Below are 72,089 nucleotides of genomic sequence, written 5' to 3'. Positions count from 1 at the left end.
TGAATCCGATACTCCTGAATGCTTCAGTTGCCAACTTGTTCTTCCCGACATATCTGACGTCAGTATGTTTATGAATCGTCCTAATATCATTGATTTACTTGGGAGCTCTGATTCAGAAGGAGGTTCTGACACACCTATAGATATTTCGGATTTTCCCTATCCTCCTTCTCCTCCTTCTTTTCGTCCTTCTCGTCCCTTACCTCGTCAGCCAGTTATTCTTCCTTTTTCTAGCGTGTCTGCTCCTCCGCCTCCAACTACTTCTTCTCATCATGGACACTCTGTATTTCAGCCTCCTTATTTTGTCCATGAACCCCCAGTTAACCTTCCTCGTACTCTTCCTCCTCCCTTAACTCAGACTCCTGTCCATACCTTAGCGGTTCCCTCTGCATCTGCATCTACTTCTTGTACAGCTCAATTCTAGACTCTCCAGGATAACATTACTCTCCTCAAAACCCATACAGCAACTATCCTGGCTGAGTGTACACAATTAACCTCCACCCTAAACTCCTTAGACAATAAAGTCAGCACTCATCTCCAGAACTGCTCTGTACAGCTCTCTCCTGCTGCTTTCTCTTGCCATGATTTCTTTACCACTCCGGCTCCCCCTGTACATAACCCTATGAAGACTTGGCTTATCTCTGTCCTCCTAAGACCTCCTGGTGTTCCTCCTTATTCCCTGATTGCACTTGTTGATACGGGTTCCGGTTTCAATATTTGCAAATACAATGCTCTGCCAGATTATTGTTGGGAACCTTTAGCGGATGCCAATCAGATGCATGGTTCCACCATTGGGGGTGGAGTTATAGCTTGCAAGAGATTCGCCTCTAACATTTCCATTTCCCTGAATAACCATCCAACTGAAATTAGCTTCTATCAGTTGGAATCACAGGGCATTGACTTAGTCATAGGCAATGACTTTCTAAACCGCCATCTTCCCTTCGGGTTTTCCATTGACAAGATGGCTATCACTATTAATAATGTACTTGTACAGATTCCTGCACGGGAGAAAGTTTCCAAAGTCTTAAAGCCTTATGAAGAAGATCTTGAGATTGTTAATCAAGCATCTCCTTCCTCTCCGTACTGCTCTGTTCCTGAACAATATTGGGCTTCTCCAACACCTTCTCCGCCAAATGCTGTTGGTCAGTTTAGCCCTCCTCTTGATACTCAGCCCCTGCTGACGGATCAAGAATTACATGAGCTAGTTCATGATCTAAAGACTCTGCAAAAGCCTTACGACGGCACATGCACACTCTGTTGTTATGTGAAACATTGGCACAAATGGAACAACAGTTGCGAAAAAATTGTAGTAGCGACTCCCCTCAGGCTTTCAAGCATATCTTTCATCATCAAATTGGCTTGCCGATTAAAGAAGGGTCCAAACTCTATAAGGAAAGTCCCTATGGTTTCACTCAAGAAGATCGTGCTTTATGTACCACTGAAATTAATGATCTACTCAAACAAGGGCTGATTAAGGAATCCAGATCTGAATGGGCTGCTGCGGCTTTCTACGTCAATAAGCATTCCGAACAAAAGCGTGGCAAGAAGAGATTGGTGATCAACTACAAACCCCTGAATAAATGTTTGATCTCTATCTCTTACCCCCTTCCAAATAAAGAATATTTGATGCAAAAGATCAGTGGGACCCAGATCTATTCTAAACTGGATTTGAAAGCTGGTTTCTGGCAAATTGGCCTCCTTCCTCAAGACCAGCACAAGACAGGGTTTGTCGTTCCACAAGGCTTCTACGAGTGGACAGTACTTCCCTTTGGGTTAAAAACTGCCCCTGTCAAGTTTCAAAAATTTATGGATTCAGTGTTTGCTCCTTATCATCAATTCTGCTTAGTCTACATTGATGATATTCTTATTTACAGCAAGAATCCTCATCAGCACCTTCAGCACCTCCAAATCATCCATGATCTTCTTCGACAGAAGGATTTAGTCCTCTCTCCCTCTAAAATTCATATAGGCAAGTCTACTATTGATTTTTTGGGAGTCCTCATTAGCAATGGTGCCATTCAATTATAGGATCATGTTCTGAAGGCACTTGAAGCTTTTCTGCCCGAAATCCGTGATAAACAACAGCTTCAGCGTTTCCTTGGGTGTTTGAACTATATTTCACCTTTCTACCAACACCTTGCAAAGGACCGCTACAACTGTGCCTCAGAAAAGATGGTCCTAGCTGGGGACCGCCGGCTCAGACGCAAGCTTTAGCTAACATAAAAAACAAATCAGCCAACTTCCTCCTCTTAATATTCCTTCCCAAGATGCTGCATTAATCATTGATGCTTCTGACCAATTCTGGGGAGCCATCCTTCTGGAATGCACACCTACCAACACTGAAGTCATATGTGCTTTCCGGTCAGGTATCTTCCAAGGTGCTGAGCGAAACTACCATTCCATTGAAAAGGAGATTTTGTTAGTTAAAGAAGCAATACAAAAACTAGAACTGTTTGTCCTCAACAAATCCTTCACAGTTCGGATCGACAACCAGAATTTCCATACCTTTTGCACAAGGAAGATAGATAAGCAAATTGGACGAGGGCGTCTAGCCAGATGGCAAGAATTCTTTTCTATGTACGACTTTCAAGTCGAGTGGAAAAGAGGAAGCACTAATGTCCTACCTGACATGCTATCACGCGAAGGTGCTCCATACTGGGCCCAGCATCCGGCATCTTACTGTGCCCCTTTGTGACAACTCCCGCACTAACTCCTTTTTGTACAGTGAGTAGACACTGTCTGGAACTTTCCAGATAAGACCTTCACTTGTCTAAAACCGTTAACTCTGCCCCTGGTTTTGGGCACTCGGATTGTAAAAAGAAGCCCCTGAAAGCAAGTCACCCATGGTATTCTCCAGCCTCTTCATGTATATAAGGACGAAGTCCTTCATTCTTGAGGCAGAGTCTGCCTTCCAGTTCTCAAGCCTTCAAGCCTTCTTGTAATCAAGTCCTCTTGCTCTCTTGTGAATATATTACAAAGTCCTTGCTTTCTATATGCCTTCTCTAGCATTTTCTCTTTCCAAGCCAGGCTCTCCTCTTCGGATCTATTATAGTCTTATGTTTTCTTCTTCCCGTTCCGATCGCTCCTGCAGTTCATATCTGCCTACGCCATATCTGTGTCATCTTCTTCTTCTTGTTGTTTCTTCTCCCAGTTTCCATTTCTCCATTCCGCTCGCTATCATTATAGGCCACTCCCGTGTATACGAGATCTGAGTTTAGGTGCTCGTTACAGTTAAATTTGCTATTTGGTATCAGAGCCTTGTATTGTTCTTGTTTGTTTGCTTGCGAAGAGGTCTGGGACCAAGTCGCTACCGGCTCCCCGTTGAAGGCCGAGAGTGCCGTGAGAGGTTGAAGCCACTAGCATGACGTAAGAAGCACAACAAGAACTATGTTTGTCCTGTATCCCACATGGCTAAGCTTATCCATGCCATCTCTGCTCATTTTCTACTCCTCGATCCGCCTCCACGTCTACTGAACTTTCAGATTCCAAGGCTTCTTGGAACCTTCCTATTATAGATCGCGAGGAAGTGTATAAATTCTCTGCTTTTCAATATAAAGCTCTCTGCCATATTAAGATTTCCGAAGTCTGCATAGACATTGCAGATGAAGGAAACTCTGGTGTATATTTGCCTCTCTTTACCCCCTCCGAGATTGCTACTTTCACCCGGTCTGGGTATAATTACATCCATTTTGGATGTTTCGTTCTGGCCATTGAACCACTATTCCATTCTGGCATTAACGCCACTTGCATGGTCAGTCTGGTTGATACCCGGCATATGTCTATACAAGCTGCCCGTATAGGTCTAGTCCATGGTTCCCTCAATAAGGAACCAGTGTACACAGTTGTATATCCTAACTTCAAGATGTCTCTTTCTGATCCTCATCTCTCGACAGCCCTCCGTCTCTATGTACAGGTCAAAGGGCTTAACATGAAGCCAAAGTCTGAGCACTGTGCGATCCATATCCGCAGTATCACCTATTTGGTTTCAACCATCAATCCTATACCTCGCAACATTCATTCTCCGGATGAATGTGTTCTCTATGGTGCTACCAATGCCGAGGTAACCAGATTCAAGTTTGATGCTCTCCCAATGCCAACAGAATGGGAGATGGATTACCAACAGGTAATCAATGAAGCAGATGCTGTGGAAGCTCCATACCAAATTGAAGATACAACGACAAAGGCAATTGTGCGATGATCAGGTGACCATTCGAAAAAGATTATGCGCCTTGCCTTTCCAGCTTCCTCGCATATTTCTATTGCTAGTACCTCTGCTTCCGACACAGCCAGCATGGCTAAAAGCTCCGCCTCCAAGATTGGTGCACAACGTCTTGATGCTGTTCAGGACTGGATTACAACTTCCTCTGCTCAGTAGTATCCTTCGGATACCAGTCTCCAATACCGCACCAATACAGCGGTCAATCATTCGCCTCAGTCACATTCAAATTTTGAGGCTATCACCAACAAGCACGTGCCCCTCATGATGTTTCAGCCTACTGAGTCCACTTCCGGCTACCAAGAGGAAACTGTTACTGACAGTAAGTCTGTCTATTCTCCTTTGGCTATTGTTGATTCCAGTACGCCCATCTCTCAGAAAATGCTAGAGAAGGCATATAGAAAGCAAGGACTTTGTAATATATTCACAAGAGAGTAAGAGGACTTGATTACAAGAAGGCTTGAAGGCTTGAGAACTGGAAGGCAGACTCTGCCTCAAGAATGAAGGACTTCGTCCTTATATACATGAAGAGGCTGGAGAATACCATGGGTGACTTGCTTTCAGGGGCTTCTTTTTACAATCCGGGTGCCCAAAACCAGGGGCAGAGTTAATGGTTTTAGACAAGTGAAGGTCTTATCTGGAAAGTTCCAGACAGTGTCTATTCACTATACAAAAAGGAGTTAGTGCGGGAGTTGTCACAAAGGGGCACAGTAAGATGCCGGATGCTGGGCCCAGTATGGAGCACCTTCACGTGATAGCATGTCAGGTAGGACATTAGTGCTTCCTCTTTTCCAGTCGACTTGAAAGTCGTACATAGAAAAGAATTCTTGCCATCTGGCTAGACGCCCTGGTCCAATTTGCTTATCTATCTTCCTTGTGCAGAAGGTACGGAAATTCTGGTTGTCAGTGTGAACTGTGAAGGATTTGTTGAGGACAAACAATTCTAGTTTTTGTATTGCTTTTTTAACTGCCAAAATCTCCTTTTCAATGGAATGGTAGTTTCGCTCAGCACCTTGGAAGATACCTGACCAAAAAGCACATATGACTTCAGTGTTGGTAGGTGTGCATTCCAAAAGGATGGCTCCCCAGAATTGGTCAGAAGCATCAGTTTCAATGATTAATGCAGCATCCTGGGAAGGAATATTAAGAGGAGGAAGTTGGCTGATTTGTTTTTTTATGTTAGCCAAAGCTTGCGCTGAGCCGGTCCCCAGCTAGGACCATCTTTTCTGAGGCACAGTTGAAGAAGATAGCGGTCCTTTGCAAGGTGTTGGTAGAAAGGTGAAATATAGTTCAAACACCCAAGGAAATGCTGAAGCTGTTGTTTATCATGGATTTCAGGCGAAAAAGCTTCAAGTGCCTTCAGAACATGATCTTGTAATTGAATGGCACCATTGCTAATGAGGACTCCCAAAAAATTAATAGTAGACTTGCCTATATGAATTTTAGAGGGAGAGAGGACTAAACCCTTCTGTCGAAGAAGATCATGGATGATTTGGAGGTGCTGAAGGTGCTGATGAGGATTCTTGCTGTAAATAAGAATATTATCAATGTAGACTAAGCAGAATTGATGATAAGGAGCAAACACTGAATCCATAAATTTTTGAATCTCGACAGGGGCGATTTTTAACCCAAAGGGAAGTACTGTCCACTCGTAGAAGCCTTGTGGAACGACAAACCCTATCTTGTGCTGGTCTTGAGGAAGGAGGCCAATTTGCCAGAAACCAACTTTCAAATCCAGTTTAGAATAGATCTGGGCCCCACTGATCTTTTGCATCAAATATTCTTTATTTGGAAGGGGGTAAGAGATAGAGATCAAACATTTATTCAGGGGTTTGTAGTTGATCACCAATCTCTTCTTGCCACACTTTTGTTCGGAATGCTTATTGATGTAAAAAGCCGCAGCAACCCATTCAGATCTGGATTCCTTAATCAGCCCTTGTTTGAATAGATAATTAATTTCAGTAGTACATAAAGCACGATCTTCTTGAGTGAAACCATAGGGACTTTCCTTATAGGGTTTGGACCCTTCTTTAATCGGCAAGCCAATTTGATGATGAAAGATATGCTTGAAAGCCTGAGGGGAGTCGCTACTGCAATTTGCAAATACAATGCTCTGTAGGGGCTGAGTATCAAGAGGAGGGCTAAACTGATCAACAGCATTTGGCGGAGAAGGTGTTGGAGAAGCCCGATATTGTTCAGGAACAGAGCAGTACGGAGAGGAAGGAGATGCTTGATTAACAATCTCAAGATCTTCTTCATAAGGCTTTAAGACTTTGGAAACTTTCTCCCGTGCAGGAATCTGTACAAGTACATTATTAATAGTGATAGCCATCTTGTCAGTGGAAAACCCGAAGGGAAGATGGCGGTTTAGAAAGTCATTGCCTATGACTAAGTCAATGCCCTGTGATTCCAACTGATAGAAGCTGATTTCAGTTGGATGGTTATTCAGGGAAATGGAAATGTTAGAGGCGAATCTCTTGCAAGCTATAACTCCACCCCCCATGGTGGAACCATGCATCTGATTGGCATCTGCTAAAGGTTCCCAACAATAAGCTGGCAGAGCATTGTATTTGCAAATATTGAAACCGGAACCCGTATCAACAGGGGTTCCCTCAGGCTTTCAAGCGACTCCCCTCAGGCTTTCAAGCATATCTTTCATCATCAAATTGGCTTGCCGATTAAAGAAGGGTCCAAACCCTATAAGGAAAGTCCCTATGGTTTCACTCAAGAAGATCATGCTTTATGTACCACTGAAATTAATGATCTACTCAAACAAGGGCTGATTAAGGAATCCAGATCTGAATGGGCTGCTGCGGCTTTCTACGTCAATAAGCATTCCGAACAAAAGCGTGGCAAGAAGAGATTGGTGATCAACTACAAACCCCTGAATAAATGTTTGATCTCTATCTCTTACCCCCTTCCAAATAAAGAATATTTGATGCAAAAGATTAGTGGGGCCCAGATCTATTCTAAACTGGATTTGAAAGTTGGTTTCTTCATATTTTTTCAACTACATTATCAAGGATACCTTCTTTTGTAATTTTCACTACTTTCACCATGCCAAACAAGTTGAAATAAGGATCATAAGCTTTTAAAATGCCAATAGCCACCCGAACTCCACCAAATGATTGCAATGCCATAGTTGTATTTATGCTAAAGTGAACAATTTGCACATTTGTTTCCAAGACACATTTGGAAACAATATCCTCTTGATTCCACAATGTTCTTGTTGCCATGGTGTTAGCATCAATCAAAAAATCTCCTAGAGTATTGAAATCACCATGCGGATATGGCAATCCAACATTTGGACTCAAGACTCTTGAAACAGTAACAATGTACTTATCATCTCCAGCTCTTGTAAAGTGACACACACCCAACGGATCATTGCTAAATCAAGGCAAATGCAACAACCTTTCTTCTAAAACAAAGACACACTTCATGTCCTTGCACAATGTCCACCATCTGTATAGAAAAACAAACTCTAATTATTTCTAGTATCAACATAATTTGAATTTTTATCAAATAAAAACAAGCATATTGACAAAATTACACGTATCTAGATCTGAATTGCATGGGTTCGATCTCTCAATTACACATTTAGCCATGACCACAGTAGATAGGGTAGATAGCATGCTTTTTTGTAGATAGGGTTTGATCTCAATTACACGAGTTTGATCTCAATTACATAGACATAGGTAGTGTAGATAGAATGTATTTGTTGTATTCTATCGATTGATCAAGTTTCAACTCAATCAACTACCATTATACCTTTGACCATGGTGAGAGGTAGATTACATGTTTGGCCACAGCCAAAGGTAGGTAGTATAGATAGCATGTATTTGTTGTATTCTATCGATAGATTGAGTTTAAGCTCAGCCAACCACCATTACACATTTGACCGTGGTGAGAGGTAGATTACACGTTTGGCCATGGCTAGAGGTTGGGTACTGTACATAGCATGTATTTGTTGTATTATATCAATAGATCGACGAGTTTCAGCTCAACCACCACCATTACACCTTTGACCGCAACTAACGGTAGATTAAGTTGTGTATTTTTTGAAGAAAGAATATCTGTAGATGGAGTTTCAGCTCAGCCATCACTGGTGTTCTATCTATGGATCAGGTATGAGCTCAGCCAATCACCATTACACATTGGCCCCATGATATTGAGCTCATCCAATCACCATTACACATTGGCCATGATATATATATTCTACCTCTATTCTACATATATGTAGATGGAGTTTGAGCTCAACCAATGCTAGTGTTCTATCTATAGATCAGGTATGAGCTCAGCCAATCACCATTACACCTTCGATGGCTAGAGGTAGATTCGGTTATAGGAAAATATATAGCTTAAAATTTGAAACTTTAAAAGTGCTATAAATATATACGATAGTCTAGATACCATGTATTTCTTATATTATATATAAATGGGGTTAGAAGTAGTATGTATATATATATATATATATATATATATACATACATATATATATATATTATTTTGTATTTATTATATTATATTTACATGGGGCCAGAGGTAGTCTATATATATATATATATATATATATATATATATATATGTATACATATATACATATATATATATATATATATATATGTATGTATATATATATATATATATATATATGTATATATGTATACATATATATATATATATATATACATATATATATGTATATATGTATACATATATATATATATATATATATATATATATATATATGTATATATGTATACATATATATATATATATATATATATATATATATATATATGTATATATATATATGTGTGTGTGTGTGTGTGTGTGTATATATATATATATATGTATACATACATACATGTAAGAACACAATACAACGTGTGTACTCAACAGATAACAGGATCTCATATGCAAGAGAGAAAAGCAGATAGTATGGAGAATCAAAAATTTGATTATTGTAAAACTGATACAATAGATGGTGCTACCTCCCAGCCGTGCGCTCTTGTGTGAGAAGCTTCGATGGCATGCTAGAAATAGTAGAGGATGGAGGCTGGATGCTAAGGAATCAGGGTTGTTGTAGCCAATGATGCACTTCATGGGCTTGCTCTTATATAGCCACCAATCGTAGTCGATTAGACCCAATTGGGTGACCGACCCAGTCCGCCCAAAACGGCTGACTGGAGGTCGATCCCAAAATAGGCCACCGACCACATGATGGAACCATGGCGCAAAATAGAGCAACTAACCTATGGTCACTGTTCGGCCCAGAGCCATCCGAGATCATCTGGGGCTCCAAACGGGCCCTGCAACCCGAGAGTGGGCTGCCCTGGGAAATGCTCCATCTACCCTCAGTGCAGTGAGTCATGGGATGCCTTCCCGTACTCGCATGTAGCCTAGTTGGCAATGTGCCAACTCTATCTGAAGCCGTCCAGCCATCAGGCCACACATGGCTCCCATTTGGTGTCCAAACCAGGACCTACCAGATAACCGAGCTACTCAAATGCCTTCTCCTCATATGGGGGGCTTACAGGTAGAGTTAGCTGGTTCCCGCATAGTTACACGAGAGTGGAGCATTGATATCTAACACCCCCCCTCAATGTCCACCCGCAAGTGAACTTACTTTTTCGGCCCAATGCCAAGTCGATGAAGATGCCTCTCTAGCAAGTCTCTTCCAAGAGCCTTCGTGAAGATGTCCGCAGCATTCTCTGTAGTCGGACAGTACACCAAGTCGACCTCTCCATCCATGATGAGCTCACATACAAAGTGATATTGAATCTCAATGTGTTTTGTGCGAGCGTGGAACACCGGGTTCTTTGCAATTGCCATGCAACTCTGATTGTCACATGATAACTGTGTAGGCTTGTTCTGTACTGCACCCATGTCCCCTAAAATCCTCCTTAACCACACTGCCATTTGTACTCAGCCTCGGTAGAAGAAAGCGCAACTGTGGGTTGCTTCTTGCTGACCCATGACACAACTCCAGATCCAAGTGAGAAATAGTAACCTGTCACTGATCTGCTTTTGTCCACGTCTCCTACCCAATCCAAGTCATAGAATCTGGTCAAGATGTTGCCCTTGGTATAGGTGATGCCATAATCAAGTGTGCCTTTGATGTATTTCAGCACCCGCATCCCTGCCCTCCAATGGTTCTCCTAGGGCTTATTGAAAAACCTGCTTAGTACACTAGTCGCAAAACTGATGTCCGATCGTGTGTTGCACAAGTTAATCAAACTGCCCACAAGCCTTCTATACTTTGCTTCATCCACCAGTGGTGATGAATCCTCGTTTGAGAGCTTCACATCAACCTCCATAGGGGTGCCAAATGTCTTGCACTCAGCCATGCCAAATGCCTTCAGTATCTCTCCAGCATACTTCAGCTATGAGATGAACATCTGTTTTGGCTCTTGCAAAACTTCAATCCCCAAACAGAAATGCATCAGTCCGAGGTCTATCATTTCAAACTCTCTTCCTAGCAAATGCTTTGTTTGTAAGATCTTCTCTTCATGGTTCCCAGTTATGACAAGGTTGTCCACATAAAGGACCACAATCATACACCTGCCTCCTTCTCTGAAGATATGCAAATTTGCATCAGATGGGCTCCTCTTGAACCCGTTTTGTAGAAAGTATGCATCAATCCACTGGTACCACGCTCGTGGGGCCTGTTTCAGCCCGTAAAGTGCCTTCTTCAGTTTATAGACTTTACCTTCTGAACCGGGGATCACAAAACCTGGTGGTTGTTCCACGTATACCTCCTCCTTGAGATCTCCATTCAGAAAGGCGGATTTTACATCCATTTGAAACACAAGCCAACTTCCCTAGGCTGCTAAAGCCAAAACACTGTGAATTGTGGTTAGTCGAGCTGTGGGAGCAAAAGTATCTTGATAATCAAAACCATGTACTTGTGCGAATCCTTTTGCCACGAGCCGAGCCGTGTACTTATCCAACATGCCGTCGGACTTGTACTTGGTCTTGTACACCCACTTGCTGCCGATTACCTTGTGTTTTGGTGGTCGATCCACAAGGTCCCAAGTGTTGTTCTTCATTATGGAGCCATACTCCAACTACATAGCCTCCATCCACCTATCATCACCATGTGCCTCTTCAAGACACTTGGGTTCTTCACCACGAATCACCTCTGTCATCAAAGCGTAGTTGACCAAGTGTTCCTGTGCCCTTCTTTGCTCCTCTAATCTCTTGGACCAGCGGTGTTCGGATGGTTCCTCATCAATGGCTAGAGGTTCTCTACCGTCCAAAAGCTGCTTTACCCACTTTGGGAATGGTTGTTGCTGTTGTGGTTCTATAGGCTCTTCTTCCTCTTCTTTATCTTGAATCCTCCCAAGCACCGTTGGGGGAGTTCGTTCTGCTATTGGTGGTTGTACTGGATGGATATCCTGGTCCTGGTTGTTTGGGAAGGAAGCATCCTCCTCCAATTGATGTGGCTGTTTTGAGAAGACCACATCGCATATTACTATTACCTTCTTGGTAACAGGATTATAGAGACGGTAACCCTTCGCCTCTTCACTATAGCCTAAGAAAATACACTTCGAGCTCTTCAGTTCCCATTTGGTCCTATTAGCATCAGGGACGTGCACAAAACAGTCACATCCAAACTCGGGGGGGTCACTATGTATAAACCCTCTATATCACGTGCGTTCAAGGCCTATATTTAAAATCCCTTATCTGTAAAAGATTTTGTTAATAAAACGTACCCCTTTTCTATACAAATCTGTAAATTTTTTTCAAAACTATTTTAAAAAGTCCCTTATGTATATTTATTTCTGTAAATTTTAGAAATAAAAAATATCCTTCTGTTGAACTCACGTGATAGGGTTACATATGATGAGTGACCCCCCCGAGCATCCAAAAACTCTAAAATGTGCAGCTGAAGGTTTCTTACTAGAAAAGGCCTACAGTGGAGTCATCCCGTTCACAGCCTTCGTGTAGCTACGATTCAAAATGTAAACTGTCGTGTTACATGCTTCAACCCAGAAAGTCTTTGGCAAATCTTTCCCTTTCATCATACTCCTGCCCATTTCGCAAATGACGCGCATCTTGCGCTCTGCTACTCCATTTTGCTGGGATGTATGTGGTGGGGGTTTCTACCTCTTGATCCTGTGACTTTTGCAGTAACTTTCAAATTCACTTGATGTGAACTCACCACCTCTGTCTGATCTCAACTTCTTCACCTTCCTCCCCATTTCTTTCTCGACCATTACATGCCATTCTTTGAACTTACTAAAAGCCTCATCTTTAGTCTTCAGGAAGTATATCCATATCCTTCTACTGTAGTCATCGATCAGCGTCATGAAGTAGTAGGAACCACCCAACGCTTCCGTCTCCATCTTTCCGCAGAGGTCCATGTGAACGAGCTCTAGAGGAGCCTTTGCCCTGCTCGCCTCTTTAGGAAAGGGCTGCCGATGCTGCTTGCCCATCATGCAAGCTTCACATACATCGGGCAGATCTATAATTTTTGGTAGGTCTGCAATCATTCCACTTTTATGCATCTCCTTTAAAGAACTAAGGTTTATATGACCAAACCTCTCATGCCACAGCTTAGTGTTCTTTACATCGGCTCGAGCACTGAAAGCTGAGACTTCGTAGATGTTGTTGCGCCATGTACCTTTACCAACGAGCTTCCCTTCAAGATCCAAAATCTGTGTGCCATTCTTATCGAAGTGAACTTTGAGGTCCCGATCCGTGATCGCAGAAATGGACAACAAGTTCCTCTTGATATCTGGCACATAAAGAACATCAGACAACTATTTTACAACTCCATCTGACTTGAGAGCAATCATACCTTTTCCTTTTGTTGGACATTTTGCATCATTTCCAACTGCTACTAGGATGTCATTCCCTACCGGATGTAGAGAGGTATACCAATCCTTTCGACTGGTCATGTGGTGTGATGCACCACTGTCAATAATCCAAGGTTCATCCGCAGGTACATGAACTGCCTCCGTGCAAATCTCCTTAATTGCTACGAATAGCTCTACTGGTACTGCCTGTGCGCTGTTGCTGGACTCTTTCTTTACTCCATTCTTCTCATCTGCAATCTTCTTTCGGCACTCATTCTGCTTGTGCCCTGCCTTGTTGCAATAGAAGCACTTGATCATCTTCTTTCTTTTCTTATCATCAGAAGAAGATGGGTTGCCAAAGTCCTTACCCTTACCTTTCTTTGATCTAGCCGAGAAATCCCAATCTTCTCCAATCCTCGTGTTTTGACGCGTCTCCTCCTCCAAAAGCATCACGCTGAAATCCTCAAAGTTGAGGGGCAGATTTATATTCTGCGTATTCAGCACCGTAACAAGACCGTTGTACTTTGGTGGGAGAATCCATATGCACCTTCGTGCTAGATTCTCATTGGTGATGGTGATGCCAATCGCAGTCATCTGATCGCACAGATTCTTCACCCTGGTGATGAACTTCTCTGCCATTTCAAACTCAGACAGTTTCTCGTTCGCGAGTTGAGTCTCCAGATTCTGAATCCACGTCTGATTTGTGGTCTCGTAGTGATTTTTCAAGACCGTCCACGCCTCCTCCGTTGTGGTGACATGTTGAATAAACACTATGACAAAATCACTTACACTGCAGACAATAGAACACAGCGCATCTGCATTTCTTCTTGTCCACGCGAGAATCTCATCCACAGTTGGTACTATCTATTATCCTGCATTGGCTGGATCCAGTCTCGCAACTGGCTTCACGTCCACCCCAGTAGCAGTATCCCAAAGCTCCTATGCGCTTAGGATGGTCTTCATCTTGAACTTCCAGGGTGGATAGTTAGTGTCGTCCAACTTTCCGCTTTCGCCGAACAGTGGGATTCGTAGTCTTGTAGGCTGGGCCATCTCTCACAATCTGCTCGCAAACAAAAACACACTACCAAATCTTCTTGCTAGAATCCAAGCTCTGATACCATGTAAGAAAACAATACAACATCTGTGCTCAACAAATCTGTGCTCAACAGATAACAGGATCTCGTATGCAAGAGAGAAAAGCAGATAGTATGGAGAATAAAAAATTTGATTACTGTAAAATTGATACAATAGATGGCGCTGCCTCCCAACTGTGCACTCCTGTGTGAGAAGCTTCGATAGCGTGCTGGAAACAGTAGAGGACGGAGGCTGGATGCTAAGGAATCAGGGTTACTGTAGCCAGTGATGATGATGGGCTTCACGAGCTTGCTCTTATATAGCCACCAGTCGTAGTCGGTTAGACCCAATTGGGTGACCGACCTAGTCCGCCCAAAATGGCCGACTGGAGGTCGGTCCCGAAATACGCCACCGACCACATGATGGAACCGTGGCGCAAAATAGAGTAGCTGACCTACGTTCACCGTTCGGCCAAGAGCCATCTGAGATCATCTGGGGCTCCAAACGGGCCCCGCAACCCGAGAGTGGGCTACCCCGAGAAATGCTCCATCTACCCTCAGTGCTGTCAGTCATGGGATGCCTTCCCGCACTTGCATGTAGCCTAGTTGGTAGTGTGCCAACTCTATCTGAAGCCGTCCAACCATCAGGCCACACATGGCCTCCATCTGGTGTCTGATCCAAGACCTACAAGATAACCGAGCTACTCAAATGCCTTCTCCTCATATGGGGGGCTTACAAGTAGAGTTAGCTGGTTCCCACATAGTTACACGAGAGTGGAGCATTGATATCTAACAATACATACATACATACATACATAAGCCGACCACAACAACTCAAGGGAGCATTAAATATTATTGGAATGAGAAACTTATTTGTTGACCATAAATATATATGTGAGGATTCCCTTTTGAAGAAAGTGGGGTATAATACTCCGTTTTATAGGGAATCCTCGATTGAAGAGCATTGGAGAGTATCTGGTTGAGAGTGCTCTCAACGGAAGCAAGAATGGAAGAAGAAGAGAGAGAGACAGAGAGCCACACAAGTTTGGTGGGTGCAGAACCACCCTAATCTTCTTTTTCATTCATTTATATATGTGTTTGAGTATTGTACATAACCGGGGTAAAGGCACAGTGACCTTTAACCCCCACAACCTCCCACTTAAAGGACAATGTGCCTTTAAGGGAGAACAACCAGTGAGCATACTATCCAATGCCCATCAATACACGACAATACTCAAACCGCTGACTAGGTAGACTCTTCGTCAACATATCTGCAGGGTTATCATCTGTATGAACCTTGACAAGCTCTATGCGCTTGTCCTCAAGTACCTCCCTGATGAAATGGTACCTGACCTCAATGTGTTTGGTCTTTGCATGAAAGACCGGATTCCGTGCTAGCTGAATAGCACTCATGGAATCACTATGCAATGTTGGTACACCTGTATGAATCCCCAAATCTCCCACTAGCCGATCAAGCCATATAGCCTCCTTGCAACCCTCTGTGGCTGCAACATACTCAGCCTCTGTGGTAGACAAAGCAATGCACTTCTGTGTGCAAGACATCCACAACACTGCACCACCTGCAAAGGTGAACACATAACCAGAAGTGGATCTCCTACTATCCACATGCCTTGCATAGTCTGAATCTGTGCACCCAAGTGCACGCATGTCTCCTTTACCAAAGCAAATGCACATCTCCTTAGTACCCTTCATGTACCTCATGATGCACTTAACTACCTCCCAATGCCTCTTTCCTAGATTAGCCATATACCGGCTAACAACTCCCACTGCAAATGCAATGTCTGGCCTAGTAGCTATCATAGCATACATAAGACTCCCAACCGCTGATGCATAAGGAACCTTGGCCATCATGGCCCTCTCCTCATCTGATTTGGGACTATCTGTATGACTCAGTTTCACATATGGAGGCAATGGAGTACTCACTGCCTTCCCCCCCTCCATATTGAAATGCTGCAATACTTTTGTAACATACTCTTTTTGTGAAAGCCAAAGGAGTTTCCTACTCCGATCACGCGTGATGCGCATACCAAGAATATGACCTGCAAATCCCAAATCCTTCATATCAAAGGCCTCATGCAACTTGGCCTTTAATGCATCTAGCTCATAAGTATTCTTGCTAGCCAATAGCATATCATCCACATATAGTGCCAAGATTATCAGGCTATTATCCTTAGCTCTTTTAGTGTAAAGGCAGTGATCAATTTCACTCCTTCTAAAACCCTGGGACCGAATGAAAGCATCAAACTTCTGATACCATTCTCTAGGCGCTTGCTTAAGACCATAGAGACTCTTCTTCAGCTTGCAAACTAAATGCTCTTTGCCCTTTTCGTCAAAGCCTTCCGGCTGCACCATGTAAATTTCCTCATGCAAATCCCCATGCAAGAAAGCTATCTTGACATCCATCTGCATAAGCTCCATATCCTCTACTGCCACTAGTCCAAGCATGCATCTAAGTGTGGTCATCTTCACAACCGGAGAGAATATCTCATCAAAGTCCACACCCTTCTCTTGCTTGAACCCTTTAGCAACCAAACGGGCCTTGTACCTAGGCACATCATCACCTGTGACCTTCATTTTGTAGACCCATTTATATGGCAATGCTTTCTTTCCATGTGGCAAAGAAACCAAGTCCCAAGTCTTATTCTTCATAAGTGAACTCATCTCTAATTGCATAGAATACTCCCACTTGCATTGATCCTCACGCATCATAGCCTCTCTGTAGCAAGAAGGCTCCCCGCAATCAGTAAGCATCACATAGTCTACCCCTGGAACAAACTTATCAGGCGGTCTAGACACTCTAGAAGATCTTCTCAAGGGCATTTCAGCTTGCTGTCCCACCTGCATATCAGCCACATTTGGCTCATCATTTCCACCAATAGATGATCCATCATCTACCCTTGATTGTATACCTGTGGGAGTACTTGGTGGTACCATTTCTTGCACATTTGGTGCATGGACAACTTGCTGTCTATCAACATATGCAGGTGGATTCACATCTTGGAAAGTGATTCTCCTCATTTCCACATCCCTCATGGGTGCCTTATGCATCTTCTTCTCATTGAAGACCACATCATGGCTGCATATGATCTTCTTTGCTTCTAGATCGCAGAGACGATAGCCCATCTATCCACTTTCACCATAACCCAGAAAGATGCATTTCCTAGACTTAGGATCTAGCTTTTTTCGAAGCTCTTTTGGCACATGTGTATATGCCTCACACCCAAATATACGCAAATGAGAGTAAGAGGGCTTCTTGCCACTCCATGCCTCTTTAGGAATACCACCATCCAAACTCTTACTAGGTGATCTATTGATCACATGCACTGCAGTCTTCATTGCCTCAGCCCAAAAACCACCAGAAAGACTTGCATTGGAAAGCATGCATTGCAACCTTTCTTGAATCGTATGGTTCATCTTTTCTGCAACTGGATTTTGCTCTGGAGTACGAGGGGATGTGAGCTCCCTCTTAATCCCATGTATATCACAGAAATGTTGAAAGTCATGAGAGAGATACTCTCCACCATTGTCAATCCATAGGCATTTAAGCATTCTACCTGACTGATTCTCAACCAAGGCCAGCCATTTCTAAAATACCTAGAACACATCACTCTTCTAAGCTATAGCGTAAGCCCACACTTTCCTAGTTGCATCATCAATGAATGTCACATAGTATTCAGCCCCGCCTAATGACCGTGTAGGCATGGGACCGCATACATCTGAATGCACCAAATCAAGCTTTTCAAACTCTTTCTTTCCCCTTCTTTTATGGGCTGATTTAGTCTGCTTCCCATAGAGACAGTGCTCACAAAATTCAAAATCAGAGAAACTCAAATGCGGTACATAACCCAAATGGCATAAGAGTTTCATTCCATTCTGGCTCATGTGCCCCAACCTGCAATGCCACAAAGAAGTGCTTGGCTGCTCGGTTATTGCAACAACATGATCAAATACCCCTAATACATGTAAGGGATACAAAGTCCCACACTTGGCACCCCTAGCCAAAAGCATAGAGCCCTTCTGAATTTTCCAACTTTGAAAGCCAAAAGTGGTGTGAAAACTAGCATCATCTAGCTGACCCACTGAAATAAGACTCTTGGTCAGCTTAGGCACATGTCTCACATGTTTCAAAACAAATGCAGACCCATTTGCAAAAGAAAACTTTATGTCACCTGCTCCCACTATGTCACATGCATAGTCATTTCCAAGATGCACACAACCTGTCTTTCCACTATCATAAGTGGAGAACCATTCCCTATGGGGAGTAACATGGAATGAAGCACCAGAATCCAAAATCCAATCCTGGGAATATGCATCATCTGAAGTGGTAAGCAACTCTGCAGATAAAGTAGACATGAAGAGAACATCATTGTCACTATCATGTGTGACTGCATTGATCTCCTCGATCTTCACTTTTCCTTTGTCCTCCCTTGGACTCTCTTCCTTTTGATTTGCACCCCAATTTGCATTCTTTTTCTTATTCTTTTGCTCTCTTTTCAGCGTGTAGCAATCCTTTTTCATATGGCCCTTCTTGCCACAGTGGTAACACTCAATGTTTTGTGCCCTGGATTTGCTACGAGACTTCCCTCTTTCTTGGGACTTCCCCCTGAACTGTGATCTACCCCTTTGCACATTTAAGGCTACATCCTGCTTGTTGCCATCCATAAACTTCCGTCTAATCTCCTCGGCCAACAAGCTACCCACAACATCATCAAATTTCAGTACTCCACCAGGTGCAGAGTTACTGACAGCTGTACGAAAGGTATCCCATGAGGATGGCAATGAACATAAGAGAAATATTGCCTTAGTCTCCGCATCAAAATTCATTTTCTGAGCCTGAAGCTGGCTGAAAATAATATTGAATTCATTCAAGTGAGAAGCAATGGAGACCCCTTCCTTCATCTGCAGCTCAAACAACCTCTTCATGAGGTAAACTTTATTAGAGGCAGTTTCCTTCTCATAAGTGGCACACAGTTTCTTCCACAAATCTTCCGTAGTCTGCTCATTTACTACTGTGAAATAAACTGACTCTGCAAGATGAAGTCTAATAGTAGACTTTGCTAATGCATCCAACTCATTCCAATCATCCTCAGACATATTTGCAGGCTTAGCTTCAATCCCTGCCAAGGGTTTAATCTGCTTCTTTTGAATAAGCACATCCCTTATTTGTTCTTTCCACAAAGAAAAGTTTGTCCCATCAAACTTTTTAATGCTAAAAAACTCCTTTTCAGACATGGAAGAGGATGCCATGATGCAAATGAAAACAAAATCCCAAATGCTAGTGCATACAAGAGAGAATCACACCAAATATCAGGTGCACCCAAATGTGTATGCCACAATAGAGTGAAATATCACCAAAACTCAAAGCTCAAAGCATCAAAAGATGCATCTGACTCATGTGCATATACTATGCATCCATATGAGCAAATCTGGCCCAAAAGAAAATGCCAATAAGTGCCAAATGACTCAAGTATGAACACCGTCCACTGGCATATGCATCAATAATGTCTCATCCAAGAGAGCATAGCACTATTAGTGCATCACCTGCAATGTTTCAAAGCTGTTCCTCAGCATAAAATAGCATCCATGTGCAAAGCGTCCATGAAAAATAGCATCCCACAAGGCAATTTGGGCCTATTAGCGCATCCAATAAGGACCGCAATGCATCCAAATGGCCTATAAATCATCCACTGCAACCCAATGCATACCACGAACGAGCGCACACTACTCAAACTGCAACCAGAGTGATCTGCATAAGGTATGCTCAAGAAATCATAGTCCCACGGTAATGACCGCTACTGAAAATAGAACCTGAGATGCCTCAAAACATGGGTGCCATTGCATAATCGGACTCAGCAAGAAAATCTGCAAATATCTCTCTTCTGCCAGAACTCCAAAATCCCAACCAATGAGTGAGAAATGGGAGTCAACACTTATCCACTGCCATGTGGCATAAATCTAAGGTTTTAAAACCTTAGAATGAAAAATGCATAACAGAGAGACGAAATCGAATACACAGAGATCTATAACTCTGAAAATCCTCCACCGAATTGCACAAGAACTAACAGGTAGGGGTTTTTGGGCGTCCGGAATGCAATGGGATAGACGGTTTTGGAAATCGTGGTCTCAATCACTGGGTCCAACACACGGACTGAAAAACGTTTTTGGAAACAGAGCTGTTTGTAAACTCCACCGGAGTGCGAATGATGAGCAACATATAAGTTTTAGGACCTCCTGAGTCCACTGGAACTGACAGATCTGCAAATGGTTGCTCCAAACTTGAGTTCCAACACCCGGGCAAAAAACGCAGGAACTGACACAGTGAGTCAGAAATCCAATGAAATGATCCCAAATTCAAGAATGAAGGTGTTTCCAAGCTCCTGAAGTGAAGTGGATACTAAAAGTAAGCAATAGTTGCCTCTACAAGTCAATATGGAGTCTCTGTCATCGAACGGAATAGGGAAAACCTCAAAAAACGACTTTTTCTTTGAAACCACTTAACAGGCTCTCCAAACCACTTCGTAAAGCCAAAGTGACTTTTCCAAAGGTTCCTCCAAGGTCTCTGCACACTCGGATGCAAGTATAAGGTAAAGAACATGGATATATATTTAGCCCCATTGATTGAGGAGCTACAAGTCTTATGGCAAGGAATTCAAGCGGCCAATGTGTCAAGACAATGAGACAGAAATGTGGTAATCAAAGTCCTTTTGATGTGGACAATGCATGACTTCCTAGGCTATGGAGAGTGTTTAGGTATTGGATCGTTACTTATACCTTAGGTTTTTCCCATCATTTAAGTGTTTCATTGTATCATAATTTTTTTTTTCTACAAATGGAGGCGTTACACCAAGTGGATATTATGCATGTCCTATTTGTGGACCAGCAACACACTCTAAAAATTTGAAACAAATGGTTAATAACGGACATGCATGATATCTTACAGATGATCATCATGTGTGTGATGGAGTCATTGGTGAAAAGACCCATTTTGTAAAGGAAAGTGATTGGTTGACTACTTGGACATCCAATAAAAATCCAGAACAATGTCCACATGGAATGAAGAGGTTATCCATTTTTCATGATCTTCCTTGCTGGGACAATTGTTGATTAATCATGTTTTGGATCCAATGCATATTTTCAAAAATGTGGTAAGTGTCATTTGGGAGCATCTCATTGTGCTAAAGACACTAAGGGAGCACGAGATGATGTAAAGGATATGGATGGGATGAGAGATTTATGGATGATTTAAAGGGTATGGATAGGATGAGATATGTATGGCCACATGTGATTGATAATGAAATATCTCTTCCAAAATATCCATGTGTCCTTTCTAAGAGACAAGAGAATATTGTTAAAAAAGAGATTGCATCGTTTCACACAACAAGACACATGCATTATTGGGATAAGTTTTTACATGTACTTTTATTTTTTAATTGTGAATCTTACTAGAATGAGATTGCATGGGTGGTTGCAAGCTAAGGGCCACTACCCGAACTTTTTAGACGAGAAAAAAAACCCATTTTGCACAAAAAATAAGTAATCTCACCTAGCCCCCTAAGGATTCACTCTTTGAAGTCTTCTAACATAACATCGCACATGTTTTTTTGCACACAATGATGTGGTCCTCTCAAAAATTGGAGATATATAACTCCCATTTTGCCCGGTTTCGTACAGGGTCATAGGGTTGGTCACACTTTTTAGTAAATACACATACTAAATCCATAGTATCTCACTCATTTGACATCAAATGGTACTACAAATTGGTATGGATGCACATCACAAATTTTTTATCTTAACATGATTTATTCATATTTTTTTGAAAGGTTAATCTAATTTTTTTAAAACATTATGTTTAATAATTGATGACAAAATGTATTTTTTGGTAGACCATACCTTTTTAGGCCTAATTTGAATTATTTTTGACATCTAATATGATAAGGGGTCAAGCGACACATAAGGGTATGTGGACCAAGTGTTAAGTAAAAAATCTAGCGGTTAGATGTTATAAGATTGACTTTTTATCTTTACTTTAACTTGGTAGAGGAGTTGTAAAGGAAATTTAAAAATATATAGTAAATTGTAAACGTTTTCAAATCTTTCCAAAACCACACGCATGTTAGGATTTGACTTCATGAAGCTATGAAAAGCAATTTGGTTAAATTTGAGTAAGGGAAGTGTTAATTTTGCTTTCCCAAGTGAAAAGCCACACACTACCCAAACACCAAGGCTAGATAGGCTTGGTGTTAGGATTCAAAAGGTTTGGGAAGCTACCATGCCTAGTGGCAACATTTTGGGTGGGGTATCTTATGCATGTGGAATGACGATGCATCATTAAGCTTGCATGCTAGTTCATCAGTCTTGCCACCTCAACATGCCATGTGAGCCCATTGCCACCCTACCACCTCAATAGAGTGGCGTGGGATAAATGACATGATCAACAAGTCACATACCTCATGTGCCACATCATAGACCACATCAGCCCCTATTTGCCACCTCATACTACCACCACATACAAGTGGGACAACATGTATGACACATCATCATCCTAGTTGGTGCCACATTATGAGCAAGCATGATGCCACGTCAGGCACGAGTCACCACATCAGCATCTCCACCTCCATGCATTTGCAACATCAAGAAAGTGTGCATGTGGCATGCATGCATGCATGTGGGATGCATGTGGTGACAGGGAAAATTATGTATGCTATAATCATATATTAAAATATTTGACCCACTTAATTTACATTAGAGTAGTCATATAGTGTATACTCATACAACTTAATTAATTAATTATGTACAATATAATCATATATTAAATATTTGACCCACTTGGAAAGATTTTTTATTAGTCATTTTTTATGCACTCTCAATGCATATGTACAGTTTATTCTTCCCATTATTGCTAGAGGCTTCTTGACAGAGAATGTACGAAGTTCAATATACAAGACGAGTGGATTTGTAAGGTATGATTATATACCCATTTCATATGATGGGAGTCGCCGGAGTCCTTGGTGCTGCTCTTTCCTTGAAGACGGCGTGCCCTAACCAACCGACAGCTATTCCATCACCGTTGTCCATAGCACCTACTCTGAACAATCCACCCTTGGCTAGGTAAATAGCATATGGATTTGATTTGTGATTACAAGATATATATGTATCTCTTGATTATTCAAGTATACATTTTTATCATGCCAGATTCATCTCATCTAAGGAGATTCTTATAGCCTCCACTGAGAAGTCAAGAATAGGCTCTGAAGGTATACACCACGGTATTTTAGATGGTAACTATTGTAAATACCACCGGTAATACCATGGCATATTACCAACGGTATATATCATGGTATTTTAGATGGTAACCGTTGTAAATACTTTCGATAATACCGTGGTTTATTACTGATCCCATGAACACTATTGTAATTACCAAGAAAAATACTAACGCTTTTAGCGGCAACCATAATTAGCAATGCTATCACCGAGGCCCGTCACTTTTATGCCAAATGTTGTTTAAGTAAAGGAAAAGTGTTGGTCGAATGTTGTAGTGCCCTCCAACCTCTCACCACTAGTCCTTTAGTTTCTCCACATAGGCATCATCAAAGTGGTTCATTTTTCATGAAATATATGTTTGAATTAATGGTTCCTACCTTATTGTTAAGGTAAGATGTTTTCTTAATTTACTAAATAAGCAAGGCCCTCTTGAGGTTCGATTGCATTTTTTCTTAAGGAAATTATGAATGTAATTTTCACAATATCTTCTTTAAAGTTATGAAATTGATATATATAGATAAGGAACATACTTGTCTAAATCCATATAAACTTTATTTAAATGATTTCCAATTTCTCTTTATTTTGGAGTTGTTATGAGGCCTTTTATCTAGTGCCTACAAACTCAAAGAATATAAAATCTTGCTAAACTTGGTTTGGCTTCTACTTTCAAAAAATCAAAACAAATCGAAACGCCAAACATACTCATTGTTCAAAGCCATATTGATAATAAACAAAGGATTTGTTGAAGTGTACGACAAGTTCTAGATCCTTTTAGACCTTAGGTGTCCAAAGAGCATTGGTAGTAACTTGCAATATGAACATCACAATTGCTAATAAATTTATTCAAAAACAAATAAATGCAGCCCCTAACTCTTATTTTCATAAGTGTATCACCATATTCACTACTTAATATGTTTGACGTGTTGAACAAGTGAGCATCTATGTCACTTACCAACTATTTGAATAGGGATTCAAATATTATTTCAAGCTATAACATACTCATGAGGGTGCAAATGTTGGTTTGCTTTCCCCTTCTTGAACATATGTCCAAAAAAAAAGGATCAATTGAATTGCTTCCCCTCTATTCAAACACCCAAGGTAGTCATTCTATGAAACACATATAACTGCATGTGAAAGAAAGCAAACACTTAAATTACCTCTATATTAAGAAAAAATTTAGGTGTCGTTTGTTGATGGTGGATTTCTACAAAACAAAACAAGAACGAAATGCATGAGAGGAGAGAGGAGAGATGAGAGTGAGGGAAGCATTGGAGAAAAAGAGAAGGGAAAGAGGATGGGGAAAGGGGAAAGTGAAAGATGGAGGAAGGAGGAAAGGGAAAGAGGAAGGAGGAAGAGGAAAGGGATGGGGAAGGGGAATGGGAATGGGGAAGGAAGGAGAAGGGTGAAATCGGAAAGGGAGAATGGGAAGGGAGAATATGAAAGGGGAAGGGGGATAGGGAAAGGGGCATCGAAATGGAAAGGGGAATGAGTTCGGGATATGGAAAGGGGGAATGGGAAGGGGATTGGGGAAGGAGCATGGGCATAGGAAGGGGAATGGGTTTGGGAAAGGAGAATGGGATTTGGGATTAGGAAGGGGAAGGGGAACACGACATGGGAAGGGGAATGGGAAGGGGATTGGGGAAGGAGCATGGGCATAGGAAGGGGAATGGGTTTGGGAAAGGAGAATGGGATTTGGGATTAGGAAGGGGAAGGGGAACACGACATGGGAAGGGGAAGGGGAAGGTGAAGGTGAATGGGATTTGGAAAGGGGAAGGGGACATGGGAAGGGGAAGGGGGAATGGGACATGGAAAAGGGAAAGGACAAAAACCAAAAGACAAAGCAACCAAGCAAAGCTAAATGTCATTAAAAAAATTCATCGCATAAGGAAAAAACTTACTTGGAGAGCTTGATGGAGAGGGAGAGGGAGAGGGAGCTTGATGGAGAAGTTTAGCTTGAGGGAGAGGGGAAGGGAGAGGGAAGAGAGATTGATGGAGAGGGAGAGGGAGCTTGATGGAGAAGTTTAGCTTGAGGGAGAGGGAAAGGGAGAGGGGAGGGAGATTGATGGAGAGGGAGAGGGAGCTTGAGAGAGATGCAGCTTCTTGATGGAGGGATGGGAGGTTCTTGTAAGTGGAGAGGATTGAGATTTTGTGGAGAGGATGAAAAGCGAAATGCGAAGTGATGGAATGCAAGGTGAGGTGAAGAGAAAAGTGAGGCAAAGTGAGGCATCGTGGGAGAGGACGTGGGTATGTTTAACGCACAGTGTCGATATATATCGACACTAGCGCTATCCGATATATACCGAGGGACATTTTTTGAGCATAGTTATATATCGACGTTTATTTAGTGTCGATATATACCGACGTTAATCAACTCTAAGTCCAACCCGCACCCCGTACCAACACTTTCGCACTCGCAAAATATTGATAACAAACGTCGGAAAATGCTCGTGGTCTAGTAGTGAAATTTGTCAAATTTTTTGTCTTGCCATCTTAAATAGACAAAGGCACATTTCCAAGCTATGCAATTTGATGCACTTAGTCTATCTTGCTTTATTGCATCCTTGAACCACTTTGCGTGACTAGTCATATGGTTGGATGCACCAAAGTCAACATATCAAACATCATTTACTAGTTGCATCTCATGTAGTAGCAAAATATATTTTGTGTTGCATCATAAACAAATGCTCATTTCTATCTTCACTTATTGAATCATAGTTCCCTTGCTGCAATTTTCCAAATTTAAGATCATTTTTTCTTTTATGTGACAATCTAGCCCTTTTTCCACAATAAGAGCACCCACAATGCTGCTATTTGCACTTTAGCCTCTTTGCCATTGACCATGGCCTCTTTGGCTCCCCCTGCCTCTAGAACTACCACTTCCACTTGCATAGGATGACTTTGCTACATACTTTGATTTCTTCCACGACCACTAAATAAGTCTCCTCTACCTTTGGCTCTATCTCTACTTGCATCTAAGTAGAAGATAAATTCATTTGAGGTTCTTGAAGATGATGCACCTCCATTTCTCTACTCCTCAACAATAAAAAGAGCAATCAATTGCTAAAAATTAAACAAATTCTCATAGACACTAATGGATGTTTGAAATTGGGCATAGTCCTTCCCAAGACCGTTCAAGGTCACAGACACCAAATCATCATCTTCCACTTGTGCTCCAATGAAAGCAAGTGCATTTGCAAGATTTTTAACTTTCATGTGGTAGTAATTATTACTCATATTTTCTCTCTGTACAGTATGCAACTCCTGCTTGAACTGCATTTTTGTGCGTATTCGTATTATACATCCTTGTCTAATTATCCCATGCCTCTTTTGGTGTCTTTGCATCCTAAATATGCACAATCATAGGATCTGAAATGCTAAGAGCTAGCCACTACATAATTTTGTTGGCTTTCTCATGCCAGGTCTTAAATGCCTACAACCATTATTGGGTGGGGGCATTATGAAGAGTAGGTTCCTACTCATCTCCCCAGTAGCCTTTGTCCATTAGAAATTGTCAAATGCCATTATAGGAACCTACAAAAATAGTCTAAAAGTCCAAATTCATAGCTTCTGCCTCACATAAACAATATCTTCAAAACTGGCAAAAGTTGTATGCTACCAAACATAATCACTTTTCGTGAGACGTTTTTTCATAAACATGCAATGATCTGAATTCTATCACCCCCAATATCTTTTCAAAATAGGCATACAATGATTTTCTATGATAACTTTGCACAAAACAACATAACTTGGTTGCACAGCCTAAATATAGCACTTTCTCTATGCATGCAGAAAACTTCAGATAGCAAAACGGGGCCTAAAACGGCCTTGAATCAAAATTTTATCAATACCAATGGATTTTTCATTACCCAAAGCATATACTGCCCTCTCATTGCATTATGAAGAGCATCTCTTTCTAAGATAGTGTGCTCTTGCACTCTCCTAATGTGCTACCTGCATAGATTTTCTCCCAAACCCAAAAAGGAAAGCAAACATAACTCCTTTTACCAAGATATCTTACTTCATTGAGCTCCTCACTATGAAATGAGATATGATACCATGTAAAGAGAGTGGGAGAAAGAGGAGGGGTCTCACTTGTGGCTTTCTTTCTCACACAAAACAAAGGGGGAAGGCACACAAAGGTGGAGGTTGAAAACTTTTTTCTTCTTCTTACTTGAGAAATCCAAAGAAGACACACTTACAAAAGTGTAGAGGAACCCTATATGTCGTTCACAAACCAAACCCAAACTAACTAATGTGGCATGCTAACTAAGCCACTAACTGGAGTACACAAAGATAGTTGGCATACAACTATTATTCATGGCGTATCCTGCAACCAACTAAGGCGGTGACATAAATGCACAACAGTCACCCCGGCATCTCATGTATGAAAATGCATTGAGCTTGATCAACAAAAATGAGGCCATACTTGTGTATTTCAAAAGATATTTTGAGAGACTTGAAATGCATGAAGGTGAGAGAAACGTAACAACATGGTTAATCATGTTATGGAGATCCAAGATCTTCATGAACAATTGTTAAATATTGATTAAGTCATTTCTAAGAAGAAACTGGTTTGCGAGATTTTACAATCTACCATAATATTATAGCCATTTTCTTTCATGCCTTCTATTTCATGGCTCGACCCCGCTTCCTAATCTAATGACATGAAAAATTTAAACCTCTTCTTCCTTGGAAGAATTTGATTTGGTCCTGGATGGGTTGGAGCTACTTTAGAATCTTCTAAGGGTGGTTCTTTGAAGGGCTAGTGTGGTGGTGAAGAGAATTGGCTTGGGGCTTCTTCGTGTTGGGGGTGAGTGTTTGAGGCTTTAGAAGAACTAGATTTAGCCCCATAGACATCTTGAATGCGGAGGTAGGTTGGGGGGATTTATATCCAAGAATGTATTGTCATCTAGGTTTTCCCTTAGGCCATACTCTAGAAGTGTTGTTTACCCCCATGATATGGGAAACATAGGGAGTACATGCTAGAAAGTCCCAACACTCCAAGGTTAACACGAAAATGAAATGTGGGAACATCATCCCACACCTCCTATTTATATGTAAAAACACACACTGAAAATGACCTAATATTCCAAAAATAGAAACAATTAGTTGACCAATATAATTGAAATTTTGATTACAAAAGTGATATGCATTCATGCTTAAACCCATTGCCTTCCTTGACATAAGCCACATGTTTTGATCCACCCACACCTTTTTTTTCAAATTTCTTGTTTTTTTTCTTCGTTTAAATTGCACACAACTTGTGCAATTTGAGATTTTGTATTTTTTCCTTTGATATAAGAATATCTATAAAACCAATCAAACATTTCTTGTAAGGCATTTCTATGTGTCAATCCACCTCCATGTCGAGCATTCTTGAAATAAGAACATTTTGCTCGATAATGAGATTTATTCATTCCTTGGGTACTCCACATGCTAAGGGATCCATAGAATTCTATGTAAAATGCACTACAAGGTATGGGGCAGTTTTCGAAAAAAATACCGACATACTTTACATTGGAAAAAAAAATTTGCAGCGGCAAAAGAGTCGGTATTTGCGTCGAAAAAGATGTGTTGGTAATAGGGTCGGTATGATTGTCAGTATATACCGACACTGGTAATATACCGACACTGTGCAGAGGTTAAAAAAAATTGTGGGGCAGAATGGGGCTTGTGTCAGTCCCATTCTGCCCCACTATTAGTGTTTTATTACAAGATGTATGAACTCTAAATATTGCTTAACAATTTCCCTTCAAAAGAGGGTATGTTAAATAAATATACAAAATGGAAAAATTGCCGAAAGTATGCTAAATATATACAAGCTAAACTAGCATTACTGCTATTACTCCTCATCCTCCTTCGAACCACTCGATTCTTCCTCTGTCCCAGTTTCCTGGCGCACATTCCCATCAATCTCGAACTGTAACGGTAATCTGATCGTAACATGCAACGGTAATCTAATCGTGTAATTCACAGCAAGACCTTATTTAAACCTTTAGCGAGGAATTAGCATTGTTTACCATAGAGAGAGAAAGGAGATGAGGGTAGAGAGAGAGTGGAGTTGACAACTGATTGGGTCCCTGTACCCACTGAGGGCCCCGTCCCCCAACCAAGGGAGAATTTAGAAATGGTAATAGACTACCTTGAATCTAGAAATGGCAATAGACTACCTTGAATTATCAGTTGCCAAGTAAGTTCACAACTAAAGAAGAACAGAGAGGGCATGAGAGTTACCCCACAGCAACTGTAGTCCCAGATGCACTGATAGCATGCATGAGCAAGAGGGAGGAGAAGCATGCATGAGAAAGAGGTAGGAGGAGCAAGCATGAGCAAGAGGAGGAGCACGCGATAGAAGTAGGGGGGAGGAGAAGCACGCATAAGAAAGAGGGCGGCGGAGCACACATGAGCAAGCATCAAAGGGAGAAATAATGAGGGGGGAGAGAGGAGGCAACGACGGAGGGGCCAGCAGCAGGTGGAGGAGTTTGAGAAGGACATGCGTGCAGCAAGAGGGAGGAGGAGGAGGATGGTGGGAGCAGAGAAGGACGTAGGAGGGAGCAATTCCAATTTTGAATTTGGAAGAGGTGGCCGCCTCCCATGGTGATGTGTAAAAGTGATAGGTGGTGGGTTCAATTGTGGGCTTAACCCATCTGAGTAGGTAATTGCCAACTTAAACATAGCTCAAAAGATTTGGAGTCTTTCATATTGATCTACAAGGACCACTTCTCGATGTGACCACTTGCTTGATCGTCATCACCCTAGGTGGTGGCGCTTGTGGTGGCAAGACGGGTGGTTCATGAACTCTATACATTTTAAGATGTGCAGTGTTCATGGTTGCTGGTTTGAAGGATTAGGTGGTGCTGGCAAGGCAAGAGTTTGCCTATGGCTTGGCTCCTAGGATATTGGCAGTTCAAAAGTGCACTCATAGGATATTAGCTTGTGGACTGCTTTCACTCATTTGATGGCTCACCAGTGAGCTCACAGTCCAAAGAGACTATGAGCCTAGATAGTAATATAGGGTTAGCTGAACCACACAAAGTATGCCGGGGTTCTTGAATGGGGGAAAGTATATATCCTATTATTGTAAGTTGCTCCACACACACACACACACGTCATTGTCATTGTAGTAAGTAATCCCGCTGACAACACTTGGTATATCACCACACATACAAACTTCCAAATCACCACAAGCTTATGACTTTTCCCAACGTGGTAAGCTATTGACGAGGTTTAAACCTCAAACTTCTTTGCCATGAAAATCCGGAACACACTTGACAAGATGATCAAGCTAATCATCCCTTAAATATGGTCTCATATTGGTTAAAACGATTTCATTGAGAAAAGAATGTTTTTATGACCATTGGTTTGATTGCATCAAAGTTTGAACGTCTTGGTCTTGTTTTGGGAGGTTTTTATCTCCACATCCATAAATTGTCAAAGAGATAATTTGCATTGCATTTCATACCATGCTCACGAGACACATTCATGTAATAATACCATTCAGTTCAGGAATACAAAACCCCTAGAATAAGAGGTTCAATTCTTAGATCGAGTTTTCTCATCAATCCCCTTGCAACTACCAAAGTTCATGTCCCAATTTTTCCCACATGAAAATTACAATTCAAAGTCCTTTCCTTTTCTTTCCCATTACATTCACATGCACGTAAGATTCCCCAAGGATGTATGTATCAAAGTGGTGCTGTGTGGAAGCATGGAGAGAGAGAGAGAGAGAGAGATGAGGCAATAGCAGTTGTATTCACATCTAGGGATACAAGCATCAGCTACAGGGCTGGCAGAGATAGAGAGAGAATACTCCAAGACTTGCCACGTGTGAGACGAATGGAGAAAGGGAGGAACCCCTTTATAGGCCCCCTGCCAGCCTGGTCAGCTAAGTTCCCAAATGAGGTATAATGATCTGTGGAACACATCACGTCCAAGAACCTTGAACAACGAACTCCGGTACACACCATGTCCATAATCTCTACATCCAACAACAAACCTCAAACACATTTGGTCCATAGCTGCACAGTCTTGCTTTGCTTGCCAGAATTTCAACTGATTAGGGCCAGAAGCAGTTCGTAGTCCCTCTCACATGCCCTCTGTGGTTGTGACTTGTGGGGGAACCTGAAACCAGTGCTAGAAAGCTAGTGTGGAGATTCTGGGCAACTGCTGCCTTGGAACCACCAGACTGTGTCGAAGATGTATCTGATGCCGTGTCCTGGTCCTTAAATTTCTTCTTGGACCGACAATCCTTGGCTAGATGCCCTCTCTTGCCACAAGCATAGCACTTAGACCTTCATGAAAGTGCTTCACCACCTCAGAGCTTACGTTGGGAGAGAAGAACTGACAACTCCATGCTACTACAGATGTCAAGGTCAGAGTATGTAACCTCACAAAACCACTCAAGCTCATACGTCACTGATATGGGATGGCTAACCAATCCTTTAGGGGAACCATACTCACCACTCAACTCACCAACGGATCAGAAAATCACTAGACCCATAGATAATCCCACAAGAACATGCCTTAGTGCATGCAGACAAGTGTGTGCATAAAATTTCCAGTGAAAAGGTAACCACACCATAACACATCATATGCTACTCATCAAAACCTCATTACCAACATGATTAGTAGCAAAGAGCAATAAAAATCCACAAAAACACACTAAATCCACACAAAAAAGAAGCCGTCCAAATATGCCACACCTAAGAAACCGTAGATATCACAAACCTCCTCAAGACCCACCCCCATCACTTACAGCTTCACACACAAAAAAGTCGTCAAAATATGCCACCCCTAAGAAACCCTAGATATCACAAACCTCCCCAAGACACCCCCATCACCTACAGCTTTGGCGTCCAGCTTGCTCTCTAGAGTATCCAATCTCTTTGGAGTCGGGACCATCAGGTTGGAACCTGGTCTGCTACTGCTACCCCACCATACTTATGCAACTAGGCAGGAACCTATGGCAATCACAAACCCAGCTAGCGAATCAAATCTGGCTGGTATCTTCAAGAGGAATAGAGAGCCAGGGAGTATGCCTAAGGTGCTTAAGCACAAGGGGTTCAGTCAGGGAGTGCTTAAGCACCCAGCATGACTGAGCCCTACTACTGTGCTTATGGATTTACAAGCCTAATCCAGCTACACAAACCATGTTCAGTAGGCCACAATGGGAACCCCACTACATGCCTCCAAGGCAAGAGGCACCTATGCCTCACTACAATAAGAAGGGATCCATGGATGACAAACATACCGCTCAAGGCCACATAAGGAGGGGTAAATTACCAAGAACCAAGGAATCTGCCGAATCAGGCTACACTTCGAGCTACCTTGAAAAGGATCCCAGAGAAGAGGGAAAACTCAAACTACCCTTCCCCTCCACTAGATCGATCCAACAGAACATCAGGGGTACTATGAGTAGCCCAAACTATGGATACCCTGACTACAAGACCCTCTCTCACTCTTGGCATAACCCATACTCGAGCAATACAATCATTTTAGGTTCACAACCAAGGCGCAGCACCTTCCACACAAGAGCACCCCACAAAACAACCAATGGATGTACATCTTTTTGTGCTCACAGCAAGGGACAAAACACATGGCACACTGGCCTCTCATGCCTCATCATAAGCACCGTAACACAGGCCTGCAAAGCCCACCACCGTCTCACTACCATGCCGCATGAACGTGGGCATAAGCACATCTTTGTAGTTCGCTATTTCTCACTTATGAACCATAACAATCATTTTAGGCCTATGCCAGGGCAGAGAACCCAAAGGAGATGGTGTAGTCTTGCATCAACAAAGCAAGCGATAGTAAGCGCCTTTTGTATGAACGGACTGCCAAAAGAAGGGTTCAAAACCCAAGCTCAAAAGTGTCACAAAACTGTTTGGCGAGCAAGCCAAGCTCAAAAGTGTCACAAAACTGTTTAGCGAGCAAGGTTTTTCATCCCCCGTACTATCAGGTTCAGGAAGCCATATTCCACAGCTTGGGGTCCCGTGTACGGGGACCTCTGTAGACTCAAAGCCGTTCCACTTCTCTGAAATAATCCAACTCCTTTTCGAAAGCAAAGATATCTGACTGCACCCTCCTTACCTTCTTTGATGTGATCGATTCTAAGACAACAGCCGATTGCTCTCCCTTGGAAGGGAGAATATGAAGGATATTTTGCAACGTTGGCAGATCTCTCCACTAAGCGTGATACTTGACAAACCACGTCCTCCACTTGGGAGGTCCCTCGGGCGACGTGTTTGCAGCTGCCAATAAAGGCTTTGTCGGTGTCGTCCAACAGCACTGCATCAAATTCTTGTTCGTCAGGTGTCCCTTGGCAATGCAATCTGAGATCAGTGCGAATCACGGGGTTCTTGGCAAACCCATGGGCTGCTAGCTCCTCAGCCATGCTGAGAGCCAGCTCGTCTTCACTTGCTTTCATGTCCGCTGAATTGAAGTTTTCTAAAGCTTTGACTCTTTCAGAAACTCCTCCCCCCTCCTCAAGGAAATAGGACTCTCCATCCAGGACCTCCTCGAAACCGACGACGCCTGGAGCGTCCTGGACAGGCCTCCCGTCCTTGAAAGGTACCAAAAACCCCTTCCCAAGCACAATTGCGCTGAAGTTAGATTGCGTGAGATTAAGCCATCTCCCATGAAAGACGAGGTCTTCTCCGTCCGCCTTCGTGGAGAAGAGCTTCACCTTCTTCTTTTGCTGCCCGATTTTGTCATCTCCTCCCCGCAGCCACTCCAGGAAATAGGACTCTCCATCCAGGACCTCCTCGAAACCGACGACGCCTGGAGCATCCAGGACAGGCCTCCCGTCCTTGAAAGGTACCAAAATCCCCTTCCCAAGCACAATTGCGCTGTAGGTAGATTGCGTGAGATTAAGCCATCTCCCATGAAAGACGAGGTCTTCTCCGTCCGCCTTCGTGGAGAAGAGCTTCACCTTCTTCTTTTGCTGCCCGATTTTGTCATCTCCTCCCCGCAGCCACTCCAGGAGTGCTGAGGTGAGAGCCTCCTCACCTCCATTGTTCATACACTCCTCGAAGAACGCTTGAATTCTTTCTTCCCCCCATTTGGACTCGTACAGCCTCCGAAGAATCGGGCCTTTCTCCCTTGCAGGCAGGTCGAGGCTCTCGAAAAGGGTGTGCCAGGATGCAACCATGGCTTGGAGATGAAGAAGATGATGTGCAGACGAAGAGAAGAAGCAGAAGCAGTTTGAGGGGAAACACCACATGCCACGTGTATAATTATTTTTTTAGGCTTTTTATCCTGGGGGAGGAGAGTAGAGTAGAGGAGGACGGACGGAGAGGATGTCCCCTTGCAAGGCTCCACTCTGCAGTCTGCATTGCGTCTTCTCTGCCCCTGTCCGCACGCATGGTTGCGCATCTAGCCCAGATGACTCGTCAAGCTCGCTACGTGCCATGTCATCAAGTCTGAATGGTCGTCGTCTTCGCTCATTGATTGTCTGCCAGTTCACTCAAATGCACGTTTTCGTGCTCATTGGTTGCCACGTGCTAGTTGTGACGCACACCGTCTGCTTGGCGCCACATGTATAATCTGCCGGTTGATCCTCGCGCGCCCGCCATGTGTTGTATTGTGCTCTGACGGGACCACACTGTTGCTCCACCCATGCCAAACTGCAGGTTTGATGTGTCAAACATCCACGAGGACACATGGCGTGACAACGCGCCTCCTTCGAGCCTGACTACAATTCGAGGTCTTAGACCTACATAGGGATAGGTGGCATGACAGTGCGCACACTCCTTTTCGTGCAATGACATTGCTGGTGGACAATGAATTAGGAATGAACTTAGTTGCTTGTATCCATCATGCTGCTGGAGTTTATCATGCAGTGCAAACTTGCTTTATCATCCATCTCGCAAGCGAGCTTAATACTTTAGGACGAAAAGCTTGAATTTTCAAGAAATAGCCGCCTTGGTTATTGTTTTGTTTTATGCCAATACGGCACTTTACAAGAAAAAGCATTTTGTTTTATGTCGATACAGTCGTAAAGCCATTCCAGAGTCTTGGTTTATCGTGCATTGATTTACATGACAGAGAGAAAATACTTAGCTCATGTGCTTTTAGCTTTAGATGAAGTTGCGGCCTTTGGACAAATACATAGTGTTGATCCCATGGCATTGTGCCACTTTCAACGTTGTGGTGATAGAAGATGTGTGGTGATAGTCACAACTGTAATTTGCCATCAAGTGCACCTAAAATATCCACATGAAGACTTTGAAACATTGGGTGATTTGTTACAATGTCGCATTATTTATATGCAAGCATAGAGAACCCTTTGGGATCGTGAGGAAATCATTCCAAAGACTTTCTTGAATAATATAACACAAACATTTGTGGAGGGACAAAAGGTTGACATGTTGTCTTGGTTTGGAGATGTAGTAGTGGTTGGTGTATTCAACGGCTATCTTCAATCCTTTTTTGTTGGGCAAAAGGTGGGCTACCCAGTCTACTCTCAATCTTCGAGCAAAGCATTTACAAAAAACATTATGAGCTTTTATGCTGTTCTTGTTTGGGCATGCTTTAGCTTTTATAATTTGTGTTATAGGAGCTTGAACAATTGGCCGCCTGTGTTGTCAAAGATGGGAATGTATGGCTCCACATTATACACATGGGTGTCAAAAGGGGGCAATCAAGATAAGTAGAGGAGAAGTTTGGCAAGGCTAGATGAGGTAATTTGGTTGAGGAGAAGCCTAGATGCTATGGTCTCTATGAGATGCTGGGCTGATGAGTGGTCCAAAGGAGAGGCAACGCCATAGCTCAGGGCAGGACAAAATCTTTGTTACAAAGGTTAGATTTTTCATTTTGGAGATGAAAATCCCTAGGGGTACATAGTCAATTGAGGTTGTTTGAAATGGCTCGGTTTTTCAATGTGTCACTTGATTGGAGACATGAAGAACGTATTGAAGTAGATCAAAACACACACACATACAAGATATAAGATATTTATTATATATATAATAATATAATATTTATATATATATAATATAACTTTTTATGTAATTTTCATTTCTTTTTGTAGGCTTGAGAGAGAGAGAGAGAGAGAGGGAGAAACATATATATGTATGTATGTACGTATATATGTGTGGAAGTGAGGAGGTTAATCTTGAGAGAGAGAGAGTTTTGTATGTTTGTGTGAGTGTTTGTATGTATGTATATGTTTTTCGTAAATTTTATTAAAATTCCTCAACGATTGAGATTTATAAATGCAACCTTAAATTTTAGTAAACGCAATCTATGATCGCAACCTTGAGACCCAGCTGAGCAGGTCTCTAGCCCATCGTAGACGGGTCATGTTACTTGTTATAACAAATCACCCAATGTTTCAAAGTCTTCATGTGGATATTTTAGGTGCACCTCATGGCAAATTATAGTTGTGATTATCACCACACATCTTCTATCACCACAACGTTGAAAGTGGCACAATGCCAAGGGATCAACACTATGTATTTGTCCAAAGGCCGCAACTTCATTGCTCTGATAGTACACGATATCCAAACCCTCTTCTAGAGTGAATTCGGGTAATAATAGCGAAAACATATTTATTTATGGATTATAAATGTGAATAATGAATGTTTGGCCAACCATGTTTCACTATATCTTAAAAGCATGATACTCGCATTTCAGCTTCCACAAGTGAGGATTCGTTATATCTGAAATTCATTTTGGCCAACCATGTTTCGCTATACACATCGTCTTTTGATGATGTATTTATCTCCCCTTACTTGTTTGCTTCACAATAATTAAAAATGTCAGAATTCTTTGAAAAGCAATATTCAAACGAATGATAATTCTCATAAGGAATATGCTAGGTATGCCATTTCACTTTTGTTCTCAATTTATGGTGTCAAGCAATAGATGATAGCAAGTTGGAAGCGAAGAGGCTCCTGCTTTGAAAACGATTGCGTACCTCAACACACAAAAACAAATACATTTTGTTTATGCAAAAATAAAAAACGGGGAAGAATGAGTAATGAAATGTATTTATATGATAATATATAATATAATTAGTATAACCACACATAGTGTGGGCGGGGAGGCGGCACGCTTGCTTCCCCAAAGAATTATAATTCGAGAGAACGGGCCCTTCCCCCAGCATCGAGTTTTAGAACATCACAAATTTTAGCATCGGGAATAAGTCTCATGAACCGATAACATACTAACATATTACTTGAATCTCAATAGTCGCACTCGTATTGCAACTTGATAAATGAATTTCTTGGATGCACGTTGTTTGATATTGAAGAGTCTACTATATATTAAGGAGGGAGGAGGCCACATGTCATAAAAATAAAGCTTGGGCTATGCCATGTGTCATTGAGAGGGAGGGAGAGAGGGGGAGGAGAGAGGCAAAGCGGGGATGCACTAATAGTGCCATCAATCTCGAATGGGGCGACATAAATGCGTATTAGGCTATGGGGTTTGTAAGATTGACACATGGCATTAAAGGGAACACCCGTAGACTATGTAGGCTGAAGGACAGAAATAGGCCACAGCATGGACTCGGGTTGACATGGCACAATGGTGGGCAGAGAAGAGGCTATGCAGCACAAGACAGATCAGCCAAGCACTGTGCGACTGCGCAGCTGACTGAGCACTGCGCGAAGTGGCACAATGGGGAAAACGCAGATTAGAGGGACACCACATGGCGCACTGCGCGATGATGCAGCTGACTGCGCACTGCACAATAGAGTGCAAGGTGCCACATGTGGTAGACGTAGTAGAGGGGGGCACATGGTGCGTGCCACATGGCATGCCACCGTTGCTTCCTTAGCATGTGGTATAAATGCGCGGACAGACACGGATTCTGAAGCCTTGCCAAAAGACACGCAGTGCCACAAAGAGAGAGAGAGAGAGAGAGAGAGAGAGATTTTATATATATATATATATATATATATATAACATAATATGTATCTTATATATATAATATATAATTTAATTATGTATGTATAAGTGGGGAGGAGAAAGAGGGGGAGAGAGAGAGAGAGAGAGAGAGAGAGAGAGAGAGAGAGAGAGAGAGAGAGAGGGGGGGGGGAATAAAAAAATAGTAAAAATTTAATATTGAATGTTGAAACCCTGAAACCTGCTCTTCTTTTACAAAATCCTCTTGAACTCCCTTACGCTTCTTAGTCTCCTTCCCTTTTAACGTTTCTTATCCTCCTTTTCTTTTGAACACTTCCTTTCCTCCCTATGAGTGGATGACAAACCTTCTTACTTTCATTAATGAAGTATAGGAAAAGACATCTCCCAAGGTGTTCCCATAGCACTTAAATTTTCCTTCTCAATTTCTTTCTACAAACTCGCTTTGTAACAATATGCTTCTTACTTAAACTTGCTACAAACCCACAAAACCTCTTCCTAACAATAGAATCATAATTGAATAGATTTTGTACAAACTTGCAAGGAAGCCCCCTTGGGGAGAATCTTTGAATTTTCACTACTTATGTTGCTAACACGAAGGCCATGTAATCCACAATGGATTCAAAAAACATCCCTATATAGTGTGGAGATTTCCATGGCATGATCCTTCCTGGAAATGTCCCTAAACAACAGTTCTTCTCTCTCCACAAAGGACTTTTGAGAGAGAAAGAAAAAATACAATCATCGGCTCAACTGCACCAATGTCCTAGCCAAAGGGATGTTGACAAAGTCGAATTATCTTGCCTTTCTCCCAGTCGCCCTGCAATATTATTTGAGTTATATATCATGCACAAATGTGGAGATTGTAATAGCCATTTCACCAATTTTTCAAAGTAGTGTGTGATAGGCATGGCAACTCTATTCATCCCTCAACTCATCTTAGTGATGGAGGTTTATAGGCATTTCAAGATGTGGCACTAGAGATTTTCTTTTCTGAGGCAAGCTTGGGCACGAAATAGGGGAAGGCTCAATCGATGGCAGTGATGGAGGTTGTTCCTGTATGGCAAGGGCTAATGAAGTCCAGGCTTCATGAGAGATCAACAAGTAGTGTATTACTAAGCACTTGGTAGTGACGATAAACTAGAGGAAGAATTTGAAGTAGGCGATGGGAAACAATGAATGGTGAGAAGCATTCTCGGGAGGGAAACCATGGTGATATCTAACCTTTTTGCTCCTTCTTTTTCCTTTGCTCAGTCAAAATTTCTCCTTACACTTTGCAATTCATGGCCTGATTTGATGTTGCCAATGGCAACCAGTTCATTGCTGCGATTCATGAGGATTTAGGTAAGCAAATGCATGCCGATGAGAAGTTGGCCTCCTTGCGAATGAAGAATGTGTATTGGTATAATGCAACATACATCACTTGCGACATCATCAAGCTATGGTCGTCTGCAAACCATTGCACCACCACAACTTCAAGACATGGATTGCAGCAATGTGGACTCGAGGACATTGCAATCGTACAAGGACAAGATTGCAAAGGATGTGGGCATGGGCATGAAGTTTACATTTGGATCCAAATGGGCAAGGTTATCTTGGTTTATGCCTCTGCACATTTTTGCTTCTTTATTTTAGAATATACATATGCATAGAACAAAAACTATGTGGTCCTACAAGCGTGTAGATGAAAATTCTCATGAATATTTACTTGGGATGAATTGGGGAACCAAGTCAGGCAACCAAAAGGGTGATGTGTTTCAATGTCATGCATGTAAAGACAATGTGGTGATTAGATACCATTTGTCATGCCAAATGTTGTATTTAGCTTTTCAGTACAAGTGCTGGAAGAAAACAAATGGCTGGTGGCTTCCCTTAGACTCTTATGATGAAGACAATGTTGAGATATCGAGCTCCACTCATCATATGCCAGGGCGACCGTTGTGCATTTATGTCACCGACTTGTTAGCTGCAGATGCGGTTGGTACACCGCCCATGAATAATAGTTGGATGACAGCTATCCTTATGTACTCTAGTTAGTGGCTCAATTAGTATGCCACCTTAGTTAGCTTAGTTTGGTTTGAGACACACATATAGGGTTCACCTATTCCTTTTGTACTAAGAGAGATTCTTTTGGCTTTTACAACTAAGAAGAGGAAACTCAGGTTATGTGCATGCTGTTCATCCTGAGTTTATTTGCAGGTTGAAGAAAGCCTTGTATGGCTTGAAGCAAGCACCCAGAGCATGGTCTGACAAGATAGGATAGTATCTTGTCACTATTGGCTTTCAGATTTCCACGGCAGATTTCTCACTTTATGTGAGAAAAACAGAGAAAGGTATTATTCTACTTGTCATTTATGTTGATGATTTGATCATCACAGATGATAGTGATGAAGATATCGTTCATGTGAAAATGCTATTGAAGCAAAAGTTTGAGATGAAGGATTTGGGAGAGCTACATTACTTCTTGGGCATTGAGGTGATTAGATCCACAAGTGGGATATGGCTTTTGCAGAGGCAGTATGGATTGGACATGCTGTCCAAATATGGGATGACAGGCTATAAGCCTATTTAAGTTCCTTTGGAGCAGAATGTGAAGTTGAGCGTAGATGCAGGTGAGCTTCTGGAAGACCCTACTATGTACAGACGCATAGTGGGAAGTTTGATTTATATGACTATTACCAGGCCAGATTTGAGCTATGCTGTTGGGTTGGTAAGTCAGTTTATGCAGGCTCCAAGGAAACCGAATTTGGATGCGGCTAGACGCATACTGAGGTATGTGAAGTCCACATTGCAGTATGGACTATTTTATGAGACTGGGGTTTAGATACAGTTGCATGGATACACTGATGCTAATTGGGCTAGTAGTATTTCTGATAGACGATCGACCAGTGGATATGTGTTCTCTTTTGGGAGTGACGCACACTTGGAGTAGCAAGAAACAACCTACAGTTGCCTTGTCGAGCACAAAGGCTAAGTACAGGGGTGTAGCAATGGCTGCATGTGAGGTAGCTTGGTTGCGTAAGCTACTTTATGATATGCATCAGTCTATAGATGGGTCAGTTGTCATTTATTGTGACAACATGAGCAGTATACACTTGGCAAATAACCCAGTCTATCATGCTAGAACAAAGCACATTGAGGTGCATTATCACTATGTGCGAGAGAAGGTTCTAGTAGGTTTTATTGATCTGGTTTATGTCAGCACAGAGGATCGGGTAGCTAACTTATTCACAAAGGCATTGGGTGTAGAGAAGCTGCGCAAGTTCAGAGACCTACTTGGTGTGTAGGAATTGGGATTGAGCTCGAGGGGGAGTGTTGAGATATCAAGCTCCACTCGTGATATGCCAAGGTGACCATTGTGCATTTATGTCACCGACATGTTAGGTGCAGATGCAGTTGGTACACCGCCCATGAATAATAGTTGGATGACAACTATCCTTATGTACTCTAGTTAGTGGCTTAGTTAGTATGCCACCTTAGTTAGCTGAGTTTGGTTTGAGACCCACATATAGGGTTCACCTATTCCTTTTGTACTAAGAGAGATTCTTTTGGCTTTTACTTACAACTAAGAAGAGAAAACTGTTTTCTGCCTCCACCTTTGTGTGTATTCCCCTATTGTGTATGTGAGAAAGCTGCAAGTGAGACTCCTTACTTCTCTCCCACTCTCTTCACAAACAATACGGGGGTAAGTTTGTCTATTGATGTTGAAGAGGGAGATGTCAAGAATGTGAATGTCACATCACAATGGACTCTAAGGGATGTGCGAGAACACCTATTGGTCATGGAGGACAGCATGTCAGAGTCCTTCTACTTTACCTTAAATGGTGGTAAGGTCAGCTGCCATATGGAGAAGTGCATGCATAGTGCCAATTTCATTCCTCCTACAACTTTGAAGATTGCTAACAATGTGTTTGACTAGTGCAGCATTTAATTTTTTGTCTGCCAAATCGTAGTTATTGCCTCAAAAGATGATGGACAATTAAATTAAAATGTTATTTCTTTTAATGTTTTCTCCTTTCAGTTCATGGTAAATGTTTTTCAAAAAATTTGGGGATTTTATGATTAATTTTAATTTTTAGGGTTTTGATATATATTAACAGGTAAGAGCCCTTTTTACATCACATTCTCACTTTCACGTTTAGAGAGCCATAGAAACTCCCGTCCTCAAAAGTTACTCCCTCCATCAGCTGCTACTATTTGCCATGGATCCAGAATCAAAATTATGGTCCTTGTCCCCCCTCATCATCGATGGAGAAGAGTACGTATTCCTCCATGACATAGAGGTTCTCTTTGGACTACGAGAGGATGAGGCACTCGGAGTCCTATCGGGGTTTGATGTTGACACAAGTGTCAAAGATCTCGGGGTTTTAGGTTCCAAAGACCAGACAATGGAAGAGTTTCTCTTGATGACGCTGGTTTCAATGAGGGATGCAGACATGTCCATATATGATGCATAACCCTCTCATGCAGAAGCTTCCACCTCCAAAACAGGTCAGGAGAAAGCGTCCACCTCCCAAGTGGAACATCACACAACACTTAGTTCCATCAACATTGCAAATGAGGAAGGGATAGAAGCCAACGACACTATAGTGTGGTAAGTTCGAACAATATGTTCTTTTGGTATAATTTGTTTTGTCAGTCTTCTAATGTTTGTTGAATTATTGCAGGACACGTTTGAGCTTAATGAATTCTCATCTCGACGGGGTAATGTTCACAGCGCATTTGGGCGAGATCATTCTATGGCCCATCACCTTGGCAAAGTTGTAGAGCATATCGTGGTCTTTCGCAGCAAATTTTCTCCTCGAGGTCCTTCGGAGATGCTGAAGTGCAAGGCATTATCGTGCGCTATCGATACTCCAACATTACTCGAAATGCCAACAAAGTCATTTTGGTACACCGCCTGGCTGCTATCAATGCCTTTGGATCGAACATTCATGGCAGGGCATTCAAGGCAACGGCTATGTCTTTGGCAACACAGGAGAGGAGGATGTTAGTGCTGTTGCGGCTAGATTTATATCTAGGAATCTAGTAGGGGATTCAAAGGCCCCTATTCTCAATGTACTCAAACTAGCCAAGAAGAAAAGATAGCCTGTGAGGCCTTTTGTATATATCAACATATATTTAAATGGATACATGACTACATGTCTTTATTATTTATTTTAAGTTATCATTGCTCGTCATGAATTCCATTGTATTTTGTTTAAGTCGTTGATGATATATTTTCTCCATCATTTTAATTGTGTTAATTTAATACATTTCTAGCCAATTTAGTATCATTTTCACCAATTTTGGGTGCCGAAAGTTCATTTCTGTCAAATCTTGAAGGAATTTCACTGTCGCACAAAAGGGAAAAGTGTCCGAAACGTCGCCAAGACCCTAGAAAGCCTAAAACCTACCACGGTGTGAATTTGGGTATTCTAGCACATAAAACCCGCCACCGCACCAATTTGGGCATTCTACCAGAATGCCAAATTTGCGCTGTGGTGGGATTTAGGCTTTCTAGGGTTCTAGCGATGTCCCGAACACTTTTCCCTTCTACGCGACGGTGAAATTCCTTCAAGATTTGACAGAATTCAAAACTTACATTAAATTGATCAGTTAGTTCAGTCATAAACATGGAAAATACACAACAATGTGATAGTGATGATCCCCATTGTGGACGGGTGTTTTTTGTTCTCTTTCTACCCATATATCTCTCTCCTTTCACCACAATGTTCCTACTTATTCTACTTGGGTTTCCATTGCATAACAAACAACGTCCACGGTAATTTAAAAATGTGGACTCCATGAAAAATTGTGCATCAGACTGTATGATGATGGGTGGATCGAAAACCCAACACAACAAGAATGCAAGAAAGTATAGAAACACAATATCTATATTAAGGAAAGGAATTATAGATTCAGTAAGTTCCGCCTCCGCTTTGCTACAACACACACAAATGAAATATTAAGGACAGGAATTATAGATGCAGTAACCCCCGCCTCGGCTTTGCTACAACACACACTAATGAAAGGCACAAGCTATTCCATCAAGAAACTACAATTCTATAATGACAATGTGAAAATCAGATAAGACAATGTACTCCGCACTATATCCACAACTGTAACCTTCAAAAATCAAAGGTGGTTCATATATATAGCCCAAAACCCTCATGATTCTATTACAAGAATATGATTTTAATAATACAACAAATCAAAGAACATATGTACCATCATTAGATGCTCTAATTAGATTAATGCGCTATACGAGGTGATTTTGCTGATGACTTGTTGATGTCACCTCGGATCTTTCACCATAGTTCTGCCGCCTCAAGTTACTGCACCTTTTTTTTTTTGCCAAAAAAACAGTGCTGATTATATTACTTCGAAAACAAGATACATGAGGTCATCTTTGCAACTGACGGGGCTGCGTTCACAAATCGGACGCAGCCCAAAAAGGAAACAAAACAGTAAAGCTCTCTCTCACGGAGGGATCAGGCGAGTGTGAATGAACAACTAGAGAGGTGGTGAGTAGCGCCACTGAAGGCCCTACGAAGTATGCTCGAAGAAGAGGCCCTGTGAGTCCCCATCACGGAGGAAACGTCTCCGCTTCTCCCGGCCAGCCTGGGAGTCTCCCTGTATCTGGTCCCACTGGCCTCTGAGGGTGTGTATAATCTCACTCCAGATGTCAATCATGACCTGGCCAGTCGAAAGGGAGGTGCCACCGAGAATCTGCGCGCAGCGCGAGGTCCAAATGTGCCATCCTGTGATGCTGCTAATAATCTCCCAGACTGGCAGCCTCTCCTGAGATCCTACGCTAGCCTCTGCCAGGTGTGGCGGAATGCTCTCGAGCGGCCCCCACGTCCCCTATGTGATAAGGAACGTGGGGTCCTGTGGACATGCCTTGAACAAGTGATGAAAACCAGGTGCGGTGCTACACCAGCAAAACACGCCCCAAGTGATCAAACCTAACTCCGGTGTTGCGCGAGTAAGGATCCCGAAGGTCCACCTCCACACTTCCTGGGCGCGAGTGCAGCTCCACAGGCAGTGTTTTGGTGACTCCTCGTCCTCATGACAAATCTGACAACGTCCATCCTGACCAATCTGCCGCAACCAACTCCCCACTGGAAGACCTCTGTGGGCGAGAAGCCAAAGGAAGCAGGAGATCTTCCGCGGCCGCCAGCTCTCCCACAAGGCCTTCCAGAAGGCCTGCAAAAATAGCCTGGAGATGCCCTGAGCATACCAACTGGGCCGCTAGGTGGGAGGGCGGCTCTGCATCCTCCCGAGAACTCTCCTGCCCGATGTCGTGCTGTAGGCGAAGAAAGAGGTCGGGTCCCTGACCTGTCACAGTCTCTGGCCATCTCCACTCTCCTGGGTCCCAATCAAGCTCTGACAAGGCCCGCCCCTCCCAGAGCCAGAGTCGCCATAACTGCAGCTGATCCTGCTCTATACTGGGATCGGTCCGCCAAACCTTCCCCACGAGGCCTACGATCCGAACCCTCTGCCATGGGAGTAGGGGGTCGATGAGCCTCTCTCCTGAGTCGGCCATCCCCCATAACCGCGAAAAAGGAAACAGAGGTGTCGTCCATCCGACCTGCAACCACCAGTGGGATGCCACGGGGGGTGAACTGTCCTAGCCAATGGTCATCACCAGACATGAGGATCTGAAACTCGGGTGGAGCCAACCACTAGCTGGAATCGCTTCGTCTATCTCCGTGTGTCTCGCCTGAGCTCCACGGGCACCTCCAGCTGCAACTGCTAGAGCAGCGGTCTCCAAGTGTCTGTACGTGTCCCTCCAAACTCGAAGGGACCGGGCTGGCCCCTGCATCCAGCCGTCCCACCTAATGTGTGATCTCTCCCCCAGCTAAAGGCCCTCGACATCTCTGACCTGACCGTTCCAGATGAGCGGCTGGCGATCGATCTCCTCCTGATAGCTAGGAGGGGACTGTATGAGACTGAGGCGGAGCCGCCTCCAAACCATGAGAAGGCTACGAACGAGTGGGGAGCGGGGCTGAGTGAGTAGGGCAGAAGTGAAGATCCACCTGAGGGATGGTAGCCACTCTCCACCTCGGCGCGGAACACAAGAACCGACCCCCTGCTGAAGTAACATCTTCCACGTTTGCCCCCTCGGGGTCAAACCGCGGATAACTTGCCCAGCAGGGCCTGACTCTGAAGCTCTGGATCGATGACCCCCAAGCCACCCTCAGCATGCGGAAGAATGACTGTCTGCCAGGCAACCCTGGCTCTGGTATCTCTGAGACCGTCCCCCCCAGACCACAGGAAATTCCGGACCAACCTCCTAAGCTGTGCCATGCTGGATCTCGAGAAACACCAACAAGAAGCCACATACCATGCCGTGGCTAGGAGAACCTGGTTAACTACAAGAGCACGACCTACCAGAGAGAGCTTAGCAGTGCTCCAGAAAGCCAGCTTTCGTCGAATGGAATCTAGCACCGGGAGAAACTACTGAGTAGGTGTGATATCCAGGCCGACCTGAAAGCCGAGATATCTAGCTGTCTGTCCCCGCGGGATCCACCTGAAACCCAAAAACCTCCCCCACTATGAGCACGCCCCGGGGTTTGTGAGAAAACCAACTGATTTGTTCCAGTTGATTTTTGCACCGGCTGCCGAACAGAAGACCTCTAGGGCCATCCTCACCCTCTCCAGCATCATCTCATCATCCTGGACATATAGTGTTGTGTCATCGACATACTCCAAATCTAGGAGCTCCGTGTCCTCCCTGATGGGAAGGCGAACACCCTGGATCCCGATTGACCTCGCCCGAAGGTAATATGTCATGGCCTCGGCGAAGAAGAGAAATAGGTAAGGAGCAAGGGGGCAACCCTGCAAACTGATCTCTCTAAACGAAATCGCTCTCCCATCCTACCGCCGATGATGACCCTGCTGGAAGCTATCCTGTATAACGCTGAAATACCCTGAATCCATCCTGCTGGGAACCCTAGTCGCTCCAGAGTACCCTCCAGGAAGGACCAGTCCACTCGATCGTAGGCCTTCTCAAAGTCGAGAAGTAGGATGGCTAAATGTGACCCACTGTGCTGAGCCCACTCCGTCGCCTCTGAGAAGGTGAAGACATTATCCAGGATACTACGATCCTGGACAAAGCCTGTCTGAGTGTCATGAATGAGGTCAGGAAGTAGGGGCCAAACTCTGGCGCTGATCATCTTGGCGAGGATTTTGTAGGCAGTGGTGAGGAGAGTGATCGGGCGCCACTGACGGATCTCCTGTCGATCTCCTCCCTTCGGGATGAGGCAAATCAGTCCCGAGGAGAGGCTCTCTGGCATATATCCGCTGCTGAAAATCCTCTAGAGGGCTGCTAGGAGAGGCTGAAGGATCTGATCCTAGAAGGAGGTGAAGAAGGCGCGAGATAGCCCATCCTCGCCAAGGCATTTCTGCCCATCGATGGTCATCAAGGCCTCCAACATCTCGTCAGTAGTGAACGGTGCCAACAACGTCGTCTGCATGCTGGGCTGAACCAGGGCAGGAATATGCCTCCACACCTCCTCGAGGGAACGTCGAGTGTGAGGGGCAAGCTGCTCCTGTTGGAAAAGAGTCCTGTAGAAGTCGGTAGCTAAACCCAAGACCTCACCCGGATCAGTAACGATGTGCCCCTCCGCTGTCCTAAGACTCCGTAGCTGCTGCTCTCTGGCCATGCATCGTGAAGAACTCCTTGCACATCCGGTCGCCCTTCCGAGCCCAGAATGAGAGGGAGGCGTGATAGGAAAACTTTGAATGGCACTGGAGAGTCTCCTCAAGAAGGGCTCTGGCTCGAAGGGCCTGGATCCGAAGCTCCTCCGAGCCTGGGGTTGCCTGCTGGAGTCGCTGAATGGAAGCGAGGTCCCTACGAAGAGCTCTCTCTCTGGCCCACCACTCCTGTCGAACCTGAAGGGCTGCGAGCTGGCAAATCTGGTTGGACTCCTGCAAAGCCTGCACCACCGAATCAACCAGATCCACGCATTCGCCCCAATCTCTATCCCAAAGGCTACCGATACTACTGCGCACGTCCTCCCTCAAGAAGATGGAGTTGGGAATCCGGCACGAATGGGGAGGAAGGGACTGAGCTGCTGAATCTAGAGATAAGAGCACAGGCACGTGGTCGAAAAGTGTCGTCCCTGGCACTTTATTGGTCCGATAAGCCCAGCAGTAGCTAAGGGAACCAAGGCTAGATACATTATCCTAGCCACATATTATTTCACCAAATGGGTGGAGGGGCGAGCTACAAGGAAAGCCGATTCACGGTCCACAACTAAGTTTTTATATGAACAAGTCATTACATGGTTTGGGTGTCCCTTGGAATTAGTCAACGATTGAGGAATTCCTTTCCTGAATGAAACCATAGCAATCCTGACTAGTGAATTCATGATCATACATAGGAAATCAATGCCATACTATCCTAGGGTAAACGGCTTGACTGAGAGCTCAAACAAAACATGCTGCAAGATTATAACTTGCACAGTCGAGGCCAATCGTACCGACTGGGAGCACAAGCTCATCACAGCATTGTGGGCCTACCGAACATCTTACAAGTTGGCAATGGACTGCACCCCCTTCAGCTTAGCCTTTAGGGTGGAGGCAATTATGCCAATGGAAGACAAGTCGGAAAGGTAGAGTTGGCTAGCATTGTCTCAAGGGTGCTTGCAACTACATGCTCAATGAGAAATATTGTATTGGTTTTCAATTCATAGGCCTCCATTTCCTTTGATGGGGGTAGCCTTAGTACTACCATCAAGATCTTGTGGTGGCAACTATCGACACAGAACCTACGACAAATGAGCTACAAAGCCATGTTCCTTGCACATAGATAGTAAACGACATAGAGGGGATGTTGGAGCAATCCATGATCACACTCAAATCTTGGGAATGGATTGTAACAAATTATAATGGTGTCACTATCTTAGCCTAACATCTAAATTGTATAGGCCCTCAAATTTGAGACAACTGGTTTCAATAATGTTTATGTGGATGTTCAAAATATGCAGAGTGTCATGGTCAAAAATGAGAGAAGATGGTAAAGACACCTCCCATATTTTTGTTTTACTATTCTAAGTTTGGTTTAATATATCTTAACAAGTTTCTTGCTCATGCATTATATTGTAATGGGGGTAAGCTCACCTTTGTTATCAAAATGGATGAAGATTAATTGTTCAAAGGGCACAAGTTGGAAGGGTAAGCATTTGTATTTTGAACAATGCCTTATGCTTTGTTCAAGGGGATAAGGATGTTGTGCAAGGCTTCTTGGTCCAATCTGAAAAGTATATATGGTGGATTGCTGTGTTTGATACTTCAAAATGATGTAAGAAACATTGAATATCATTCTAGATGAAGGTATCCCATCAGTTATTTGGAGACAGATGGAATGATGACCATTATGAGTGGATGGGCATGGAGCATTTTGAGTTGAATGTAATTTTACAGTGATTTAAAGACACTCAATAAAGACACTCAAATGCTTGTATGGTTGTGATACAAGTGCAAATGCAAAATACACATGCTTTTATTACACTCACTCTCAAAGGATGCAAAAGGGAAGCTTAAAATGGAAACCTTTTCACGAGCTAGAGAAACCGGCAAAGCCCTATATAAATCCCACTTGGAGGTGATGGGTCTTGAAGCTCCATTATGAAAGTATCATTTTGTATTCACATCCAGGGATGTGCTTATGTGATGCATCATAATTGCAAATAAAAACTTCCCACGCATCTTGCACAAAGTTTGCTGAGTCATTTGCTTTTATTTGCAGCAAGAGTAGAGGAACCAACAGCCAAACTTGATTCTTTCTTCTTTTCTTCGGCTAATCTCTTCCTGCATTGACTTATATAGTGATATGGGTTTACTTGCTAAAGGGAAGAACTATTCTATGGTTGGCATTGTCTATGCATCAAGCAAAGGCATGCTACACAATAGTGCATATCGCTATAGGAAACTTTGGGAAAGTTTGGTGTCCTCATGGGTGCCTTATGCATCTTCTTCTCATTGAAGACTACATCATGTCTGCGTATGATCTTCTTTGCTTCTGGATCCCATAGACAATAGCCCATCTCTCCACTTTCACCATAACCCAGAAAGATGCATTTCCTAGACTTAGGATCTAGCTTCTTTCGAAGCTCTTTTGGCACATGTGCATATGCCTCACACCCAAATATATGCAAATGCCTTGCCTACTCCACTCAAAGGCAATAGGCTACACGCAAGGGTCCTTTTGTCATAATCAAGGGCTGCCCTTTGGTTGTAGGAGACACTGGACCTGACCGAATTGAGTACGACGAATGAAGGCGAACGACGGGTCTGTTAGGTGGCAACATAAAACATAAAAGGAACTAAGTACTAGGCTATGGAGTGGCCATTACATCAGTTTAAGACTGAGGGTCTTTAGATTTTGTCTTAAATTCTCTGATCACTGCAAGACCATCACGATATACTGCCCATTTTCCTGCTTCCCAGCAAGCTCGGTAGCTTTGTTCTTCAATTGGGTTCTTGTAAGCTCCTCAGCAATCCATATCTTTGTCCCCTTCAGCTTATAGGATTGTCGTAGAATCCTCTTCCTGAGTGTCTTCGAGTTGAAGGTGATGACAACGTGTCCATTCCTAGGCGATAAATAAACTGGGGAAGACTCCTCTTCATCATCATTCTTGTCATCAGTTGGGCTTGCTGACCAATCAATGGCCGGGACTACTGCCTTGATTCTGTCGATTGCCTCCTCGAAAGTGTCATCCTCGTGCTGCCAATTGGGTATTCCCCCTATTCGAATCTTCATAGCATTCTCTTTCCGAAGGTGATGTTCTTGCATCTCTGTTTGGATGTCAACCTTGGGTTCAGCTGTCACTTTCACCTGGATGAGCTCTCTAATCGTGAAAATCAGCTGTGATGTTGGGGGCTCAGCTTTACATGTTTGTACGACTACTGCAATAATCTCCTGCTTCCCTGGGCCTTCCAAAGCTGCAATACGAGCTAGGACTTGGGTGAGCTGGGACCTAAGGTCTCGCACTTCTTGCTGGAGATGGTAAATCTGCTCTTGCGGCTTGGTCGGCGTCGGGGGAGGTTGAATCTTATACCTAGAGTACGTCCTGTCGAAGGGAGCAGGGGTTGTGGCTACCATGGCGTAGGGGGGATGAGGGGAGGATGGGCTGGCCATATCGACTATCCCCCTTTTGGCTGGACTAACCCCTTGGCTAGGCCTGGGGTACAGCCCAGCCAAGAGTGGGGAGAGGAAGTGGGGAAGTGAAGAGTGGCGGGCTGGGCAACGACGAGCTGAGCGACGAGGGGAGCGACGGGGCTGAGCGACGGGGGGAGTGACGGAGGCTGAGCGACGGGGGGAGCGACGAGGGACGGACGGGGGGAGCGACGAGGGACGGACGGGGGGAGAGACGAGGGACGGACGGGGGGAGCGACGGACGACGGACGAGAGGGAGGGGGCTGAGCGACGGACGAGGGGAGGGGGCTGAGCGACGGACGAGGGGAGCGACGAGGGCTGAGCCTGAGAGAGAGAGACTGAGAGAGAATCCATGTGTGCCCATCCCGGCTCTCAATCCTGTGTCAGCCTACACATAGCCATCCGTACGTAGACGGTACACAGTCCTGTACATAGGCATCCGTACACATAGCTAGCAAACCAGCTTGCCTCCACCCTCGCGTAGCCTGCACCTTAGCTCCCGTACTGAAATCCTTGTGCCCAGCTCTCAGAGCTCATGCCATCCGCCGTACGGAATCTCCTCCATGCCTACGCAACTTCACAAATTTCGCATGACCACTTGGAGGCAAACGTGGCTGCCCATCAACAATTCTGAGTTTCCATCCTGTTTGTGGAGGCTTACCACTTGATCACATCAGTTCTAGCTTACCATCAGCACTTGGGTTTATGATTTGAAGGTAATGTGCTATTTTTAATTGCGAATTTCAAGAAGTATTTAAGGTTTGACCTCGATTCAGCGCAAGACCTTGCTCATCACCACCCCTATCCCCCATGAGTTAGAGCATGGCGGGTTATGTGTTTTTGGCTATGGATTTGACACCCCCTATGTGTTCTTGATGCTCTAAGCTAACTAAAACTTAAGGAAAAACAAGAAAAACAACATTAAACAAGAAAACAAGAGGGAAATCTATGATTCTTTGCTAAGAAATCCACTTCAAAAATCTTTCAAAATTTCATTCTTTGGTTGTTTTTTGTGGTGTTGTTTCCTTAAGGAGCTTAGCAATGCTACCACCTATGTTCCTACCAATTTCTATCGTGTAAAGATGCAAAAAGCTAACTCAAATGAACAAAAAAATTCTTTCCAATGACTTCTTTCTTACTTCTCCAAGAACCAAAAGCTTCAAGCTACTCTCAAGAAGCTGCGGCCGAGGCGGGGGTGAGCAAGGGAGGTAGAGGTTGCGAGAGGGAGGGAGAGGGCTCGCAGGAGCTATGGTACAGAAAGCACCTTCTTGCAAGAGAGGTGGAAGCAAAAACCAAGTTACTGCACTAACTTGGGTACCTTTGCCTTTTGTTGGGCAGCGGCGGCTACTGACTTCGGTTGGTATTGCTAGGCTGATTCAAGGTTGTAAGCCTGAAGGGCATCCTACATCTCTCCTCGGCTTTCACTCGAAGGAACTTCTGGTACTTAGCATCTTCCTCAGGAGTTGGTTGCCGCATGTAGCCTGTACTTTCACTCAAAGGAACTTTTGGTACTTCGTATCTTCTTCAAGATTTGGTTGCCGCATCGGGTATCTCTTTGGTGGCTTGACATATGGGGTTGGTTCATAGACAAGTCTTTATTCAAAAATTGAGGCTTTTGGGTTTAAGCCTCAGGGCTTTGTTGCCTTGTTCCTTCCTCAGGTTTGAGGTAGGGGAGGCTGTGGAGGTTGAACTTGGAAAACATTTTGTTGAGCTGCAACTGTGGAGTCCACCTTGGTCCTCAGATTGAAGCACTCCTGTGGATCGTCTAACCTTGCCCATGGTCTCTTAACATCAACTAGTGAATTGCCCTCAAGGTGCTAGTTCACTTCCCATTCCCCAACCATGTGGTCATCAACATCAACTAGTGAATTGCCCTCAAGGTGCTAGTAGAGTCTCTTAACATCAACTAGTGAATTGCCCTCAAGGTGCTAGTTCACTTCCCATTCCCCAACCATGTGGTCATTAACAAAATTGATGATGTCAAACTTCTACCTCGGGTTGATCCACTTCTTGTAGTTGGGCATAATCAGCTCATACCAACAAGTCGTAAGGTCTTTTGTCAACAAACAACACATTATCTCACATCGCCATGACCTTTGTTATGTATGTGCTAAGGAGTTTCTCAATCAACTCGAGTAAATCCTCAAGGTACTTGGATAATTTTTCCACTATGGGCTTTGGAAAGGCTCGGATTGTGGCTTTGATTTTATGTCTTTCAACAATTCATTGTGCCATTTACACAATGGTATCCTCCAAGCATTTCTCTAGCAAGATTCTTTGTTTCCTATTGGGCAAGCTTTATAGATAATGTGTTGGTAGTGGCACTATAGAAGGGAAAGTGTGGTAAAAGGAAGGATTGTTAGGAGTAGGAGGAGGCATGTGGGAGTCAAGAGGAGCGAGGAGGAGAAGGATGGAAAAAGGAGGGAGAGAGGACGGAGAGGGAAATGGAAGGAGTGGCCCCCTCCCAAGGTGAAGTATAAAAGTGATAGGTGGTAGGGCCAATTATCATCTTAGCATAGCTAAGTAAGGGGTTTAGGCAGCATGGGAGCTTACAAGGGGCTTGCATTAGTTCACTAATCCTCCCCTAATCCTATCAATTGTGCTCAACCCCATGCTCATACCTATTTGCAAATTTATTTCCCAATACGATCCCTTCCCTCATTGGTTGATGCCCCATCACCAACTTCCATTAATCCAATTGTGCTCAACCCCATGCTCATAATTTATTTCCCAATACAATCCCTTCCCTCATTGGTTGATGCCCCATCACCAACTTCCATTAATCCCTTTGTTGTGTCTCTCCCACTTGTCACTTTCTTTATGTCACTACCCATTAGTCATGCCAAACATACATAAAAGGATCCACCTATAAAGTAAGAAATAGATGTTTGGGCCACACCCCTCCAATGACCCACTCTAATGCACACTACACATTGCTTTTGGTATCAGCTCCTTCGCACCTCCCCTGTTGGCCTCCCTCCCAAAAGTATCAACTAAAAGATAAGCATGCATGGATGGAAGACAACCAAGAAGGTCACTTGAACTATTTTTTGCCTCACTTTGGACTCGAGGGATTGGATCATTATTCTTGGTTGTGTGAATGTAGATAATTACGCATTGCTAGGATATTATGTCTCCAAAGACAAATGCATAATACAATGCATCGGGGGCATTGGCTTGGTGGTTGCTATCATGACTATTGAAAATTTTCTCCTTGGATTCCTCACTGAGGAATTCCTACCAATTAGCCAAAATGCCGGTAAAGCCTTTCTTGGTCTCAACTGCAGCATCCCTTGGATTCCAGCAATAGACCGTAACCAAGGACATCATGTGGCCATAGAATATCTTCAAAATATCTTTGATGGCCTAAGGGGATGCACCATCAAGGTTGAGAACATACCAGGGGAAAGACTTATGTTGAAGTCGTACGCGAAGCTCTCCTGCTTCGTCCAGAGTACCTTCAGTGTATTCTGGTTGGTAAAGGAGTTCACCTCGCATGAACTGGGAGCCTGGGGCATCCAGAAATGCAAATTTACATCCACGCCAAGTAGAAGTTTGAGTGTCGTTTTCATGCATTGGCTCAGGTTTCACTCCACCATCGTTCATGAAGAGAGGACAAGGAAGAGGAGAGGAAGAAGTAGGAGCAGGAGGAGGAACGGGAGCTGGACGAGGATCAGGCTCAGAGTCAGAGTCGCTATATTCAAGAGGATCCACACCAACTGGTCCAGGGGCAGAAGAAGGCAAAAGAGGGAAGAAGAAATCAGGATTAAGAGGTATAACTCCTTCAAGTGGAGGCCGGACAACAGTAGGATCAGCTGCGGATTCATCCTGTTCTGTCCACCGGAAGGCTCGAATGATCGGATCTTGAGGGTCAAGCCACTGAGCAGGGTGAACAGGTGCCGAACTAGGTGGAGGACTGTAGGCAGGGCTATCAGTCATGGACGGATGTAACCAGGGAGCAGCTTTGGCGGCATCATACGGGAGTTCAGAAGTTTCTTCAAGGTGATGAAAAGGGAACATAAGAGCAGGAGAAAAGTTAAACTGTAAATGGGGAGGAGCAGTAGAGGATGGAGGAAGAGTATATGGTACAGAAGGGGAAAAGGAGGATGAGGACTGTACAGGAAGAGGAGACAGAATTGCAAAAGTCAGTTTGTCCTTCCAGTTTAGCAAGGGCAAGCTGCAAGTTGTAAAGGGTGAGGCGACAGACATCCAAACTAGCTTGCACCTGGAGATTGTGCGCATTGCACCAATTTAATTGCTGTTGTGCTCGATCGAAATATGGGAGATAGGAGTTGATGAAGGCACAACAGCATAAGGAGAACAAACTGTCTTACAACCATCCTCAGAGGAGATATGGAAGCCGTCAACCGTAGGCCAATCTCTAGGTTGGAACATCAAAACAGGAGCATGGCGATTTGTAATGGCTTCAAAATTGGAATGAACCTGAGGCTGATGATGGACTGCAGATTTAGTCCGATACTATAAGCTGGTGTCCACTGGATAATGTTAAGCAGATGTGGTAGCAATCCAATCACGAACAGCAGTAGCTTTCTGAGCCGAGGAGTCGGCAATACTAGCAACATCCGAAGCAGAAGTACTGGCGATAGAAATGTGAGATGATGCAGGAAACGAAAGCCACATCACCTTCTTGGAGTGATCACCGGAATGTCTGCGAATGATGGATTTGGAGGAGGAGTCCTCAATCTGATACGGGGCTTCAATAGTAGAAGCTTCATTAATCACATGAGCATAATCCATTTCCCATTCGAGAGGCATAGGAAGAGCCTCGAAAGGAAAACGGGTAACAGAAGGTCGATATAAAACAGGCTTCATAGTCCCCCAGAGGTTCTATGAATGGACCGTCTTACCCAAATGGACAAACGTGCTCGAGCTCTAGATATCGTATGTGTATGAATGGCCTATAACGATACGAAGTGGAAAGGAGAAATGGAACTCGGGTGAAGACACGACAAGAAGGAGGATATAACGAGGATATGAGGTCTGAGGGGATGAGCGACAGGAGGGAGACTCAAGGGATGAAGCATAAATAAGAGAATACGAGACCCGAAGAGGAGAATCTGCTTGTGTAAGTCGAAGACAAGAGAATGCATAATAGACAAGAAGGCAAGAGCGGAAGAAGTGAAGAGGGCTACAGATTACAAGAAGCTTGTATACAATGTGTAGGCAGACTCTGCCTCAAGAATGAGAATGGCTCCTCTTATATACACTTATGAGACGTGAGGAGACCAGGGGTATGAGGCAATTCAGGGTATGCCTTTACAATACCAGGGGCGTTGCTTGTTTTGAGAAAGTGAAGGTCTTATTTGGCAAATGCCAGACAGTGTCTAATCACTGTATAGAGGAATGTGCGGAACTATTGGGGCGCACAATACGAAGTGGGATGCTGGGCCCAGTACGGTGCTCCTTTGCGAGAGAGCATGTCCGGAAGGATATTGGAACTCCCTTTCTTCCATTTGACTTGGAAGTCGTACATGGAGAAAAACTCCTGCCAACGGGCTAGTCTACCTCGACCAATCTGTTTATCGATTTTACGGGTGCTGAAGGTGCGGAAGTTTTGATTATTGGTACGAACAGTGAAGGGCTTATTAAGGATGAATAGTTCAAGCTTTTGTATGGCCTTCTTGACCGCCAAGATTTCCTTCTCAATCGAATGATGGTAATTACATTCGGCACCCTGAAAAATGCCAGACCGGAAGGCACAAATGATTTCATCATTGCTGGCTGTGCGTTCCAATAAGACAGCGCCCCAAAATTGGTCTGATGCATCCGTTTTAATGATCAATGAGGCATTTGGAGAGGGAATGCTGAGCGGAGGTAGTTGGTTAACTTGCTGCTTAATGTTGGTGAGGGCTTTCGTTTGCTCGGGACCCCAGCGAGGTCCATCTTTTCTGAGACACAATTGCAAGAGGTAGCGATCCTTGGCCAGATGCTTGTAGAAAGGAGAAATATAATTCAGGCATCCCAAGAAGCGCTGCAGCTGCTGTTTATCCAGGATTTCCGCAGGGAATCCTAGCAAGGCTTTCAACACATAATCTTGCATTTGGATAGCACCTTTTGCAATAATGACTCCCAGGAAATCAATAGAGGGTTTTCCAATATAGATCTTTGAAGGGGAGAGAACCAAACCCTTTTGCTGCAGGAGGTCATGGATCACTTGCAGATGTTGAAGATGCTGGTGTGTGTTTTTACTATAGATGAGGATATCATCGATATAAACAAGGCAGAACTCATGGTAAGGTGCAAATATAGAATCCATGAACTTTTGGAATTCAACAGGGGCCGTTTTCAGGCCGAAAGGTAAGACGGTCCATTCATAGAACCCCTGGGGGATTTTTTACCACGCCGTTGCTCAGAGTGCCTGTTGACGTAAAAGGCTGCGGCAGCCCATTCAGAGCGAGATTCCTGGATGAGACCTTGTTGGAGAAGGTCTGCAATTTCTTTAACGGTCTTGCTGAGTAAATCCATAAGGGCTCTCCTTATAAGGTTTGGAACCTTCTTTGAGGGGACCAGCTCCTCAGGCAATTCCCATACATCAATTACAAGCCGAGGAAGTAGACTCATTATTTGAGTATGAAGTAGAGTATTCATTGTACTATGTAGAAGGTGCAGAGGTTCTAATACTAGTTTGTGCAAATCAAGTACGACCCAACACATTTCAAGCACCAATTAAGTGCTACAGTTGTGGAGAAAATCACCAAATTGCAGAGTGTCCTCATCGTGGTAGCCCAGCTACTTTCCAACCCTTCTATAGAGATTGTGGCACAGGACATGCCTGTATGGATTATCCATGAAAAGTAAGGTCCCAGAACAAACAAAGGTTAAGCCTGACGTCCCGATTGGCATCATTGGGGTGGACCATCAAAGTCTGGGTCTGGCAAGTGTAAAGTCACAACGTGTCAATGTAATTACATGCTAACAGAAAGATGCCACCAACTCAATTACAGCAAGCAACACTTGCACAAGAGACAACCACAGACTCACCTTCTTAAAGAAGATGGTGATGTCTCCTCACCAAAGCAACCACTGACTCACCCCCTTGAGGAAGTTGGTGATGTCCCGGCAACAGAACCATGAAACCGGCCTTCAATAAATCAAAGGGCAGTAAAACTAACAAGTAACCAGTCAACACTGTTACATTAACAATTCAGCAAAAGTATTACCAACAGATTGGGAGCTAGAGTGCCCTTGCACCAAGTCAAAGACACCGATTGGCGCCAAACCTTGGCACCCCTTGTGGTATTTCTTTAATTGAATGAGAGGCCCTGAAATCCAGGCTACAGGGTGCCGAATGTAATTACCATTCGATTGAGAAGGAAATCTTGGCAGTCAAGAAGGCCATACAAAAGCTTGAACTATTCATCCTTAATAAGCCCTTCACTGTTCGTACCGATAATCAAAACTTTTGCGCCTTCTGCACCCGTAAAATCGATAAACAGATTGGTCGAGGTAGACTAGCCGGTTGGCAGGAGTTTTTCTCCATGTACGACTTCCAAGTCGAATGGAAGAAAGGGAGTTCCAATATCCTTCCGGACATGCTCTCCCGCGAAGGTGCACCGTACTGGGCCCAGCATCCCACTTCGTATTGTGCGCCCCAATAGTTCCGCACATTCCTCTGTACAGTGATTAGACACTGTCTAGCATTTGCTAGATAAGACCTTCACTTTCTCAAAACAAGCAACGCCCCTGGTATTGTAAAGGCATCCCCTGAATTGCCTCATACCCCCGGTCTCCTCACGTCTCCTAAGTGTATATAAGAGGAGCCATTCTCATTCTTGAGGCAGAGTCTGCCTACACACTTCTTGTATACAAGCTTCTTGTAATCTATAGCCCTCTTCACTTCTTCCACTCTTGCCTTCTTGTCTATTATGCATTCTCTTGTCTTCGACCTTACACAAGTAGATTCTCCTCTTCGGGTCTCGTATTCTCTTATCTACGCTTCATCCCCTGAGTCTCCCTCCTGTCGCTCGTCCCCTCAGACCACATATCCTCGTTATATCCTCCTTCTTGTCGTGTCTTCACCCGAGTTCCATTTCTCTCTTCCACTTGGTATCGTTATAGGCCATTCATACACATACGACATCTAGAGCTTGAGCACGTTTGTTCCATTTCTCCCTTCCACTTGAGTCCTCAATCTGATACGGGGCTTCAATAGTAGAAGCTTCATTAATCACATGAGCATAATCCATTTCCCATTCGGGAGGCATAGGAAGAGCCTCGAAAGGAAAACGGGTAACCTCTGCATTAGTAGCTCCATACAGTACACATTCATCCTGGGAATGAATGTTACAGGGGATCGGATTAATAGTAGACACAAGATATGTAATACTACGGACGTGTATGGCACAATGTTCAGATCGTGGCTTCATGCTAAGAACTTTTCCCTGTACATAGAGGCGTAAAGCAGTAGAGAGATGGGGATCGGACAAAGACATCTTGAAATTAGGATAGACAACAGTATAGACAGGTTCACGGTTAAGAGAACCATGGACAAGACCAATACGAGCATCTTTAAGAGTGAGATGTCGAGTGTCGACTAAACTCACCATGCATGTGGCGTTCATGCCAGATCTGAAGAGAGGCTCAATGGCTAGAACAGAGCACCCAAAATGTATGTACTGATAGCCAGAACGGGTGAAAGTGGCTATCTCAGAGGGACTGAACAAAGGCAAATAAACACCAGAATTCCCTTCATCTGCAATATTGATGCAGACTTCGGAAATCTTGATGTGGCGCAAGGCCTTGTATTGAAAAGCAGAAAACTTATAGACTTCTTCGGGGCCGATAAGAGGCAGATTCCAAGAAGCCTTGGAATCAGAGAGCTCGGTGGTGGTAGAAGCAGAGCGAGGGGTGGAAAGACGGGCGAAAAGGGCACGAACAAACTTGGCCATAAGGAAAACAAAGACAAAAACACTCTTGGCAAGTTCCTGCGTCATGCTTGTTAACTACAACCTCTCACGGCACTCTCTGGCCTTCAACGTGGAGTCGGTCAGCGACTTCTTTGCTAGCGAACAAGCAAGAAATATACTTGACTTTTTCCCGGGCAGGTAGTTGAACTAAGACCTAATTGATTGTCAAAGCCATCTGATCAGTAGAAAACCCAAAAGGAAGATGGCGGTTGAGAAAATCATTACCGATTACCAGGTCAATGCCTTGGGATTCTAATTGATAGAAGCTGATCTCAATGGGATGCAAGTTGAGAGAAATAGAAATATTAGGAGCAAACCGCTTGCAGGCAATAACCCCACCACCCATGGTGGATCCATGCATTTGATTAGCCTCTGTAAGCGGTTCCCAGCAATAGGCGGGAAGAGCATTATATTTACAGATATTAAACCCAGAGCCGGTGTCAACAAGAGCTATCAGGGAGTATGGAGGGACACCGGGAGGACAGAGAAGTACAGAGATCAACCATGTCTTCATCGGATTATGCACCGGAGGAGCTGGGGTAGTGAAGAAGTCATGGCAGGAAAAGGCAGCCGGAGAAGCAGGCAGAGAACAAGCCTGAAGGTGTGTGCTGACTTTTTGGTCTAAAGAGTTAAGGGTGGATGTTAGATTTGTACATTGAGAGAGAATTGTCGCAACATGGGTTTTGAGGAGTGCGATATTCTCCTGGAGGTGTTGGAACTGGGGAGAGCAGGAAGATACCGAGGGAGGAATGGATAGAGTATGAACAGGGTGTTGCCAGAAGGGACGAGGCAAATGGTGAGGACGAGAGATACTGGGTTCATGGATAGTGTAAGGGGGCAGAAAGATAGAGGGTCCATGATACGAGGAAGGTGTAGCAGGTGGAGGATGTGGAGCTGTAGGGAGAATGACAGGAGGACGATGTGGTCGAACAGCGGGAGGAGAAGGAGGAAGAGGGAAATCAGAGATGTCAGTGGGTGTGTCAGAATCAGCAGAGTCTTCAGAATCGAGATGATCAATGATGTTTGGTCGATTCATAAAAAGACTCACCTCTGGAGGATCTGGAAGAGCAAGCTGACATCTGAAACATTCGGGGGTGTCAGATTCAGAACACTCATAGAGGGATTCGTCGGTGACACCTTGAGAAACTACTTCCCACTGATCGAGAGTATTTACAAGTGCAAAGAACCCCTTCAACTGTTTCTGCTGGGGCTTTTCGGTTGCTGAGGACAGTCACGAGCATAATGACCTTTTTTCCCACAAATAAAGCAACCGGATTTACTCGAAGCAGAAGAGGCAAATTGGCGGCGATGGAGAAATTGCTATTGGCGACGTTGGTAACGGCGACGCCACCGGATTTTACGAAGTCGGGGAAAGGTTAAAGAACCGCCACAGGAACACGTGGAGGGTCGTGAAGAAGCTCGGCGAGACACTTTCCGGGACGAGGAACGAGGCCACTGACCATAATAATGTGCTGGAGGGCAAAAGTCATGGTGCCCAATAAACTGCTGACAAATGGCCGGAGAGACCAGGCTGATTTCCTTCAGCTTATTTTTTAGGGTGAATTCAGTGCACTGGCGCCGGATATACACTTGTACGAATTGAAACAAATAGGCGAACGTATAATCAGCCATAGTCTTGTGGACTTCGGTGGCTTGATTATCAATGTTAATGATCTTCGTTTGAGCCTCGATCAGTGCATTGACTTCTTCACCAAGCTTATGGGGCAAGCTGAATAAGTAGTGGCGTTTAGCAGACACGTTAACAAAAATCCCAGCACGATAGACCAGCTGCTGGGCATGTGCATTATAAGTGGCCAATTGAAACAGGTCACAGAGCTTCAGAGCAAAGAATTCATTAGATGCTTGAGCTCTGTCATCCGTAAAAGTCGGCAAGAACTGATTGGAGATTGCCGCTATCAATGCATCGGGGGCATTGGCTTGGTGGTTGCTGTCATGACTATTGAAAATCTGCTCCTTGGATTCCTCACTGAGGAATTCCCACCAATTAGCCAAAATGCCGGTAAAGCCTTTCGTGGTCTCAACTACAGCATCCCTTGGATTCCAGCGATAGACCATAACCAAGGACATCATGTGGCCATAGAATATCCTCAAAATATCTTTGATGGCCTGAGGGGATGCACCATCAAGGTTGAGAACATACTCGGGGAAAGACTTATGTTGAAGTCGTATGCGAAGCTCTCCTGCTTCGTCTAGAGTACCATCAGTGTATTCTGGTTGGTGAAGGAGTTCACCACGCATGAACTGGGAGCCTAGAGCATCTGGAAATGCAGATTTACATCCATGCCAAGTAGAAGTTTGAGGGTCGTCTTCATGCATTGGCTCGGGTTTCACTCCACCATCGTTCATGAAGAGAGGACAAGGAAGAGGAGAGGAAGAAGTAGGAGCAAGAGGAGGAACAGGAGTTGGACGAGGATCTGGCTCAGAGTCAGAGTCGCTATATTCAGGAGGATCCACACCAACTGGTCCAGGGGCAGGAGAAGGCAAAAGAGGAAAGAAGAAATCAGGATTAAGAGGTATAACTCCTTCAAGTGGAGGCCGGACAACAGTAGGATCAGCTGCGGATTCATCCTGTTCTGTCCACCGGAAGGCGCGAATGATCGGATCTTGAGGGTCAAGCCACTGAGCAGGGTGAATAGGTGCAGAACTAGGAGGAGGACTACAGGCAGGGTGTGCTGACCTGACAGGGCTATCAGTCATGGGTGGATGTAACTAGGCAGCAGCTTTGGCGGCATCATATGGGAGTTCAGAAGTTTATTCAAGGTGATGAAAAGAAGGAAACATAAGAGCAGGAGAAAAGTTAAACTGTAAATGGGGAGGAGTAGTAGAGGAAGGAGGAAGAGTATATGGTACAGAAGGGGAAAAGGAGGACGAGGACTGTACAGGAAGAGGAGACAGAATTGCAAAAGTCAGTTTGTCGTCCAGTTTGGCAAGGGCAAGCTGCAAGTTGTAAAGGGCGAGGCGACAGGCATCCAAACTAGCTTGCACCTGGAGATTGTGCGCATTGCACCAATTTAATTGCTGTTGCTCGACCGAAATATGTGAGACAGGAGTCGATGAAGGCACAACAGCATAAGGAGAACAAACTGTCTTACAACCATCCTTAGAGGAGATATGGAAGCCGTCAACTGCAGGCCAATCTGTAGGTTGGAACATCAAAACAGGGGCATGGCGATTTGTAATGGCTTCAAAATTGGAATGAACCTGAGGCTGATGGTTGACTGCAGATTCAGTCCGATACTGTAAGCTGGTGTCCGCTGGATAATGTTGAGCAGATGTGGTAGCAATCCAATCACGAACAGCAGCAGCTTTCTGAGCCGAGGAGTCAGCAATACTAGTAACATCCGAAGCAGAAGTACTGGCGATAGAAATGTGAGATGATGCAGGAAAGGAAAGCCACATCACTTTCTTGGAGTGATCACCGGTGGAACGTTTGCGAATGATGGCTTTGGAGGAGGAGTCCTCAATCTGATACGGGGATTCAATAGCAGAAGCTTCATTAATCACATGAGCATAATCCATTTCCCATTCGGCAGGCATAGGAAGAGCCTCGAAAGGAAAACGGGTAACCTCTGCATTAGTAGCTCCATACAGTACACATTCATCCTGGGAATGAATGTTACGGGGGATCGGATTAATAGTAGACACAAGATATGTAATACTACGGACGTGTATGGCAAAATGTTCGGATCGTGGCTTCATGCTAAGACCTTTTACCTGTACATAGAGGCATAAAGCAGTAGAAAGATGGGGATCGGACAAAGACATCTTGAAATTAGGATAGACAACAATATAGACAAGTTCAGGTTAAGAGAACCATGAACAAGACCAATACGAGCATCTTTAAGAGTAAGATGTCGAGTGTCGACTAAACTCACCATGCATGTGGCGTTCACGCCAGATCTGAAGAGAGGCTCGATGGCTAGAACAAAGCACCCAAAATGTATGTACTGATAGCCAGAACGGGTGAAAGTGGCTATCTCAGAGGGATTGAACAAAGGCAAATAATCTCGAAGTCACAGATGAATTACCTTTTGATCCTGTCCAGGCTAGAAAATGGCTCGTCGATCCCAGTCATCCCATTATCCGTGCATTCAGGTGGACTGAGCAAGATGAAACCGCTTAGGATATCTCAGTTGTTTGGCCTCCCCTTGGAGGAGTTATTCCTCTTAACCCTGATCTTTTCTTTCCTACTCTTCCTTCTCCTGCCCCAGGACCAGTTGGAGTGGATCCTCATACGGATAGTGATGACGACTTTGATTCTGATGCTCATCCTGAGCCTCCTCATACAGCCCCTCCTGTGCATAATCCTGCTCCTACTTCTGTTCCTTTTCCTTTATTTATGAATGATGGTGGTGTCAAACCAGAGCCGATGCAGCAAGATGCTCCTGAGACTTCTACTTGGCGGGGTAAGAAGTCTGCTTTTCCAGATGCACCAGGTTGTCAATTCATGCGTGGGGAATTACTTCATCAACCCGAATATACAGATGGCACGCTTGATGAAGCTGGTGAGTTACGTGTCCGACTCCAACATAAATCTTTTCCTGGGTACGTGCTCAATCTTGATGGTGCTTCTCCACAAGCCATTAAAGATATCTTAAAAATCTTTTATGGCCATATGATGTCCCTTGTGACTGTGTATCGCTGGAATCCGTGAGATGCTGCTGTTGAAACCACAAAGGGATTTACTGGCATTTTGGCAAACTGGTGGGAATTCCTCAGTGAGGAATCCAAAGAGCAAATCTTCAACAGCCATGATGCAAACCACCAGGCCAATGCCCCTGATGCACTGATTGTGGCAATTTCGAATCAATTCTTGCCGACCTTCACTGATGACAGAGCTCAAGTCTCCAATGAGTTCTTTGCTCTCAAGCTCTGTGATCTGTTCCAGCTGGCCACTTACAATGTCCATGCCCAGCAATTAGTCTATCGCGTTGGTATCTTTGCAGACATCTCAGCTAAGAGACATTACTTATTCAGTTTACCTCACAAGCTTGGCGAAGCTGTTAATTCGTTGATTGAAGCACAAACAAAAATTATCAATATTGATAATCAAGCTACTGAAGTACATAGAACAGTAGCGTATTTCACTTTCGCCAATCTCTTTCAACTCGACAGGTTTACATTCGCAAACAGTGTACTGAATATACACTGAAGAATAAGTTGAAAGAAAATAGTCTTGTCTCTCCGACGATCTGCCAACAATTTCTTGGGCATCATGATTTCTGTCCAGCTCAGTCCTCTGCCCACCTGTCTCAGAAATCTTCCCGATGACGCTCTTTCCCTCAGTGCTCCAAATTTTCCTGTGGCGGTACTTCTACTTTTCCTCGCCTGCGCAAAATTCATTGGCGCCGCCGCTATCAACGACGTCCTCAACGCTTTCTTCGACGGCGACGGTTCTCTTCCGCCAACAAAACAGCATGTTTTATCTGTGGCAAGAAAGGCCACTATGCTCGTGATTGCTCTCAACAGCCAAAGACCCCCCAACAAAAGCAACTAAAAGGGTTCTTTGCGCTGATAAATGATCCTGACCAATGGGAAGTAGTCTCCCAAGGTAGTACGGATGAATCTTTATACGAATGTGCCGAATCTGATACTCCTGAATGCTTCAGTTGCCAACTTGTTCTTCCCGACATCTCTGAGGTCAGTATGTTTATGAATCGTCCTAATATCATTGATTTACTTGGGAGCTCTGATTCAGAAGGAGGTTCTGACACACCTACAGATATTTCGGATTTTCCCTATCCTCCTTCTCCTCCTTCTTTTCGTCCTTCTCGTCCCTTACCTCGTCAGCCAGTTATTCTTCCTTTTTCTAGCATGTTTGCTCCTCCGCCTCCAACTACTTCTTCCCATCATGGACCCTCTATATTTCAGCCTCCTTATTTTGTCCATGAACCCCCAGTTAACCTTCCTCGTACTCTTCCTCCTCCCTTTACTCAGACTCCTGTCCATACCTTAGCGGTTCCCTCTGCATCTGCATCTACTTCTTGTACAGCTCAATTCCAGACTCTCCAGGATAACATTACTCTCCTCAAAACCCATATAGCAACTATCCTGGCTAAGGACACACAATTTACATCCACCCTAAACTCCTTAGACAATAAAGTCAGCACTCATCTCCAGAACTGCTCTGTACAGCTCTCTCCTGCTGCTTTCTCTTGCCATGATTTCTTTACCACTCCGGCTCCCCCTGTACATAACCCTATGAAGACTTGGCTTATCTCTGTCCTCCTAAGACCTCCTGGTGTTCCTCCTTATTCCCTGATTGCACTTGTTGATACAGGTTCCGGTTTCAATATTTGCAAATACAATGCTCTGCCAGATTATTGTTGGGAACCTTTAGCGGATGCCAATCAGATGCATGGTTCCACCATTGGGGGTGGAGTTATAGCTTGCAAGAGATTCGCCTCTAACATTTCCATTTCCCTGAATAACCATCCAACTGAAATTAGCTTCTATCAGTTGGAATCACAGGGCATTGACTTAGTCATAGGCAATGACTTTCTAAACCGCCATCTTCCCTTCGGGTTTTCCACTGACAAGATGGCTATCACTATTAATAATGTACTTGTACAGATTCCTGCACGGGAGAAAGTTTCCAAAGTCTTAAAGCCTTATGAAGAAGATCTTGAGATTGTTAATCAAGCATCTCCTTCCTCTCCGTACTGCTCTGTTCCTGAACAATATTGGGCTTCTCCAACACCTTCTCCGCCAAATGCTGTTGGTCAGTTTAGCCCTCCTCTTGATACTCAGCCCCTGCTGACGGATCAAGAATTACATGAGCTAGTTCATGATCTAAAGACTCTGCAAAAGCCTTACGACGGCACATGCACACTCTGTTGTTATGTGAAACATTGGCACAAATGGAACAACAGTTGCGAACAAATTGCAGTAGCGACTCCCCTCAGGCTTTCAAGCATATCTTTCATCATCAAATTGGCTTGCCGATTAAAGAAGGGTCCAAACTCTATAAGGAAAGTCCCTATGGTTTCACTCAAGAAGATCGTGCTTTATGTACCACTGAAATTAATGATCTACTCAAACAAGGGTTGATTAAGGAATCCAGATCTGAATGGGCTGCTGCGGCTTTCTACGTCAATAAGCATTCCGAACAAAAGCGTGGCAAGAAGAGATTGGTGATCAACTACAAACCCCTGAATAAATGTTTGATCTCTATCTCTTACCCCCTTCCAAATAAAGAATATTTGATGCAAAAGATTAGTGGGGCCTAGATCTATTATAAACTGGATTTGAAAGCTGGTTTCTGGCAAATTGGCCTCCTTCCTCAAGACCAGCACAAGACAGGGTTTGTCGTTCCACAAGGCTTCTACGAGTGGACAGTACTTCCCTTTGGGTTAAAAACCGCCCCTGTCGAGTTTCAAAAATTTATGGATTCAGTGTTTGCTCCTTATCATCAATTCTGCTTAGTCTACATTGATGATATTCTTATTTACAGCAAGAATCCTCATCAGCACCTTCAGCACCTCCAAATCATCCATGATCTTCTTCGACAGAAGGATTTAGTCCTCTCTCCCTCTAAAATTCATATAGGCAAGTCTACTATTGATTTTTTGGGAGTCCTCATTAGCAATGGTGCCATTCAATTACAGGATCATGTTCTGAAGGCACTTGAAGCTTTTCTGCCCGAAATCCGTGATAAACAACAGCTTCAGCGTTTCCTTGGGTGTTTGAACTATATTTCACCTTTCTACCAACACCTTGCAAAGGACTGCTATCTTCTTCAACTGTGCCTCAGAGAAGATGGTCCTAGCTGGGGACCGCCGGCTCAGACGCAAGCTTTGGCTAACATAAAAAAACAAATAAGCCAACTTCCTCCTCTTAATATTCCTTCCCAAGATGCTGCATTAATCATTGAAACTGATGCTTCTGACCAATTCTGGGGAGCCATCCTTCTGGAATGCACACCTACCAACACTGAAGTCATATGTGCTTTCCGGTCAGGTATCTTCCAAGGTGCTGAGCGAAACTACCATTCCATTGAAAAGGAGATTTTGTTAGTTAAAGAAGCAATACAAAAACTAGAACTGCTTGTCCTCAACAAATCCTTCACAGTTCGTACCAACAACCAGAATTTCCGTACCTTTTGCACAAGGAAGATAGATAAGCAAATTGGACGAGGGCGTCTAGCCAGATGGCAAGAATTCTTTTCTATGTACGACTTTCAAGTCGAGTGGAAAAGAGGAAGCACTAATGTCCTACCTGACATGCTATCACGTGAAGGTGCTCCATACTGGGCCCAGCATCCGGCATCTTACTGTGCCCCTTTGTGACAACTCCCGCACTAACTCCTTTTTGTACAGTGAGTAGACAACAGTGAGTAGACACTGTCTGGAACTTTCCAGATAAGACCTTCACTTGTCTAAAACCATTAACTCTGCCCCTGGTTTTGGGCACCCGGATTGTAAAAAGAAGCCCCTGAAAGCAAGTCACCCATGGTATTCTCCAGCCTCTTCATGTATATAAGGACGAAGTCCTTCATTCTTGAGGCAGAGTCTGCCTTCCAGTTCTCAAGCCTTCAAGCCTTCTTGTAATCAAGTCCTCTTGCTCTCTTGTGAATATATTACAAAGTCCTTGCTTTCTATATGCCTTCTCTAGCATTTTCTCTTTCCAAGCCAGGCTCTCCTCTTCGGATCTATTATAGTCTTATGTTTTCTTCTTCCCGTTCCGATCGCTCCTGCAGTTCATATCTGCCTACGCCATATCCGTGTTATCTTCTTCTTCTTGTTGTTTCTTCTCCCAGTTTCCATTTCTCCATTCCGCTCGCTATCATTATAGGCCACTCCCGTGTATACGAGATCTGAGTTTAGGTGCTCGTTACAGTTAAATTTGCTATTTGGTATCAGAGCCTTGTATTGTTCTTGTTTGTTTGCTTGCGAAGAGGTCTGGGACCAAGTCGCTACCGGCTCCCCGTTGAAGGCCGAGAGTGCCGTGAGAGGTTGAAGCCACTAGCATGACGTAAGAAGCACAACAAGAACTGTGTTTGTCCTGTATCCCACATGGCTAAGCTTATCCGTGCCATCTCTGCTCATTTTCTACTCCTCGATCCGCCTCCACGTCTACTGAACTTTCAAATTCCAAGGCTTCTTGGAACCTTCCTATTATAGATCGCGAGGAAGTGTATAAATTCTCTGCTTTTCAATATAAAGCTCTCTGCCATATTAAGATTTCCAAAGTCTGCATAGACATTGCAGATGAAGGAAACTCTAGTGTATATTTGCCTCTCTTTACCCCCTCCGAGATTGCTACTTTCACCCGGTCTGGGTATAATTACATCCATTTTGGATGTTTCGTTCTGGCCATTGAACCACTATTCCATTCTGGCGTTAACGCCACTTGCATGGTCAGTCTGGTTGATACCCGGCATATGTCTATACAAGCTGCCCGTATAGGTCTAGTCCATGGTTCCCTCAATAAGGAACCAGTGTACACAGTTGTATATCCTAACTTCAAGATGTCTCTTTCTGATCCTCATCTCTCGACAGCCCTCCGTCTCTATGTACAGGTCAAAGGGCTTAACATGAAGCCAAAGTCTAAGCACTGTGCGATCCATATCCGCAGTATCACCTATTTGGTTTCAACCATCAATCCTATACCTCGCAACATTCATTCTCCGGATGAATGTGTTCTCTATGGTGCTACCAATGCCGAGGTGACCAGATTCAAGTTTGATGCTCTCCCAATGCCAACAGAATGGGAGATGGATTACCAACAGGTAATCAATGAAGCAGATGCTGTGGAAGCTCCATACCAAATTGAAGATACAACGACAAAGGCAATTGTTCGGCGATGATCAGGTGACCATTCGAAAAAGATTATGCGCCTTGCCTTTCCAGCTTCCTTGCATATTTCTATTGCTAGTACCTCTGCTTCCGACACAACCAGCATGGCTGAAAGCTCCGCCTCCAAGATTGGTGCACAACGTCTTGATGCTGTTCGGGACTGGATTACAACTTCCTCTGCTCAGTAGTATCCTTCGGATACCAGTCTCCAATACCGCACCAATACAGCGGTCAATCATTCGCCTCAGTCACATTCAAATTTTGAGGCTATCACCAACAAGCACGTGCCCCTCATGATGTTTCAGCCTACTGAGTGGCCGTCCACTTCCGGCTACCAAGAGGAAACTGTTACTGACAGTAAGTTTGTCTATTCTCCTTTGGCTATTGTTGATTCCAGTACGCCCATCTCTCAGAAAATGCTAGAGAAGGCATATAGAAAGCAAGGACTTTGTAATATATTCACAAGAGAGTAAGAGGACTTGATTACAAGAAGGCTTGAAGGCTTGAGAACTGGAAGGCAGACTCTGCCTCAAGAATGAAGGACTTCGTCCTTATATACATGAAGAGGCTGGAGAATACCATGGGTGACTTGCTTTCAGGGGCTTCTTTTTACAATCTGGGTGCCCAAAACCAGGGGCAGAGTTAATGGTTTTAGACAAGTGAAGGTCTTATCTGGAAAGTTTCCAGACAGTGTCTATTCACTATACAAAAAGGAGTTAGTGCGGGAGTTGTCACAAAGGGGCACAGTAAGATGCCGGATGCTGGGCCCAGTATGGAGCACCTTCGCGTGATAGCATGTCAGGTAGGACATTAGTGCTTCCTCTTTTCCACTCGACTTGAAAGTCGTACATAGAAAAGAATTCTTGCCATCTGGCTAGACGCTCTCGTCCAATTTGCTTATCTATCTTCCTTGTGTAGAAGGTATGGAAATTCTGGTTGTCAGTGCGAACTGTGAAGGATTTGTTGAGGACAAACAATTCTAGTTTTTGTATTGCTTTTTTAACTGCCAAAATCTCCTTTTCAATGGAATGGTAGTTTCGCTCAGCACCTTGGAAGATACCTGACCAAAAAGCACATATGACTTCAGTGTTGGTAGGTGTGCATTCCAGAAGGATGGCTCCCCAGAATTGGTAAGAAGCATCAGTTTCAATGATTAATGCAGCATCCTGGGAAGGAATATTAAGAGGAGGCAGTTGGCTGATTTGTTTTTTTATGTTAGCCAAAGCTTGCGTCTGAGCCGGTCCCCAGCTAGGACCATCTTTTCTGAGGCACAGTTGAAGAAGATAGCGGTCCTTTGCAAGGTGTTGGTAGAAAGGTGAAATATAGTTCAAACACCCAAGGAAACGCTGAAGCTGTTGTTTATCATGGATTTCGGGCGAAAAAGCTTCAAGTGCCTTCAGAACATGATCCTGTAATTGAATGGCACCATTGCTAATGAGGACTCCCAGAAAATTAATAGTAGACTTGCCTATATGAATTTTAGAGGGAGAGAGGACTAAACCCTTCTGTCGAAGAAGATCATGGATGATTTGGAGGTGCTGAAGGTGCTGATGAGGATTCTTGCTGTAAATAAGAATATCATCAATGTAGACTAAGCAGAATTGATGATAAGGAGCAAACATTGAATCCATAAATTTTTGAATCTCGACAGGGGCGATTTTTAACCCAAAGGGAAGTACTGTCCACTCGTAGAAGCCTTGTGGAACGACAAACCCTGTCTTGTGCTGGTCTTGAGGAAGGAGGCCAATTTGCCAGAAACCAACTTTCAAATCCAGTTTAGAATAGATATGGGCCCCACTGATCTTTTGCATCAAATATTCTTTATTTGGAAGGGGGTAAGAGATAGAGATGAAACATTTATTCAGGGGTTTGTAGTTGATCACCAATCTCTTCTTGCCACGCTTTTGTTCGGAATGCTTATTGATGTAAAAAGCCGCAGCAACCCATTCAGATC

The sequence above is a fragment of the Dipteris shenzhenensis genome, chromosome 12, assembly GCF_047967505.1.
Source record: "Dipteris shenzhenensis isolate YYH24624 ecotype China chromosome 12, Dip_SZ_1.0, whole genome shotgun sequence".
NCBI lineage: Eukaryota > Viridiplantae > Streptophyta > Polypodiopsida > Gleicheniales > Dipteridaceae > Dipteris > Dipteris shenzhenensis.
This window is presented reverse-complemented; position numbering follows the sequence as displayed.